Below are 72089 nucleotides of genomic sequence, written 5' to 3' on the forward strand. Positions count from 1 at the left end.
GTCGCCGTATTAAGCGAGGTGCCGGGGAGGAGAAGAGTTTGTACCTCTTCAATTCTGACGAATTTGACATGAGAACGAGACATGCCCTCGACCCCCTCCTTACCTACCACCTAATTAATTATGCGTACAACGGTAACGAAGGGAAATGATGGTGGACCCTGCTAGTTGGTAAAATAAGGAGTGTACACTCACGATAATTTATTAAAAATCGTAATCTACTCATAATAAAAGAGAAATTTATCACAATAAACATCAGGAAATGGAATTCTGCATATATCTGCAATGTGATATGTAGCTTAAATATTGCAATGAGATTTATTATAAATCAGAACATAAAGGCACATGATTATCGACACAGACAGTAGGTTAAATGATAGGGTATTCTGTACTACTATGCAAATAAGAGTTGGCTCGAGAACAAGGGCTCCTACTCTCTGCGATGTAATAGCTTGACGATATTGACTGGAGGTCCTAATCAAACAAATATTACTCTCTCGACTATATTGCAGTATCGCGATTAGTAGTGAGAGCTCACGTCAAACAAGCAAAGCGAGCCCGTGCTACTGAGGACTTCAGTATAAAATTAATAGGATCTACAATGCCGGAGCCGCAAAATACTTTATCAATCCTGAAATTTGTAGCAGGTCATCGGTAGGCAGCTTTCTGATGATGTAGGCCCCGACTTCAAGTGTGCAGCAACTCTGTTTCAACCCCTAGCGTCGAAGGTTGTCCGATAATTTTAAGTTCTGCATAAAATGGGTGAAACTCGATTACGTCAGTCGTTCCGTCAGGCGCTTAAGCCCATTGTACGACCCTCTCAGTATTCAGAGAAATGCAGCCCCCAACCAGAAACGCAGTGTGCTGCGTCCTCCGATGCTCTCCTCGCACTGACCACCCGGGGAAGTAACCCATCATGCATAGGAATCAAGTGAAAAGTATTTTGAGCTCTCGGTACTAATACTCTCATTACAATAACCTTATTCGGTCTGATACCACCGTCCAATGACGTAGAACATCAATAAAATTGTTGAAATTGAGAGGTGACATGCAAAAGAGGGCATGGAACCTCTCACATTGTTCTAACCCACACTTAGATACCCAGTTTGACCCAACAGTGACTTGTTGACTTGAAAATGGTATCTGTAGGTTATGTATTGCTGTAGGAGTATGAAAAGAACGTCGAAATATGCAGTTACATATACTTAATGAAGATATACACTTACCTCTATCTTTAGACAATGTTATACTGCTTCAGACTCATTAAACAAACAGAACAAGATTGAAAAATTTACAGCTTAATACTTTAAAAATTCATAGAAATAAGAAAACGTGCTTCTCTGCTGCTGTTGTTCCCTGCAACTGCATGAATTGGCTGCCGCTATTAGTACCAGTGTTCAACCGCTAGACAGAAGCACCCGTCACAAAATTTGCGAGGTACCCGGTTTGACCCTCCTACCCAGTTTTGTTCGATTCTCCGCTACACGAGCTCATGTGATTACATCTGCAAGCACCGAGATGGACGAAGTAGCTCAGATCACGACCGCCTCTTGTGCGCGATTGCTTTATTGTGTTAGCATTTGTAGAATTTTTACCAGGTGTAAACAAATAGCTTTCTATCGCTATCTATACTTAGGTGAAAAAGATAAATATTTTGTTCCTGTGTGTGACAGACTGCATTAAACAAAATATTGCCGCTACATTCCACTTTAGAGACATTCAGTACCAAATTCAGAATTATTCTGACTGTAGAAACCTAATTTTTCTAATATTAGGCAAGGGGCATGATGAGTTGGAATAGTCGCCATCTTCTTTACTATTTTCACACCGCAGATACTAATGATACTTGGTAGGAATCCGGTCTAACATCAATTCCCGTACGCATCTTTCAAATTGCGAGTGTTTGTAGTTATTGGCACACAGAATTATTACCAATGTATAAAAACAAAAATTCATGACAATGCATTTTTCTATGGGTTATTGGAGGATTAATTATACTGGCTGCTAGCAAGAATGTGAGTTAAAATACTTGCTGCCAACTCATCCACGGAAGCGAACGCTTTAATAACATAAATTTGCCTTGTTTTGAAATTCTAAGTAGAGTTTGAATACGTAGATAATGAAAGAATAAACATGGGAATAAAACTTTTAATCTAACATAGGAGGTAACTACACCCAAATGTCAATTTAAACATTAGAGTTTTGATACAAATTATAGTGATAATGAATGCAAGTTCCACACACGTTCTCATTGGCTCCTTACAGGAATAATTAATACCAACAGAAATACAAACCATTTTTATTTTATATTTTGCGTTGTAACGTCTTCCTATTGGTGACAAAAGAAATCTGACTCGCTGTTTGTTTCCTCCATAATTTGCAGCCGGCCACAGTTGTCGAAGTTTCACCATTTCACCGCTGACGGCAGAATACGAAAGAGTGAGTCTCTAGAAGCACTAGAGACTCTGCTCGCACAGAAATCGCCTCTCCACGTTGCACCTGACGTCGCTGATGGTTCCGTCGTTGTAAATAGACCCACAGTCCTGGCCTTCTGGAGAATCGGGGTACTCTGCGTTATTAGGCTCACTTTTCATCCAGTTTACGTGGCCACTCGATATCAAAGGTTGACCTGGAGCACAGGAAATAATAATTTCATTCATGTAAAATGTATTATGTGGTTAAATGTTAAAATTGAGCAGTCAGGAAAAAACTCTTATGTCTGGTTATTACAACACAACTCTGTGGATGATCATAAAGTCTGTTTGAAAAAAAACTACCTAGTTTTAATGTGTCCTAGAATCTGTACAAAGTGACATACTAGTCTGTGGTGTTTGACTCATCGTCTCGCTAAGTTTGGCACCACTGCAGTTGGCAGGTCTGCTTGACCTTGAGACAGCACCAATGCTGTTTCTTTCTTCTGTTCCTTCAGTTCAGTCCAGGTTTTCATACAATGTGTACGTTGAGTCTACAATTCATCTCAGTGGAACAGTTAATCGTCTAACTGCAGAATTTTGGGGGGGGGGGGGGGGGGGGAGGGGCAGAGCATCCACATCAAGTTATTCAGCATCAACGTGACTCTCCCAAAGTTAATATCTGGTGCGGTTTGATGGAAGATCATGTGATTGGTCCTTTCTTTTTTGTAGAAAAAACAGTGAACGGGGACGTTTACTGCAACATGTTGACAGAGAACGTCTTTCCCTAAATGGACGATATTGAGGTGGAAAAGGGGCTTATGTTTTCCCAACAAGATGGCACCCCACCTGATTACAGTAACCATGTGTGTGCAGCTATTGACACTCGCTTTCCACGACGGAACCCAGACTTAACCCCACCGAACTTTTTCCTTTGCGACCATACCAAAAATGTTGTGCACAGTGATAAGATGAGAGACATCAATCATGTACAGGAAAGAAACGTCGCGGCGTTTGGGACAGTTACACATGAAATTGGGTAAATACGTGGCGAGAAATGGAATATCTTCTCAACGTGTGCAGGGCAACTAATGGATCGCCCGTTGAAGTCTACTAACATTAAGAAAAAAACTTGAAGGAACTCTCTTTCATGATACGTACTCTCTGACGTCATTTTTCATTAACTTCCCCGTTAAATTTATGCTTAAAACATGAGAGTTCGTTTTCAAACATCCTGTAATGTTCTACGTGTTTTACGAAGTTTGTTCATTAGTTCTGCTGAATATTATCCTTGTAAATATGTTGTCAAGCTAAAAACTCCATTTGTTAGTTAAGAAAGAGAATACGCAGGGAATGCTATCATTTTGTAAGTAGACACGCTGGTCCAGTCAGAGAAAAGCTATTGTCAAAGAGTACAATAAAGTGTAAATGCATTATCGCTGGGCGTGCGAACACGCTAAGAAAGTAGCAGTTCTGAGTCACAAGGAGACCGTTGTTGTCGTTGGTTGTGTGTATTCGCCCGTGTGGCTATGCAAAAGTGCTGAGATAAAAAGTCTGTTTCCGAAGTACAGAGCAGTGAAAACTGAAATGGTTGTTTTGGCAGATGTTTAACATGAGCAAGCTGCGTGTATGGCATTTACTGGGCACAGTACAAATGGAGCAAGAGTAATTCACATAACTTCAAGAGTACAGTGGGCACTTGTTATTGGCTATAGCAGCGCAAGAAACTCAACCTGTGCACTATTTTAAAGCTAAATGAAGCCACTTGATAAACCAACACCATCATAAAGTGAAGTAAGACCTAGAAATTTTATAATTAGAAGTGTAATAGGCTGGCCAGCGTAGTTGGAAATTTATTGTTTAAATAACATTGTTTTCGTGCATATTGTCATGTAAATAATTTTCCTAAGTCGTTAGCCAAGCAGTACCCATCGCATTCTTTTGTACGAACCGAGATAATCAGAAAATGAACTGAAAATGAAGTGAACATTAATTTATTAGAGTATCGAAACAGTTTTCCACAGTTACGTAATAATGAAATCTTTGGCTGCAGTAAAGCCAGTATAAGCTGATTTGCTAAAAATAGAGTAATTTTCAAAACAGAAAATTGGTTTTAAAACTTTACGTAGCTTGGACACAGAATTTCACTGTCAAAGCTCAGTCTCTAATTTATAAGTTGTGGCATAGTTTATCGCTTTTATTACAAAGGAATATCAGAGTAACTTCTAGATAAATGACAGTCCTTACCAAAGAGTAAATTCAAACAATCTTTCTGCTTGCTACAATTGTGACAGTCAGTATTATGGTGAGTAACGTAACAAAAAGTTTCTGTCCACAACCAGTAAACACTCTTACTTTAACTGATCTTTGGAAATTAATGTAATATGTTGTATGTGTTTGCTATTTGATTATTATTTGACTACTGTGACATGTGTGGTTTGAAGTACTCGAAATATTGCAGTAGGTACTGTTCCTACGCCATGACGCCAATTACTGTTGTTATGTAACATTGCTTACTGGTAGAAAGTTCAGTTTAGGTTTAATTATTATCGTTCCGGTGAGGAACTGGCGACCATTGGTTATTTTCATTAATGACATACTTTGAAAACATTTTCCACTAACTACTGTCAATTTAAAATTAGTTTACGTAATAAAAATATATAAAGTTAACCGAACTTTGTTTCTAATCGTAATTGCCAAGGTACTGAGCAGTGGCGATTCGGTTTATAACTTCATCTACTTCAGTCGGTTTTGCATTATTCTTCGGAGTAGATGCCTTTTCCCCACAGATAAGGGACTCTAGGTACATGCTCATATAGAAAAGCCTAATTAACCGGAGAAGTAAGAGGGTTATATGGTCTAAATCCGTTTTGCAGGCTCGGGAAAATGGTACTCACGTCTTTTCCAATTTTCTCTCATCATCTCACAGGCATTTTTCAAAAGCGTAGTCGAACTTCCCAGTTTTTATTGAGATGTTACGGCTGAATATCTAATGTCAAGTGATCGAAACTGCTTCCTACTGAACCACACATTGTCGTGGTAGTGCTACCATAAAGAGACGTGTAACGCCCCAACAGAGCACATGGGAATCAGATTCCAACAGGCATGTCAAGTTATCCAGTGGACTCGCTAGTGTGGCTCAGGCTCAGGACATGACGCAAGTGTCAGAAATTTATGGGACCTGGAAGGCCAGCATATCAGAGGCTTTTACTGGAACAGTCTCCTGTTGTAGACCTACACATGGTGATCACATCCAGAATCTACACCTGCTTATGGGCAACGTGGCTACGCGCATACTTTGATGGGGCTGGAGAGTTGGGTGAGGGTGGGGGGGGGGGGGGGGGGGCGGGGGGGGGGGGGGGGGGGGGGGAGGGGGAGTGCAAAACTTATTGAACAGTAATCCACCGATTCTGTACGTAATGTACTGAAATGCCTCCTACATACTGTAAACTGATACTGTGAAGTAAGTATGATGTTAATGTAAAATACTGAAAATGTAATCCGTATGTTGAATGTTCAGAAAAGATATAATGGTAGTAGTAACTGAAATTCTAACCTACATTTTATAGATTTATTATGATACTGAGATATGATATGCAGGTTATACATTGAAAAACCAAGAAACTGGTACACCTGCCTAATATCGTGTAGGACACCCTCAAGAATGCAGAAGTGCTGCAACACGATGTGGCATGGACTCAACTAATGTCTGAAGTAGTGCTGAAGGGAAATGACACCATGAATCCTGCAGGCCGGTTCATAAATCCGTAAGAGTACTAGGGGGTGGAGATCTCTTGTGAACAGCACGTTGCAACACATCACAGATATGCTCAATAATGTTCATATTTGGTGAGTTTGGTGGTCAGCGAAAGTGTTTAAACTCAAAAGAGTGTTCCTGGAGCCACTCTGTGGTAATTCTGTACATGTAGGGCGCCGAACTGTCCTGCTGGAATTGTTCAAGTCCGTAGGAATGCACAGCGGACATGAATGGATGCAGGTTATTAGAGAGGATGCTTACATACGTGTCACATGTCAGAATCATATCCAGATGTATCAGGGATCCCATATCAGTCCAACTGCACATGCGCTACACCATTACAGAGCCTCCACCAGCTTGAACAGCCCCTGCTGACACGCAGTGTCCATGGAATCATGAGGTTGTCTCCAAACCCGAACAAATCCATCCACTCGATAAAATTTTGAACGAGACTCGTCCGAACGGGCAACATGTTCCCAGTCAACAACAGTCCAATGTCGGCTGTTGACAGGCCCAGGCGAGGCGTAAAGCTTTGTGTCATGTAGTCATCAAGGGGATATGAGTGGGCATTCGGCTCCAAAAGCCCATATCGATGTGTTTCGTTGAATGGTTCGCACGCTGACACTTGTTGACGATGCGGCATTGAAATCTGCAGAAATTTGCGGAAGGGTTGCACTTCTGTCACGTTGAAAGATTCTCTCCAGTAGTCGTTCGTCCTGTTCTTGCAGGATCCTCTTCCGGCCGCAGAGATTTCGGAGATTTTATGTTTCACCGGATTCGTGATATTCACGATACACTCGTGAAATGGTCGTATGGGAACACCCCCACTTCATCGCCACCTCGGCAATGCTGTGTCCCATCACTTGTGCGCCGACTATAACACTACGTTCGGACTCACTCAGATCTTCATAACCTTCATTGTAGCAACAGTAGCCGATCTACTACTGCGAAAGAAACTTCTTGTCTTATTTATACGTTGCTGACAGCAGCACCGTATTCTGCCTGTTTACATATAGCTGTATTTGAATACGCACGCCTATACCAGTTTCTATGGTGCTTCAGTGTAGATGTACTTCTAAAGTGTATTAGCAGTTGTGAGCCATGTGGGTGCTATTCTGTCATTCTGCGCAACGGATTAATCTGAGATGCATCTTTTACCCTGTGGCTCCTGCAAGATTCAGTTTCCACCCCCACACTACTACAGAAGTCAGACAGACCCTCCTAACGTTCTAAAGAGAAATGCCTGAAAAACTTTCAGCAATAAATACCTTCTGGAGTTGTCCACTTAAGGAAATGACACAAAAATTTGCAAAATTTCTTACGTAACTAGGGGGATACTTGGGTACTGGAGTAGTGCTAGTTAGTGTAAGAAAAACATGAAACCAACGAAAATTATTATTCTGAGAAATCAAATGGCACTTTTAGTTATGAACTTAACAAGGTATTTCATTTCCGGGTTCTTTTCGGAATGTGAAGTTACCTCTTAAGGATAGGATTCGCTAATGAAATTTCTATACAAAGTTTAAGATTATTATTGACTTGGCAGAATGGCTGAGAGCCGCCCCTACTCAACTTGAATAATTATCCATTAGAATGTGGCAAGTTATGGTCAAGGCTGTCGCGTGTGAAATGCAGTGAAGTGTACTGTTATGGAGGAAACATGGGGCTCGCAAGAGCTGTAGTGCACAATACCGTAAGCTGCGATGACTGCTGTCTGCGCCGCTCGCTGCTGGCAAATATTATAACTCTCGTTCTATCTGGATTGACCTTTGCCAATCAAACTCTCCCTACGCCTTGATGAAGTCAAGAACTCCTATTCGCCCCTTGTCTAACTATTGGCGTGGTACACTGGTCAGATAACCAGTCCACCGTGATGCCACTCAAAAATTCGCTCCCAGGCGTTTAAATATAACTCCGTCCATTCACACCGCACAATAAGTGTGGCGGCCAACACATTGAGCAATGCTTAATCGAAAGGACTCTATATAGATTCGCACTCCAATTCGCTCTTGACAGAGGTGCTCTCCCAGTGAAATACTGAGGACAGACTTGTTCCTCGCTCTTTGAGTGCAAGAACGAGCGCGCACGCTCTCGTTACGTGTTCTCGCTCCAAGAGCAACAACAGAACGAACCCTCTCCACACCAGACGTGAAGGGATATATCTTTCGGTCTCTTCCATTACTCCTTCAGCTCAAGGCGTCAGGAATATCGTCTGCCAATCAGCATTGCTCTTCTAAAACGGGAGAATGACGTTTCGTTTAAGGCGACCAATCCGGAAATCTGTAGCATGAGCGTTTGGCGTTTGCTGTCTCCCTGTGAAAATCTCTGAAATTGCGTGCTATATTTGTACAGAATGCATAGGTTGGGCTCTCCCACACAATGTAGCGGAATTTGTTTTTAAGCCGAACACGGGGTCGTCCTTTCACTCGGACAAACGCTGTCTGCTCTACGGGCGGTCACCGGCCGACATAGATAGGTTGGGACCGGCCTCCTGGTGTGCGGTTGCTCTCCCGAACTAAAACCTCCTGTGACTGTCGTGTCTAGAGTGTGTGTGTATGCGCCAGCCCCGAGTATTTCAATCTCGGTGCGCTTGCTTGTTATTTGCATATCGTTTACATGAATTCATACAACATTGACTTTATCTTATCGACTTTGGGTTCGAATGAAGCTTCTTGATGTGTGGAATATGATCGTGAGGGCGGAATATGTAAGCAATGAAGGTCAGGAGACCACGATATCTTACACACTAGCACACTTGTTGTAGACATATTACGAAAAATGTAACGAAATAGTGTCTTAATATACACTGATGGTAAAAATCGCAACACGAAAAATAAACAAATAAATAAATGTAAAGTAATGAAATTTCGGTAATGTATTTGTGTAGCTAACATATCTATACGATTAACGTTTCAAGATCACAGGTTTATGTAAGCGCGAGATAGCTATTGCATATGTGAAATGCTAGTACATTAATAACTGGTATAAGGACCAGAATGTATAATTCAAGGACACGAACGTGCTTGCATCGTGTTGTGGAGGTGGCAGATGTGTGTTTGTGGGATGGAGTTCCATGCCTGTTGCACTTGGTCAGCCAGTGCTGTTTGTGGATGACACTGGAGTTGTCGTCCGGTGACGTGCCATGTGTGCTCGATTGGAGACAGATCTTAAGATCGAGCAGGCCAAGGAAAGATGTCAACACTGTGTAGAGCCTGTTGGGTTACAACAGCTGTATGTGGGCGAACGTTATCCTGTTACAGATCTCCACCTGAGATGCTGTTCATGAATAGCAGCACAACAGGTATCACCAGATTACTGTGCAGTAAGGGTGCGTGGGATAACTATGAGAGTACTCCCATGTCACACAACATTTAATTTTTGCAACATCGCACCGTACACCATAACTCCAGGTGAAGGTCCAGTATGTCTAGCACACAGATGGCCTCAGTGACTTCCTCCTAATCAACACACGGCCATCACTGGCACCAAGGCAGAATCAACATCCACCAGAAAAAGCAACAGATGTCCACCATGACCTCCAATGAACGCTCGCTTGACACCACTGTAGTCAAAAATGGCGGTGGTTTGGCGTCAGTGGAATGTACGCTACAGGGCGTCTGGTTCGTAGACGTCCTTGAAATAACCGATTTGTAAGAGTTCGTTGTGTCACCACGGTGCCAACTGCTGGTCAAGTTGATGCTGCAGATGTAGTACGGTGCCCAAGAACCACGATGGTCTTCCCTCTGGTGGTGCGACGTGGATATCCTGATGCCTGTCTTCTTGCGACCGTACATCCTCGTGACCAACACCGCCGGCAATCATTTACAATGGCAACGCTACTGATAAGTCTTTCTGCAATATCGTGGAAGAAACATCCAGCTCCTCGTAGCCTGTTGTGCGACCTCCTCCAAACTCAGTGAGTTGTTTATTATGGCGTCCCTCAGTGCACTTTTGCATAAAATCACAAATATTGAGAATATAATCCATAGCAAGCTCAAATCATTTGACTGTGGAAGTTAATCCTACACAAAATACATTTTAAAAGCACTCACGTTCAAAATATAAAAATGAGTAAAATTACTCCGTAATGTCACGTTCATCTGCCCAAGTCAACAAGTCAAAGTCAGCGTGCAGAAGCATTTAGACTGGCCAACTACGGCAAACGGTAGTTGCCATGCAGTGACTCTAGCTACCTCCAGAAAGGCATAGACTCAGCAGTGACACATACTGATAAGAAAGGAGAGAAACGCCACCTGCTTCAGGAACTTAAAATACCTGTCCACTGGCTGTTGTTGTTGTGGTCTTCAGTCCAGAGACTGGTTTGATGCAGCTCTCCATGCTACTCTATCCTGTGCAAGCTTCTTCATCTCCAAGTACCTACAGCAACCTACATCCTTCTGAATCTGTTTAGTGTATTCAGCTCTTGGTCTCCCTCTACGATTTTTTACCCTCCGTGCTGGCCTCCAATACTAAATTGGTGATCCCTTGATGCTTCAGAACATGTCCTACCAACCGATCCCTTCTTCTAGTCAAGTTTGCCACAAATTTCTCTTCTCCCCTATTCTATTCAATACCTTCTCATTAGTTATGTGATCTACCCATCTAATCTTCAGCATTCTTCTGTAGCACCACATTTCGAAAGCTTCTGTTCTCTTTTTGTCTAAACTATTTATCGTCCACGTTTCACTTTCATACATGGCTACACTCCATACAAATAAAAATAAATGACTTCCTGATACTTATACTGTTGTCCAATGATATTTTAGATCTTCTTTCTTTTTAACATTGGCATCAGTATGATAAATGTGAACGATATGGCACAGATAAAAATTAATATCGTTTCTCTCTACACCTTTGGAATATTTTGGAAATGCTGATGGATAAGTGCAGTCTGTCAGACCGCTACATTTATTTAATTACTACTGGTGCAAGGTGCGGCAGCTGAAGTGACTGGAGATATCGACTTATGGAAGGACCATCTTGGATGATGTATGGTAACATTGACTTTTTGTTTTTTGAGCACATTTTATTTAGGATTAATTTAGACAGCTAGGTGATGCAAGCTTGGCTGACGAAAAGCATTACTATTGATTATGTTCTTGATAGCGGTTGTAAGCTGAAATATTTAGAACGATTTATTACGAGAATCTTCTTCGTGTATACATACACTTGCCTGCTGAGGAGACAAAAGTCGTAAAATACCTCCTGATGTCGTGTCGGACCTTCTTTTGCCCTGTGTATTACCGCATCTCGACGCTGCACTGACTCAACAAGTCGTTGGAAGTCCTCTGCAGAAATACTGAGTCATGCTGCTTACGCAACCATCCATTGCGAAAGTGTTGCCTGATCAGGAATTTGTGCACGAACTGATCTCTCGATTACAACCCATAAATGTCCGATGGGAATCACATCGGTCGATCTGGGTAGCTGATACTGTAGCTTGAACTATCCAGAATGTTCTTCAAACCAATCGCTAATAATTATGGGCCTGTGATACGACGCATTGTCATCTGTAAAAAATCTATCAGTGTTCGGAAACATGAAGTCAGTGAAGCTTTAGGACGTGATTATGGCCGCACGACGGGCATTAACAGTCTTTGGACGCGGAATTTTAGTTGGAACCAGACGCATGGGACATTCCATTTCGGAAAACGTTAGGAAATTCAGTATTCCAAGACCCACAGTGTCGAGGGTGAGTTAGGAACAAAGAATTTCAGCCATTAGTCCTCACGAAGGACATACAGTGGTCTTCACTTAACGACCGAGAGCAGTGGCTTTGGTATTAAGTTGTCATTGCTACAAGACAATCAACACGGTGTTAAATAACCACAGAAAACAATGTGGGATGTACGGAAATAGTATAATAGAATCCGTTGGGACAGTGAGGCGAAATTTGGCACTAATGGGCTTTGACAGCAGACAATCGACGCGAGAGCCTTTTCTAACAGCACAACACTGCGTACAGCATCTCTGCTGGGCTCATGAAAATATCGCCCGTATCCTAGATGATCAGAAAATCGTAAGAGCTGTTGGTAGGGTTCGAGTGTGGCACAGACCCCACGAAGCCATGGGCCCAAGCTGTCAACAAGGCACTGTGCAAACTGGTGGTGGCTCCATATTGATGTGGGTTGGGTTTACATGAAGTGCGCTGAGTCCTCTGGTCCAACTGAACCGATAATTGACTGGAAATGATTATGTTCAGCTAGTTGGAGACCAGTTGCAACCACTCACGGGTTTCATGTTTTTTGCATAGCAATGCGCCATGTCATTTAATGACAAGTGTTTGAAATTCGACTGAAGAGCGTTCTGGACAAATCGAACTAATCATGTGGCTACTGATATCACTCAAAATGAATCTCATCGAATATTTATTGTACATAATCAAGAAGTCAGTTCGTGCACCAAATACTAGAACGGCAACACTTATGAATTTATGGAGGTCTATAGAGGCAGCATGGCTCAATATTTCTACAGGGGACTTCCAACGAGATGTTAAGTCCATGCCACGTCGAGTTGCGGCACTACGCCAGGCAAAAAGAGATCCAACACGATATTTACTGGTATCGTATGTTTTTGTCATTCAGTGTATTTGATACTGGCAAGCAATGGTAATTCTCGCAGCTAGATGACAGTGTGGTGAAATGAAATGAAATGACATGTAGACGATAACAGTACACCCAGTCCCTGAGTGGAGAAAATCTGCGACCCAGCCGGGAATTGAACCCGGGCCTCCCTGCTTATCATCCCGTCGCACTGACCACTCAGCTACCGGGGCGGACACAGTGTGGCAATGTGCAGCCGCATAGGGAAATCCTCTGGATTCACTATGTTGTCACATGATAGCACAGCGTAGGTGTGAGAATTCTTATTGTACCAAAACTACTGTCAAGTGCTTTTCATGGTGTACCAAGTGGAGTTTGACATTTTGATTCTGAACCTAAAAATACAGCCAGGTGTCCTCGAAATAAGTTATTGGGTCTTATGCTTGTCTGCGTTTTCATAGCCATTCTCCAACACCAACCTCATACAAAATCTCTGTCGGTCCATTGTGGCCGGGGGACATCGGCTGGTATGTATTTCTCGATTCAAAAAACTTCACCAACAACCGTATATTTCGGTTTATTTTATTTTGTACCTCGAATGCTACCAGTTTCGGCAGCTCAATTTGCCATCTTCTGGCCCCTGCATAACAAGGGCATACATGCAGTGATATAAAGGTGTACAGTTCAAGTTTACAAGTAACAGGTATTCATAATAGCTCTCAAACTTCAAAATAATGGAAATATTAACTTCAAGTCCAATCTATGTGTACATCCAGCACAAATATGCTAGAACATATGTATGTATTGTTAATAGCATTAAACCTAACCTCTTTGTATATATAGGACAATAGATTAAAACATGTGTACACATTTGTTATTCATAAAACTATTTTACATGACAGATTTACTAAGGAGCATGTAAAATCATTAAAAAGATCAGCACTAGACAGCGTACATTCTAGAGCTCCATCCAAATGAAGCACGTCATTTATTTTTAAATAATGAAATCCTATAAAATTCTTTTAGATGAAGGACCTCCTAGTGTATATGAGTCCCAATAATTCATTTAAAGCAAAATGTGACATAATATGGTATGAATTATAACAGTTCGCGTATTTACAGCCTAGGCAATATCACGGATGGTAACACAAGTAGTTGTTACACTATCAAAAATAGCTTGACACAAAACCCAATGGCAATCAATATATTAAGGGAAAATAGCACGCTTAGTGAACACTACGAATAGTGACAACTATTTATTCTTTTATTTTATTTACCTTCTGATCTTTTCCATATACACCGACCTTATTGCTGCACATCTTGTTAGTCTTAGTATTTAGATAGTTTGGCATCTATAGATAGGTTGTGTTAGGAATGCTTTGTCCTCCCAATGACATCTTTACGGACTCGCCCTCCTTAAACAGGATTTGACTTTTTTAGTTATTAAGTTCACTGTGATAATTCCAACCTGTTTAGGGATACAAATGAAACTAATGATATCTTTTATTGCGAGTTACTGTAAAACTTAGGCCACTAGTTAGTTGTCAACATTCGTAGTGTTCGCTATGCATGCTATTTTCGCATTTAGTAATCAGATTTCTTCTGAATCACCTGAATTAAGTCGACTACACTCAGTTTCTATTGTTTGTTAATATTCACCTTATACTCTCTTTTCAAAAATCTATCAATTTCACCCAACTGCTCCTTCACGTCCTTTGCTGTGTCTGAGATAATGACAATATCATTGGCAAAGGTCAGAACTGTAATTCCCTCTCCAAATATTTCCTTAGTTACCCTTATTACTTGCTCAAAGTGCATGTTGTATATCATTAGGGAAAGACTATAACCCAGACTCACTCCTTTTCCACCGTGGATGAGTTGATGACCTTCGACTCTTATAACTGCAGTCTGATTTGTGTGCAAGTTGCAAAAAACCTTTTATCATTGTTGCCTTCAGAATTTCAAAGAATGTATTTCTATCAACATTGTCAAAAGCTGACTCTAAATCTACAAACGCTGTAGTGGTGATCTCCCCGACGTGGGTTAAATCCAGTATTTTTTTCATTTTTCTGTAAATAATTCGTGTCAATATGTTGCAAGTGTTAAACAGCAGAAATGTATTACGGACAAATGTAGCGTTTTCTCAAAGCCCTCTCCAGCCAGTCATAAACCAAGGCAAGACAGGCCAGCATCCCCTGTCGCAATCAAAACGATAAAGAGGCAGAAAGCCGACATTGTGGAAAGCAGAACAATTCGATAAAATATTGCTTCACTTTGCGCGAGTGAGACGCCGAAGTTGTAAGCTCAGCAGTATGTCCTCAGCAAGAAGACGTCATTCATTCTAACAGCACAACTTGATTTAGCAAGAAAAAGTATTGTCACAAGAACGCTGATTCTTGTGAAATAGAGCGATGGTCAAGACTAGTGGTGAACCCAGAAAAGTAGTCCACATTCGCTGATCGCCAGATAGGCATATTACCATTTTGTGAAATAGAGGAATGGTCAAGACTAGTGGTGAACCCAGAAAAGTAGTCCACATTCGCTCATCGCGAGATAGGCATATTGCCATTGACTCAGACCAGCAGTAACACATAGTCAGGCTTCCGAGCTTTCTGTACTGTTTGTGACCATCCTGTCTGATGAAAGAGAAAATTAGAAGTCCTGATGTTTGGATGTTTCCTCATGCTATAAGAACCACACCTGAAGCCATCAACAGGACGTCAACTCCTAATATTCACTCCTGCTGTGTTCGCCATACGCTTAGCTACTCCAAGTATTATTAGCAGAAGAAATAATGCCGTGGAAAGAGAGAGTAGAAATTTGCTCAAATATTGGCCCTACTTTGGAAATTACGTACGAAAAACTTTCATGTACGTACGAATCTTTCGAACCAGCCTCAATTTATCACTTACATAGGAGTGGTACTCACCCAAGACCGTGAGGTACTCTCCTTCCTTGAACATGTCGTGGAAACCGATGAAAGCAATGAATTTTTCTGTCGAGTGAGCTCTCATCACTTCCCGTATAGCATTTTCTTCCGCTTCAGAGTTCACGATGGCGAGGTGCGCTCCTTCCTTTGCGCACGTTCTCCGAGCATTTTCCCAGTTCCTTTTGTCAGTGTGCAGCTTGTAGTATCCAACATTTGGAAAGTATTTGTAGTCGGCACCAACACGGGCAGGTGGTTCTGTCCGTGATATACCAAATGATACATCAGGTTCATGAAACAACAACAAAAATAAGGCTAAACATACAAATATATGTCAACAACAGGCTAGAACAATAATAGTGTGCACTCTTTCAGGTAGACCAGAGAATGTTGCTATCGAATAACTCTGGGATGTGGCTAATTAAATTAATATACAGTGTGGTCAGAAGCTGTCTGAAAAGCTTGTAATGATGTTTGAGGGTAGGTTTCACTAAGAAATAAATGTTAATAAAAAATTTCTATACGTTTTGCTGATAATGAGTCAGCACTGAATTTGTTGAATCAGGCCATTGTGCGCACAAATTCATGCAACCCTCCAGATTACAGTTGTAAAACTGTGGTAGGCCTACCGTATATTATCATAAGTAAGCGTAGACCTCTACGGTTTTCATATTACCTTTGGTCAGTTAATGTGGCACGTTAGAGGTGTTGCATACCTATTGGGCATTACCTCTTAAGGATCGTTTTCCGTATGCATGCGATCAGTGCCTTAGCAGAGTCCCCAAGAAAGCGGAAGCGGTGAACCGTCTAAAAATTGAATGAGGATATATAAATAGCCGCTTAACCTATGGGAAATCTGTGCTACATAGTTATCCTGTTTGTTACTTAAAAAAAAACAGTATTTACAGTAAAACTGAATCTGGCAATGTTTAATTCAGATATATTTCTAAATTTATTGACCTCTACCGTCAAGCAGAGAGAAATTGTGGCAAAAATTTAAAAAAATGCAGATATATCATATCGCACTAGGATACGCACTTTCCTAAAAAAAGGTAGTACAATGAAAAAAGCGCAAAAGAAAACTGTATCAAACATCGCTCCAGTACTTCGTCGATCTTACATAAACCATGTTACTGTTATTGATAAAAAATTTCACTTTTATCAGTAACAACAGCAAAGTCTAGCCTTCGATAATGATGGAGAACATTCTATTTAGTACAAAATAACAATAATTATTTATATATAGTTCATATTTCTGCATGTAAACTGTACTTGTATAAAAAGTAATATGTTTAGTTACGTAAAAACACATAAGTTACACGATCAACCAATTTATATTGCTTATAAAATAATTTTTTTGTTCTGTAAGTATTTGAAATACAAAATGTCCTAACACTAAACAATCTGCGGTTCTAATTACGTGCAAAACTAACAACCAAACGAACAAGGAAAACAAAGAGAAGTTGTCGCTCCTGGTTTCTCTCTTACACACTTATTTTTCTTTTCCTACCTTTGCTGCCAATACTATCGCCACTCCTACCATTTACTACTCCATTTTTGCACTTCACCAAAAGCATCATACCTTAGATTTCCTATAGCGCAACTCTATGCCAGGTACAATTAGGAACAATTGCTCCCGTTGCGTACATGATAGCGCACGAGAGTCCTCAGCTTTTAGCTCGGGTTCGTTCCATACTACCGTCCTATGACCAGTTTCTGCGTCCCTCACTTGTTCGGTTTTAGGAACCTGAATGAAGAACGTTTGGCGACACTGTCTCTGGTGGACCGTTTGAATCTGCTCATCTAACGGCCTAACTGACTGACTACAATGGAATTAAGTACGGAACGGCGCAACATATCGATAATCTTTTCTTAATAATTATTTGTCAGTAGAGAATACACTGCAGCGCTGTCACAAGCTCTTCAGATTGCTTCAGACTAGCTTGTAAAAGATGGTATGGTTGGAAAAATCATAAAACTGAATACTGAGCGGAAGATATAAATTCTCATCAAATATAACAAAAAAAGAGTTAATAAGTTCGTGTAAAAGTTTATAGTATTCGATATATCTTCATTAATATAACACTAGGCATGTAAGTGATTTCTAAACGTGAGAATATTACCTGCGAGGCACACTCATTCCATAAGGCTCCAGCCAGGTGTAGAGGCATACAAACAGTACAAACATCATGTCTCAGCGAGACGGTGTGTGTAGATTTTATTGGTTTTTCCGGACTCAAAGAGAACCAAGAGCTTGTTTAAATACATGGAGATCGGCATGGAGATCGGCATGGAGATGGTCATAGAAGAAGCCTTCAGTCCTTCTTCCTGTTGTTTTGAATTTGACTACAATGCTATATTTTCAGACAGAACACTGTGATATTTGTTAAAACACTGAATGTGTTAATTAAACTTTCCCAAAACAACATATAATTGCTTCATTATTACAACCCAAAACGTAAGGTAAAAAGGATTATAGTCGTTCCTGAAGTTAATCATCAGTAGACAGAGAAGCGGAAGAGAATTGAATACCTGATGTTGCAGGCGAAGTACCTATGTATCATTTCTATCTCTAAGTCTCTTCTCACTGATCTCATAGAAGAAGACCGAAACACAACTAAAGTATAATCACCGTCTCCACACTATATAGTAATTCTCTGACACATACTGCAGAAAGTACTATCATGTATGATGTGTCCCATTTGGTGCAGCACTGCTGTTCCCATGAAGACTTTTCTGTTCATTTGGTGCAGAAAATTCATTCTACCCTAGTTACGTTTTTATAATCGGAGAGATAATCAATAACTATAAACACCACTGGGAAATGCAGTTGGATTCACTTTGTTTTTTGCAATTTTGTTCACCTGTTTTGTCTGCTGTTTCGCCTCTGGATTAAAATAATGGAAATAGTAATAACCATCTGAAAGTTTCTTGATACTGTGAAACTATTCTGAGAAACTCGTCTAGAATTTTCGTTTTGTCAACATGGAGGATGTCACCTATCCTATGTAAATCTTTCTCACTCGAGTATTTCCTCGTCCTCTTACAGGTACTGCCCTTTCCTTATTCCTATAGTGTCAGATACGTCATACACCTTTACACTTCAGTGGTCCAATGTGTAAGGCATCAGGCAAATCCAACACCTTCCATGAAAACCCTGACATGATAAGCAAATCCAGTAGTATGTCACATAGCTCCGAATAAATCGTGACATTAAATTAACCAAAGTAATACGAGTAACGAGTGAGCAAATGGAATACCACAGACTAACACAAGAATGCCTAAATGCATGTCATACCTCCCCACCGTGAGAGAAGCAGTTCCGAGAGGAGAAACGAGAACAGAGGCCGAGAGCAGAACCGTGTTAAGTTAGAAGGCCCTACGATAAGGGACAGACACCCACGTCGTCAGCTAACCGTTAGGACCACCTCCCAGCCCATGTTAAAAGCTAGAGACTTAGTGTGAGACTTTTCCGCGTCTCTGTTACGCTAGGACCACCCCCAGCCCATGTTAAAAGCTAGAGCCCTCCAGAAGAACAGTATAGATCTTAAGATAGCCGGCCGCGGTGGTCGTGCGGTTCTAGGCGCTCCAGTCCGGAGCCACGCTGCTGCTACGGTCGCAGGTTCTAATCCTGCCTCGGGCATGGATGTGTGTGATGTCCTTAGGTTAGTTAGGTTTAATTAGTTCTAAGTTCCAGGGGACTGATGACCACAGCAGTTGAGTCCCATAGTGCTCAGAGCCATTTTAACCATTTTTTTATCTTACGATAACACAAAAAGGGCCACACCACCCGCAAGTTTTAGCGTGAGACTTTTTCGCGTCTCTGTTACATTGCAAACTTTAAAAACTTTGCCCCACCACGAAAAGTATAACGTTTCTCATTGGATAGACATAATTTTTGAAGGCGGAGCTTAAGGTTAACATTGACACCCTGATTGGTCAGATTAAAACACAGCCAGATAGTTTTTTTAACCAGCTTCGGTAAATTGTAGTAAGGAGAAGTTAGGATGGAGTTGCTTCTGAGACGGCGAGGTGAGTGGAGCTGTGCTGTCCGCCGCCCCCTGGCGAACACTGACAAGGTAATGAACGCACGCGATGCTGCATAAGAGCGCATAAAGCTTCACTCAGAACTGCAGAAGTCTCATCTGTTACACCCACTTTTTTTTGCGTAATACTAGTGTCGATCGTCAATTAAAGCTCATGGTGTTCACATTTGCCACTTGAAGTAAAAATCTGAAACACGATGATTTTTCTGTTATATAGTTATTGAGAAGCCACATCAGCCACTGTAATTTACGACAAGTTAGATAAGTAATTAAAGATAATTGAGGGTCTCTGTAGACCATTTTGATAGTTTTCTCTCTTGTGAAACTTAATTTAAACCTAGATTATAGATGTGATATGGCATAGGTCATCCTTCGATCCATTGTAGAACTTGGAAACCCACTCAGGGAATATTCGTTCACATTTTTGTTGAACGCAGTTGGTTTTTACCATCCTGTATTAAAACATTTCCTTTCATCAATAGTGCAATTTATAAACAATGTTTCGTGAGTAGAATAAAATTTCCAATGGTACACTTAACTGCTTCTTCGACGTTATTTTACCAGCTAACTAAAAATAGGAAAGCCTTGAACCCCTTCCACTAAATTTAGTTAGTATTAAGATTCTTTTCCAGGGAGTGCAATGGAGCTGACGCTGAAATCATTAAGTATTTGGTTATATCATCGCTAGTCTCACTGAACTCTTCTGAATTTTACATGTCATGTGTGGTCTAGCGTCTCCTTACCAGCAACGGGTCCCAGGTTCAAACTAGTCAGTTCCCTAAAAAAACACGCTCAGAGCGTCGTTGCGCGAAAGTGGTAGGGAGACACGATATAGAACAAACAGACACCGCCCAAAATGTTAGAAATGTTAATTTGTGCACCCACCAGCTCGACGTAATCAGCCGTCATGTAAGCTTTGAGATCCCATTCATCTTGTCCCTCTTACGCAAAACTGTAGCACGTTGGCATTCTGAAGTAGAAGATAACTCACAAATCTTCACCAACTAGAGATAAATATTATTTGCCGATAAATTATAAATAACAGAAGTATACCACGACGCGGTTTTACAGTTTATTCATCAAACAAAACTACTAGAACACTACCACTTAAGTAAAAGCCAATTCGTCTTAGAAAAGTTGACACTTGCGTCACGTACTTTCTCTATATGTACAACATAACATACCTCTTAATAATTCATAATGTGAATATCATTTTTGTGTCAACTAGAGAAATGTTCACTCTGTTCTTTCATGAGAGCTATTTTGGAAGTATATTTACCTTTTTTATGAGCTACACTACTTCACTATTGGCTAAAAAGAAACCGGCAACCCAAACAATAGTTGCTCAGCTACTTGTACCAGCCTAAAACAAGGTTTTTTTTAAAAAAAAAGAAAAAATGGCATAAGAATATGTAGATGTTGTTGGACCGCTGACTTTCGACATTGATATCCTTTAAAAAATCCTCAGTACTGAGAAACATTTAAGACATCAATTTGCATCTTTGCATTTGTTTATTTGTTTATTTAATGGATTACATTTCACTCTGCGTGAAGTACTATTATGGTTAGTCAATGAGAGGCACCGCACAGATTTAAGTGCAGCCGTGGAAGAAAAGTGTGAAATAACAACGGCGTGTAAAAGTTACGGACGAAAGTAACCTGCGCTATGTATCACTGCCAAGCAACATAGCTCGGTGAAAGTTGGAGTATAGATAGAATGAACTGCGCAACATAGAACAAAGGCACTGAAAGAAATTCAAAATGAGACGAACAAAAATGACACTTCCATTCCAATACAATAATTACAATGAAGCCACTACGATCTCTGATGGGTCCCTGTACATTACAAAAAGCGGGACATGGTTCTGTAAAGCGTTTGTAATCACCACGCACGACAATACAAGCTCTGCATCGTGTCTCCATTCTGGGAACAAGGTTGGTAAGGAGTTCTTACGGTATGACGTTGCATTCCACCACCAGTGCGGTTGACAACTGCGGTTTGACAACTGCGGGGTGCTCGTTGGTGCAAGTTTACGTGCTTCAGCAGTACATCACTCATCGCATTTGCTCCATCAGATTAGAGTCGGGGGAATGGGCAGATCTGTCTACCCGCCAAATATCATTTCTATATCTACATCTACGTAAATATTCTTCAATCCACCATACGGTGCGTGGCGGAGGGCACCTCGTACCACAACTAGCATCTTCTCTCCCTGTTCCACTCCCAAACAGAACGTGGGAAAAATGATTGCCTATATGACTTGGTACGAGCCCGAATCTCTCTTATTGTATCTTTGTGGTGTTTCCGCGAACTATAAGTTGGCGGCAGTAAAATTGTACTGTAGTCAGCCTCAAATGCTGGTTCTCTAAATTTCCTCAGTAGTGATTCACGAAAAGAACGCCCCCTTTCCTTTAGAGACTCCCACCAGAGTTCCTGAAGCATTTCCATAACACTCGCGTGATGATCCAACCCACCAGTAACAAATCTAGCAGCCCGCCTCTGAATTGCTTCTATGTCCTCCCTCAATCCGACCTGATAGGGATCCCAAAAGCTCGAGCAGTACTCAAGAATAGGTCGAATTAGTGTTTTATAAACGGTCTCCTTTACAGATGAACCACATATTCCCAAAATTCTACCAATGAACCGAAGACGACTATCCGCCTTCCCCACAACTGCCATTACAAGCTTGTCCCACTTCATATCGCTCTGCAGTCTTACGCCCAAATATTTAATCGACATGATTGTGTCAAGCGCTACACTACTAATGGAGTATCCAAACATTACAGGATTCTTTTTCCTATTCATCTGCATTAATTTACATTTATCTATATTTAGAGCTAGCTGCCATTATTTAACCCAATCACAAATCCTGTCCAAGTCATCTTGTATCCTCCTACAGTCACTCAACGACGACACTTTCCCGCACACCACAGCATCATCAGCAATCAGCCGCACATTGCTATCCACCCTATCCAAAAGATCATTTATGTAGATAGTAAACAACAGCGGACATACCACACTTCCCTGGGGCACTCCAGATGATACCCTCATCTCCGATGAACACTCGCCATCGAGGACAACTTACTGGTTTCTGTTACTTAAGAAGTCTTCGAGCCACTCACATATTTGGGAACCAATCCCATATGCTCGTACCTTAGTTAGGAGTCTGCAGTGGGGCACCGAGTCAAACGCTTTCCGGAAGTCAAGGAATATGGCATCCGTCTGATATCCTTCATCCATGGTTTGCAAGATATCATGTGAATAAAGGGCGAGTTGCTTTTCGCAGGAGCGATTCTCTCTAAAGCTGTGCTGATACATGGACAGCAACTTCTCCGTCACAAGGAAATTCATTATATTCGAACTGAGAATATGTTCGAGAATCCTGCAACAAACTGATGTTAAGGATATTGGTCTGTAATTTTGAGGATCTGTCCTTCTACCCTTCTTATATACAGGCGTCACCTGTGCTTTTTCCAGTCGCTCGGGACTTTACGTTGGGCAAGAGATTCGCGGTAAAGTAAGTAAGGAGCCAATGCAGTAGAGTACTCTCTGTAAAACCTAATTGGAATCTCATCAGGACCTGGAGATTTATTTATTTTCAACCCATTCAGCTGATTCACAACTCCAGGGATGTCTATCACTATGTCCTCCGTACGGGAATCTGTACGAGACTCAAACGGCGGTATGTCTGCACGATCCTCCTGCGTGAAAGATTTCTCAAATGCTAAATTTAAAATTTCAGCTTTCGTTTTGCTGTCTTCCGTTGCCAGGCCAGACTGATCAGTGAGTGACTGGATGGAAGCCTTCGACCCGCTTACCGATTTTACCTAAGACCAGAATTTCCTTGGGTTTTCAGCAAGATCTGTTGCTAAGGTATGGCGGTGGTAGTGGTTGAATGCTTCGCGCATCGCTCTTTTTACAATAGCACAAATCTCCACTAACTTTTGCCTGTCCTCATTCTCCCGATCTTTCTTGTACCGCGAGTGCAACTGTCTTTGCTTCCTGAGCATTCTCCGAATTGCGCTGTTAAACCACGGTGGGTCTTTTCCGTCCGTAACCCACTTTTTCGGCACATACTTGTACAATGTGTGATTTACAGTGTGTTTAAAATTTGCCCCTAATTCTTCCACGTCCATCGTACCGGAAGTAAATGAAGTCGATTCATTTACTAAGTGGGATGCTAACAACTGCTTATCTGCCCTTTCTAATAAGAATACTCTCCCAGCCTTCTTGACCGACTTTTTAACTTTCGTAACCATAGTCGTAATGAAAACGTCATGATCACTAATCCCTGTCTCAACACTGACACCGTCGATGAGGTCTGGTCTGTTCGTAGCTACCAGATCTAAAATATTTCCATTACGCGTTGGCTGACGATTTAACTGCTCAAGACAGTTTTCGGATAATGCGTTCAAAAGTAATTCACACGACGGCTTGTCTGCACCACCTGGAATGAATCCATAGACATTCCAGTCTGTACTAGGTAGGTTGAAGTCGCCTCCAACTAATATAGCGTGATCCGGGTACTTCTGCCATACAAAATGTAGAATCCCTTTGAATGATTCTAGAACTGTCACGGTAGAACCTGGTGGCCGGTAATAGCACCCAACAATTAACTTCATTTCTCCTAGCCCTGTAAAACGTGTCCAGATAACTTCACAATCACACTCTACTTCGACCCCAGTAGACACAATATTTTTGCCAACTGCAATTAAGACACCACCTCCTACGGTGTCTAATCTGTCTTCCCGATATACGTTCCAACCCTCACTAAATATTTCAGAACTTCCTATCTCAGGGTTCAGTCAGGTCTCAGTCCCGAGAATAATTTGCGCGCCACACACTTCCTGAAGGGCAGTAAATTCAGGAAATTTACTCCGAACACTCTGAAAATTTGCTGCTAATATCTTGATAGAGCTCCTTCACCTGCGCTGTCTCTGCCGTCGCGCATTGTCATCCGCAAACATGAAGTCAGGACCGAAGGCATCGGTGGAAAATTGCACACTGGGTAGGAATTCATGGTCACAATAACGTTTACCGGTGAATGTCCCGTGTTCAAAGATGTGGAGGTCAGCGCTCCCGTGAGATACTATGCCTCCCCGCACAATAACACTCGAACCATCAACAATATCGTGTTCGACAGCGCTCCTGGGTGCATTACATAGATTCATATGGCAAGAAGTGGGAACACGTAATGCAATCAGGAACTGTTTCACATGTATAACGATACCTGTTGATGGTAAGAGAACTGAGACTTGGCAGTGAACTGCAGACACGGAGAAAAAAGCAACACCAAGAAGGAGCTGTGCGACATAAACGAAGGTTGGTGGATATCTTCCTACATATCAGAGATGATGTCCATTCCAGTTTCGTGCCAGTCATGCTAGTAGCGCCACTACGACGGTGAAAATATGTCTCTTTTGAACACGCACGGTAACCGTTGTGAGCGTCTATTATCTTTGACACTGGACGTGATGAGTTGTTAGTCAAGAACGCCTTGAAGAAGACGAAGAAGTCGTTATTGATTTGAAAGAGGCTGCGTAATAGGGCTACGAGAAGACGGGTGTTTCTTCTACGATACCGCAGAAAGACTTGGCAATTATGTAGCCACTGTACGCGACTGCCGGCACCGATTGTCACGAGAATGTACGGTCGCAAGAGACTGTGCTCCGGATGGCTACGTGGCACTACTTACAGGGAAGATCGTCGTGTTCGGTGTATGCCACTGGCGCATCGTGCTACAATTGCAGCAGCAACTGGAGCAGCAAGTGGCACCACAGTGACACAACGAACTGTTACAAACCGGTTACTTAAAGGACAGCTCAGAGCCAGGCACCCAGTAGTATGTATTCCACTGAACCCATTAACATCAATGGCTTAAGCCAGAGCTCATTGGCATGGTAAGATCTGCAGTGTTTTCCGATGAAAGCTGGTTCTGACTCGATGACAGACACGGCTGTGTGTTGGTTAGAAGGAGGCTAGTTGATGGCCTGCAACCATGCTGTCTGCATCCTAGGCATATTGGACCTACATCTGGTAGTCTGGGATGCGATTTAGTACGGCATCAGGAACAGTCCCGTAGTTATCCCACACATCCTAACTGCAAATTTATACGTCAATCTATCTATTCGACGTGTTGTGCTGCCATTCATGAACGACATTCCTGGGACTATTTTCCAACAGGATAACGCTCGCCCACATACTGGCGCTGTAGCGCAACAAGCTCTACAGAGTGCCAACATCTTGGCTTGATCTGCTCGATCACGTAATGTGTCTGCAATCAAGCGCATATGGGACATAATCGGACGACGACTCCAGCTGTCACTCACAAACAGCTTTAACCGTCCCTGTATTGGCCTAGCGACTTCAACAGACGTGGAACTCCATCCCATAAACTGACATCCAGCACCTGCTTGCATGCTAGAATTCAACATTCGACGCTTACACCGGTTATTAATGTTCCAGCATTTGACATTTGCAATGGCTCATCTCAAGTTTACGTTACTCAGTGATCTTCCAATGTTAATCACTTAAATATGTTTCCTAGACAATTTCCAAAATTTCATTTTTCTGGTTGAAATACCTTTTGGTCTTACAATTATTTGCGTCAATGTATGAAGTTTTTAAAAGAAAGAAAGTTTCGTTTTTACCCGCATTCGAGGAAGAGATCGTCAGAGATGTTGCAGAAATTGTGATTCTGCAGTACAATGAAGGAAAGCGGCCGTGCCTTTTGGACGGAGTTTTGAATCGCCGTCTCCACGAATACGTTTATCAAGAAGTGCGAATAACACTGTGATGAGCATGGAAGGGAATGAAAACCAACAACGTCAATGAGGAGCACAAGCATTATTCGCTACAGAGCCTAATTCGCAAGGAAAGAAGCAGAAATAGGAAACAGATACGTATGCATGAAAGGATTTAAGGATTCTCTGGATAAGTCATTCTGATCGAAACAAAGTTTTCCTCCATTTATTGGTCTTCGTAGGCCCTCGGAGGTGAAGCTACACTTCACTAAAACAAAAATTTGCGGGAACTCGGAAGCCCCTTTGGTGATATTTAGTACTGACCTACAACAGTGAAAACTGTCGTCAGCTTTTCGACGTCACCACAGTTTTGACTGGAAATGTCGATGTCGTAATGCGGCGGCTTTTGCACAAACCGCAGCTCGCTGATATCTCGTCTACTTTTGCGGATGAGAGCCGCCTGTAACAGACCACACAACTGATGAGTTTGTCTAGTGTGAAAGGTAGTGTTAGCGACAGAGGAGTCTACACCCACCTTGGTAATCCAGTGGCCCGTAAGGTTGCGGAAGCTGCTCGCCCAGAGGCTAACACCGCTTGCAGAGGAACACACACTGTCGTCTGCGAGAAGCACTCGAGGCGATGCCATAATGAGAAGTGCCACCGGAAGCTGCCAAATGCATTCCCAGACCATAGTGCCCTCTACAAAACCAGACAGAACACACTTCGAAGTACCTTGGCACGATACAGAGGTCGATTCGAAAGTACAATGCCTGACAAAATACTTGAAACATGGTCGAATGTCAGTGTAACTGTATATTACGCTCCATCGTTGGATGTGTAAAATGTTGTACTTCAATGCAACACATTGAATGGTCACAAGAATGCATAAATGTTGTTCGTGTTGAGTGTTGTCACCAGCCTTAGTAGGGTACACACTGAGCAGACAAAATTCATGGAATACATCATTTTTCCCGACATAGTGCAGCAACTTGACGTGGCATGGAGTCAACAAATCTCAGGAAGCCATTCTGCCCCTATAGCCGTCCATAATTGCCGGTGCAGGATTCTGTGCACGAACTGCGAACTGACGTTCCGATTGTGTTCCATAAATGATATATGGGATTCATGCTGGGCAATCGGTGACATGACGCATTGCCACCAGGAGAACTTCTATCACTGTTCGGGAACATCACTTCGATGAAAAGCTGAAAATGGTCCCCAAGTATCCAGAGGACCCAGACCATTCCGTACAAACACAGCCCTCACCATTATCGAGCCACCACCAAGCTTCACATTGCCTTGTTGACAATTGGGGTCCATGGCTTCATTGAGCTGCGCGAGTTTCGAAACTTGAAACCAGCTCTCACCAACTGAAATCGGGACTCATTTGACCAAGTCACGTCTTTCCAGTCGTCTAGGGTCAAATGAAACGGCCACGAGCCCTGGACAGATGCTGCAGGTGATGCCGTGCTGTTAGAAAAGGCAGTCACTTCGGTCGTTTGTTGCCATATCCCGTTAACGACAAATTTCACCGCATTGTCCACACGGATATGTTTTTGGTACGTCCCACAATGAACTGTGCGGTTATTTCACGCAGTTTTGCTTGTCAAAAATGTTCAAATGTATGTGAAATATTATGGGACTTAACTGCTAAGGCCATCAGTCCCTAAGCTTATACACTAGTTAACCTAAATCATCCTAAGGAGAAACACACACACCCATGCTCGAGGGAGGACTCAAACCGCCGCCGGGACCAGCCGCCCCCGACCGCTCGGCTAATCCCCATCGGCTTTTGCTTGTTATTTAGCACTGACAACTGTACGCAAACACCGCTGTTCTCGGTCATTAAGTGAAGGCCGTCGGCCACTGTGTCGTCTGTGGTGAGAGGTGACGCCTGAAATTTGGTATTCTCGGCACACTCTTGAGTCCGTGGATCTCGGAATACTGAGTTCCTTAACGATTTCCGAAATTGGATGTACAATGTGTCTAGCTCCAAATGCCATTATGGATTCAGAGTCTGTTAACTCCCGTCGGGTGACCAATATCATAACTTTTTCACATGAATCATGTGGGTACAAATGACAGCTCCGCTAATGCACTGCCCTATTACACCTCGTGTACGCGGTAACACCACCATCTCTACGTGTGATATCGCTGTCCTACGTCATTTGTAACCTTGGACCATAAAGAGCGTGAGCAACGTCCGATGCTGCGTGAGCAGTTTGAAGGACACGGATATACTGCGTGCTCCTGTGAGAAAGCGTTGTCGGCACCTGACTGAGTTTGAAAGCCGTGTCATTGTGGGTCTCAACTATATCGGCTGCTCGAATCGTGTGATATCCTGATTGCAGTGACACTCGCATATGACAGTTTCCCGATACTGGACTGCATGACAATTTGAGGTCAAGTATAATAGTCGTCATAGTTCTTATCGAACACGTCTGACAACCCGAAGGGAGAATCACCGTATTCTGTACCAAGCACATCCGCACGTGCCTTCCGAGAACGAGTAATGGTCTCCCTGCAGTAAACTGTATCCTTCCCAAACGTTGGCTGGATACTGGCAACAGCCGAAACAGGGATTTATCGTACCATGCGTAGACTGCCATTAACATCACAACACATGTGGCTGCGTCTGGAGTGATGCCCTGCCAGAGAAGCTGCTGATGGATGGCGTTGTAGGGTGTTTCCACTGAATCGAGCTTCTGCACGACCATCGCTGGCGAGTACTGCGGCGAGTTTAGGAGAAATTCCGTTCTTGTAGCGTTTTAGAGAGACATCATGGTGTGGAAACCATCGAGTTTGGCTGCAGGATACGGCTTGACTTCATGTTACGGTTGGCTATAGCTGTGGGAACTCTGATGGCACAACTGTAAGCCATGGACATCTTGAGTCCTCATGTATTACCTCTCATGCGCCATTTATCAACAGGGCAATATTGCGTGATCTTGTACTTCCATGTCTCCAATAGACCATGTCTGGGACCAGCTCAGACGTCCATTCCCCTCAGCTGAGACGTCCATTCCGTCCCATGACCAGTATGCATGTTTCATCACTTGTAGGACAGCCAACCTTAGGAGACGATACAATGGCTTTACGAGACCCTTTCTAGACGAATAATAGAACGCATCTAGGTCAGAGAGGGCGTGACATCATACTGGTAACAAAGCTCGTAATGCCAAAGTTTTTTGCTCGACCTTGTATTGACTGAAATAATCGCACAAGCCCTTTCACGCCGTAAAATTTCATTTTGTTCTGTCTCCCCCTTCGGGATGCTTCCCTTTTTCCGCTAGACAGTGTAGCAGCCAAGAAGTTCCTAAAGCAGGAAATGTCACATACACGAGTAAGCCGTATGTTTGTCAAAGTACGTTTCTTCATGAATCATTAACTTAATTTACAGTCAAAATGGCATATCTGAAAATATTTTGTAAGTAGAATCACTTTAGAACAGGACGGAGTATCGTCCCGTGATTGCCCCTACGTTGACAAGCAGGAGTTAAAGAGCCAAGCAAATGGCAAATCCGTGTTGTGGTCTAGACACATATTGAATTCCTGACAATACTTTCCCGCTTCTTTTCTGGAATGTACCTATTACGTCCATGTTGGGGACTGTCTGAGCATGCAGGAATTTATCCAAGAAGGGGGTGGAGGTGACGAAGACCTTAAAATTACCATTCTCTTAAAAATGAGTTGGCTAGATACAAGGTGTAATATATCAAAATCATTAAAGTGTACAGTTGACTCAAAAAACTTTTCACATCCCAGACAAATTATCGCCAAGAATGGTGCAAGGACTTCTACAATGAATAAATCACTAATTGTCACACTAATGAACAGAGATTTAAGTAATATTATTATGTGTCTGATGTACTATAAACTGATGAAGTACTACGAAAACGAAATACAATATACGGCGAATTCATGCAAAAAAGGACAATCTAAAAAGTAAAAGTTAATGAAGCGATGTAAATTTTTAAATCTTCTTACAAAGACTTGACAAACTTTTAAAAATTTATTTATTTATTTATTTATGCATTTGTTTTACCTGGCAAGATTAGGGCCTTCAGGCCCTCTCTTACATCTAACCAGGCATACTCAGATTCAACAAATTTCAGTGTCTACAGAAAATTAGGACATATAACATGTTATACAGTGTTAATGTTAAAGAAAAAAAAATAGAGATTATAAAAGTAGTACAATGATAATTATAACAATCAAAAAATAATTATAACAATCAAGAATAATAAAAATAATAATAATAATGATAATAATAAAAATAATAATGACTATGTATATGAAAGTAAACATATTTTTCTTTTATGAGTTTCAGTCCTATTGCTAGTTGGGAATTTTCGAGTTATATTCTTGTAGCTTGTGAGTTATTCTCATCAAGCAGAGACATAAGACGATGGAATGGGGTGAAAGAGATATAGAAGAGGTAGATAGGTTAGAGGAAGAGAAATAGAATGGTAAAATTCGAAGCTATGATGGAGAGGAGAAAGAAAAAGATGAGGGGGGGCACAACAATGGTGGCTATACCGTCCCTAATATGTAAGTCTTAAGTTCCCTCTTGAATGTTGAGTGGTTTTGGATAAGATGCAGATCACAGGGGAGCGCGTTCCATAGTCGTATGGCTGAGATGGAGAATGACATGGAGAAAGATTTTGTGTTATGTAAAGGTACAGCCAAGATGCTAGACGTATCCGATCTGGTATTGCGGTTGTGGAATGATGATAGGTGTTTAATGTGAGAAGATAAGTATTGGGGGCACCAGTGGCTAAGAAATCGATGAAGTAAGCACATCGTGTGGAGATCGCGTGCCTTATGTGGGCGTATCCAACCTAGCTGGGAGTATGAAGGACTGATACGATCATACAACCGTATGTTGCATACGTATCTAACACAAGCATTCATCACTAGCTCGAGGCATCTCGAATTTTCATTATTTGTGCCATGTTGAACTACATCACAGTAGTAAAGATTAGGCAAGACTAGTGTTTGGACTAATTTTTGTTTAACATGGGTTGGAAATATTTTTCTAAATTTTTGAATTGCATGTAGGGAGGAGAGCGATTTCCGGCAAGCTGTGACTGTTTGTTCTTCCCAGTTTAGGTGTTCACCCAAGATTATTCCAAGGTCTTTTACTGTTTTTTGGTATGGTAGTTGGGTACCATTGAGGAGTATTTGAGGGACTGTTTCGCGAAAGTACCGACTGGTTAACTGTGGATGAGATATAAGTATGACCTGGGATTTCTTGGGGTCTAGTTTCAGACCTAGGTTCTGTGCCCATCGAGAAACAGAGCAAAGATCTGCGTTCATACTCGCTACTGCGTCAGCGATGTTCTTGGGGCTTGCACTTACGTACAGTTGGATGTCGTCGGCATATAGATGGTAGTTGCAGGAGTGAATCACTGAAGAAATATCATTAATGTACAGTGAGAAGAGTAATGGACCAAGGACGGAGCCTTGGGGAACTCCAGAGCGCACGTTTTTCCATGATGACTTTTCCGACCCACAAATGACTTGTTGACTTCTGTTTTTGAGGTAGCTGTCGAACCAGTGTATTGCGCTGTTTGAGAAATTCATCTGCTTCATTTTAATTAGTAATATATCAAAGTCAACTGTATCAAAAGCCTTGCTAAAGTCAAGCAGTGTTAGGATGGTAGCTTCACGTCTGTCCATAGCATGTTTAATGTCATCAGTTACTTTGATTAATGCAGTTGCTGTACTATGGTACTTTCGAAAGCCTGACTGATATTTGTCGTGGATGTTATGAGTTTTGAGGTAATCTGTCAGCTGTTCATGGACGATGTATTCTAGGGCTTTAGATATTGCAGGAAGTATGCTGATCGGCCTGTAGTCACCTGGTATAGGTTGAATTAAGCTTTGCTTCCACTCAGTAGGATATGTACTACTGACAAGAGACAGGTTGAAGATGTCTGTGATAACTGGAGTAATAGTGTTTACGACGTTCTTAATCATGCCAATGCTCATTCCATCATTTCCTACTGCCTCGGAAGAGATTCTCATAATTGCCTTGTGTACTGTGCCGGTAGTGACATGTTTTAGGAAAAACTTGTCTCTCGAGAGATTGATATCTTGGGGCTGGTAATTTGTCGCTGCGTGGCAGTTTACGGCTGTTGAGAAGAAATCGTTTAATTCTTCTGCAGACGCTTGATAAACAGCGTCAGATCTTCGCTTCCCTATACCGAAACTGCGCAGCTTTTTCCACAGTGCAGCAGGTTTTGATATGCCGCATACGACAGAGCGGGCATGTCTGATTTTGGCATTCCTCACGCTTTGCTTGGTTCTATTTCGGAGTTTCCTATAAGCTTCGTACGCCTCGGGAGTTGGGTTACGCTTGAAGGCCCTATGTGCAGCATCACGTTCATTCATTAACTGGCGTAATGCAGTGGTGAGCCACGGAGCGGGAGCTCTCTTTACCTTGACAGTGCGTCGAGGAGCATGTTTATCATACAGTGCAATAATTTTGCGACATAATTCCCGAATTTTTCCGTCTAAAGTCGGTTCATTGCTTATATCATGCCAAGGGATGTCTGAGCAATCCTTTTGAAGAGCGTCATGGTTAACATTTTTTAGGTTTCTGTAGGTTACCAGGTGAGATTTTTCTTTGGTAGTATGTACTGAGTAATTTAAGAAAATCACGTCATGAGCAGAGAGTCCTGGAGCGGATGTCTGATTGGCGCGAATTATTTTATCTGGTCGCTTTGTTGCTATTATATCTATGAGCATATGGCTGTGTGGCGTGTGGTGATTTGGGTCCAGCGGTGTTAAATTCATATCATTGGAGTGGAACAGTCTCCTAAGTTTTTCTGCAGAGTGAGATTTTAACTGTAAGTCGATGTTTGTGTCGCCCATAATGATTATGTGTTCATACAGTGTCACGAGCGAGGACAGGGCAGACTGAAAGGAGGACATAGCACCGACGTTTGGAGGTTTATAGATTACTCCAATTAGCAGTTTCTGATTTGATGTATTTATTTCGAAAAACAAGAACTCTGCTTCTCCTTCGCCCTTTGCATCCGATGTGCATAGTATAGTAGGTCTCAGATCAGAGCGAATATAGGCACCCACACCACCCCCGCGTCATGTTTCACGGTCTGCCCTTAGGGGAGAGTAACCAGTGATTCGGATAGTGTCGGAAGAAATGTTTGGTTTCAACCAAGCTTCAGAGACGAGGATAATATGGAACAGCGATTGGCAGAACAGGTCACAGAACTCGTCGAAGTGAGCCGTTAGCGACTGAGCGTTCGCGTGGGCCGCAAAGAGCTCGCCGCCGGAACCGGTCCGTCCCATTGTGGCCGCCTGTAGGACCGAGCGCGCTCCGTCTACCTAAGGCCGGAAGAGGGACAAAAGCTGGATTTCGCGGGGGAAGACATATTTACAGGTGTGTCCAAGGTCGTGACTGACTCAAGCGTCTGTGGGCTAAAGGTGAAAGACAAGCTGGAGGTATCGGAGAAGGGAGCGAAAAGAAAGATGGAAAGTGGCAGTAGTGGTTACGAAAAAGATAGTAGTAGTGGTAGTGACGAGGATGAAAATAACAGATATAGAAAGGCGGTTTTAAGGAGATTCCTGTTAAGGGAGAATGTTAATTCCCGTTTGACTGACAATATGAATATAAATGAGCACTTATGATAGGCAACTAAAGAAGCAATATTTATGTGAAACAATTGACTGATTTTAAATAGAGTACTTATGGTACATATAGAAATAACGAAGCAATATTTACGTAAAAAAATGAAAAGAAAGAAATTTAGGTGGATGTGTAATGTTTCTCCAAGTGTTAGCGGATTTCGTGACTGTGTGTTTTCGCGCAGTAGCGCTGAGACGATTTTATCTTTGACAATACACACTGCGATTACAATGAAATTAATATCTCTGTAATTGGATTATCTATGTAATTCAAGCGAATAAGGGCTCGCAACTTTTTTGTTCGCTCTCTTCCTTTTCAGCCATTATCTGGTACGGTCATAAAATATTTCGCTTGGTCTATGTCACGTAGAGATTTTGCTATTCGTGCTCATTTTGCATAATAATAACTATTGAATTTCATTGTGTTTATTATTACGACTAATAATACCTTTTTTCCTCTGCTTTTTTCATTAATTTGATAATTAAATGTGGCTTACTTTGTGTGGGGATGTCTGTAAGTGAATGGTCGCATATTAACGGCACCAATCAGTGTAACACGTTTGGCTTGCTTTCAGAATGGAACCTGTATCTAAAAATTAACTTTTCACAAAACGAAGTCCGCTAACTTTTAGGCGTAAATCACGTCCCAAAATTATACTCGCCAACAGACAATCCCGGCAGAGGAGCCTAGCTAAAAAATATGACGGTAATGTCTGGCGAATTGCATTCAAATTTCAATATTAAAAATATTTATTACATAATTTTTCAAGTACGTAATTTTGTTGCTTTAATTGACGACTCATTTCGCCAAAGATAATTTTAACCTGGTTTACTTTTGTATTTGAGTTCAAACATTTTAAAAGCTAGGATAATGAATACACCCAATAACAATAAATTATAATAAAAAAGCCATCATTAAAGAATGTGGATTCGGTATGAGGAATGAGAGAGGAGAAGGGTGATTGAGTTTTGCTATAAATGTCAGCTAGTAATAGCCAATACTCCGCTCAGGAATCACAGGAGCATGAGGTGTACTTGGAAAATAGCGGGAGACACGGAAAGACTTCAGGTAGAGCTTCCGAAATCAGATACTGGATTGTAAGGAGTCCCCAGGAGCAGATATAAACTCAGCAACTGAGTAATGATGAAGAGGAGGCTGGAGCTTAATAGACTAGTCAGGAAAGAATCAACGCGCAAGGAAATGGAGTACGAAAGTACTAAGGAATAAGGAGGTATGCTTGAAGTTCTCTGCGGCTGTAGATACTGAGATAAGGAAATGTTCAGTAGGAAGTTCAGTTAAAAGGGACGGGAGTCTCTTAAAAATTACAGTCACGGAAGTTGAAAAGAAAAACATAGGTACATAGGAGGTAACCATGGGTAACACGAGAAATACTTCAGTTGGTTGATGAAAGAAGAACAAAGATGTTAAGGGAAATTCAGGAGTGCGCAAATACATGTTACTTAGGAATGAAATAAATGGGCAGTTCAAGTAAGCTAATGCAAAATGGCTGCCAGACAAATGTGAAGAAATGGAAAAGGAAACGATTGTGAGGACAGCCTCAGTATATAGAAAAGTCAAAGCAACCCTCTGTGAAGTAAAAGCAATGATCGTAACACTGAATCCAATAGCGGATTCTGCTCCTGAATATTTTTAGGACCTGTATGCACTTTATTGTTGACACTCGGAAGTAATGCGATTAGTATAACCTGCTGTAGAAGGGAACCAAGTGCCCGAAACCGGTAACAAAATTAAACTCCTTTTATGCATCTAGTTGGTTATTATTTCGTTATGGACACACAATCCTCGGTAGTAATGTGCCTTCCGAAGTAACCATAGGGCCCGTGGAGTTCCACGATGTTGCTGATCAGATAATTACCGAATCCCCGCCATGTTTCACTCTTGGGACGCTGGATGGGAAGCTGAGAGAGTTATAAAAGACTGATCCGTCCAAATGTCATTTTTGGTTTTAATGGTTTCAGCACTACGTTTTCCAGTTACGGGAATTTGGATCGGTGATACGTGGTTTAGAAATTCCAGATCACTTTGCAATTCCCTCTGGTGGAGCCCTGTTCGTTTCGTTTTAGTGCTGGCAAGGATCACGAGGCCGACATTCAGTTCTGTAACGACTTTTACTGCTGTCGTCCTCTTATTTTTCAACACTATTGGCTGCGATGACCGTCTGTCACGATACTTATCACAAATTATCACCACCATTTAGACTTAACGGATGATGTTTTTCCGCTTTCTCCGTGTGCTGTATAAATCTTCATTGTGGTGCGCCTTGAAACACCAAACGCTTCGGCTCCCTTGGTTACGGAACCACCTGCCATACGAGAACCAACGCTTTGCTCGCGTTCGAATTCTTTAAATTGTGACATAGCTCTACACAGATCGCTGTTCTGATCACAACTGACGCTTGCATCATATCGTGCCGTTCGTGCTTAAATACAACAGCGCAACATCCAGCCTTTATTTATATATATATCTCATTTTGTTCGTTTTCATTCGTTGTATCTGCTCGGGGCGGACGTCAAAAGACACCCGTTTCCGTTCGTCGCTGATCCATTAACTCAGTTTTTTTTTATTACAGGGGGCAGCAAACCCCCTGACTGAACACGCTGAGTTACCGTGCCGGCAATCTGCGGCCTGCAATCAAACCAAAGCGACGTGGATTGCTGTCAGCAGGTGTCCTTTTACAACATGACAATGCAAGGCCCCACACTGCCCGTACAACATTTGTAACAATCACATACCTTCAGTTTGAGTGTCTTCCTTATCCACCATACTCATCAGACTTTGCCCCAAGTGATTTCCATATGTTTGGACCACTCAAAGACACAAGGGGAGGAAAGAAGTCCCGTTGTGATGAAGAGGTACGCCCCGCGGTGCATGAGTGGTTCCGCGGACTACCAAAATAATTTTTTATAAAGGAGTTAATGCACTTTGTAAGCGCTGGAGGACTTGCATTGAGCGTGAAAAGCAATACGGCTTTGTACCACTTCTGCACAACAAAAAAATTTTAAAAAAATATTTAAGGTTTTCATTTGACTCACCCTCATACATAATATTTTGAATGAGAACCTGGTGTCTTCAGTTTCTAGCAGAGCGGCCAGAACTAGTGCCAGCAGACCTACTTCTGCCTCTACAGATGTATCGTAAATCAATCTTTGCACACGACATTAAATGAAATCAGGTCATCTTCTGACGTAGTACACGTGAACCTGTCTACCCTGTTGCATGCCAGGACAAGCAATTCAGAGAGTTTTCTCTTTATCTCAGCAGTCGTGGACGCGTTGCACATCTGAACCGAAACCATCGTATAACGAAAACGGTACATTTCCGAGCATGGATTCAGATTCAAAATATTATGTACTCATTCTCCTCTACAAGCCCTAGAAGTTTGCAAAGGGGCGAACACGCCGTATATCATTTTGAAAATTATGCTGCGAATGAATGTCAATGACAATCAGCGAAATTTGTATTTTTATAAATTTTTGTATGGTGTTCACAAAGTGCCCCACAATACGGTGAAAACATTGCGCAAAACGCGGTAGTGTTGCTATCACTGTACTAAAAGATATTTTCGTGTTCTGCATCCTACTTATAGAAATACATTTAATGACACTTTGTCTTTTTAGGTTTATTTGGTACTGAGTACATAGTAGCCCATACCCCTCCGTTGGTATTAAGCGTTATGGAAAATGGGTTGTAACTGCCACGGTTAAGGTGCGTAGGAAGACTGAGGTGTCAGAATCGCGTGACGCTAAGTTCATTTAAGAGGAACTCAAGTATACAATGCATGTAAAGGAGCAAACATTTGTTCCTACCTTTCCAAAGAAACCATACGGGTGTTTATATTCGTTTGTACAAGGTAATGACAAAAAACAACAGTTCTGAATTGCTGGATGAGAGTCTGAACCTTCTTTTTTCGGACGAGTGTCTGTCGCTTATACCCTCTCAGCATTTTAAGCGCAGTTCTGTCCCGTAAATATCTAAGCATCCTCATTAAACAGCCTCTGCTCATGAATGATTTTGCAGTTTGCTGACTTTTATTCATTCTTACGTCACAAAGCATTAGGATCTTGACTATAAGAAAGGGCGGAAGAACGAGCAAGAAAAGCGGACTCCAAGTTAAGCTCGTAAACACGAGTAATGTCAACGTTAATCATTCATTTGCGTTTTTAGGCACTAGAGCTAGACAAGACGACAGAATCTGCATGATTTTTGTATCAAATCTTTATCAGAAAATTTATATTTTCACCACAAACGAAGGCAAAAGGCTTTGTGTATATAATTCTTCAAATGGTGGATGTCTCCCGTAATTTAGACTGCAATCGCTAAGATAGATTTGTTTGTGGATATATATCGCCCTTCCAACACAGGGTACTAGGCTACGGTTACCTTGTGGAAGTTACAATACAAGTAAGTGTTTTCCTGATCGGTAGAACCTCTCCTCGTTTACACTAATATAGATGACTCGAAAGGCATGTGTCCTGCGGGCACACATTACACTGAGGTGAGAGATCTCTTGGGATACCTCCTAATATCGCGTCTGACGTCTTCTTACCCGGCGTAGTGTAGGAACACGACGTAGTATTGACTCAAAAAAATGGCTCTGAGCACTATGGGACTTAACATCTTAGGTCATCAGTCCCCTAGAACTTAGAACTACTTAAACCTAACTAACCTAAGGACACCACACACATCCATGCCCAAGGCAGGATTCGAACCTGCGACCGTAGCAGTCCCGCGGTTCCGGACTATAGCGCCTAGAACCGCACGGCCACCGCGGCCAGCAGTATTGACTCAACAAATGTTTGGAAGTCCCCTCCAGAAATATGGAGCCATGTGGACTTCACAGTCGTCCATAACTGAAGAAGTGTTGCCAGTGTAGGATTTTGTGCACGAACTGACCTCTCGATTATGTGCCATGTCGGGCGAGCTAGGTGACAAAATCATGGGCTCCGATTATCCAGAATGTTCTTCAAACCAATAGCGAAAAACTGTGGCCTGGTGATGTAGCTCGATATCATCCATGAAAATGTCATCGTTCTTTGGGAACATTAAGTTCATGAATAGCTGCAAAGAGTCTCCAAGTAGCCGAACTCTACCAATTCCAGTCAATGATCTGTTCAGTTTGATCACAGGACTCAGTCCATTCCATGTGAAAATTGCCCTCAGCATTATGTAACCACTTACGCAGTGCCTTCCTGAAAACTTTGGTCCATGGCCTCGTGGGGTCTGTGCCACACTAAAGCCCTGCCATAGGCTCTTACCAACCAAACAGGGACTCATCTGACCAGACCACGGATTTCCATTTGTCTAGGATCCAGAGACACTAGAGCGGCAATTCTGAGGTTGCAGTTGATAATGGAAGCAAGGCTGAAGAAAATTCAAGACACTTTCATAGGATTTGTCGATTTGGTAAAAGCGTTCGACAGTGTAAAATGATGTAATGTGTTGGAAATTCTGGGGGAAATATGGGTAACCTATAGGGAGAGACGGGTAATATACAATATGTACAAGAGCCAAAAGGCAATGAGAAGAGTGGACGACTAGGAACGAAGAGCTCGAATTAAAAAGGGTGTAAGACAGGTATGCAATCTTTCCCCCCTACTGTTCAATCTGTACATCGAAGAAACAATGATGGAAATAGAAAAAAGGTTCAGGAGTTTAAGAGAATTTTAGGTGAAAAGATATATTTTGCTGATTACATTGCTATTCTGAGTGAAAGTAAAGAAAAATTGCAGGATCTGCTGAATGGAATGGACCATCTAATGAGTACAGAATATGAACCGAGAATAAGAAAGTCGAAGAACGACGGACGTAATGAGAAGTAATATAAATGACAACAACGAGAAACTTAACTGTAGGATCTATAGTCACGAATTAGGTGGACGTTAGGAATTCTGCTACCTAGGCGGCAAATTAACCAATGATGGACGGAGCAAGGAGGACGTCAAAAGCAGAGTAGCACTGCCAAACAGAGCATTCCTAGCCAAGCAAAGTCTCCTGGTATCAAACATAGACCTTAATTTGAGGAAGAAATTTCTGAGAATGTACGTTTGGAACATAGCATTGTATGATAGTGAACATGGACTGTGGGAAAATCAGAACAGAAGGGAATCGAAGAATCTGAGATGTGGTGTTACAGACGTATGTTGAGAATAAGTTGTAGTGGGAAGGTAAGGGATGAGAATGTTCTGCGCTAAATTGGAGAGGAGAGGAATATGTGTAAAATACTGACAAGTAGATGGGACAGGATGATAGGACATATGTTAAGCCATCAGGGAAAACGTCCATTGTACTAGAGGGACCGTAGAGGGCAAAAACTCTAGAGAAAGACAGAGATTGGAACACGTCTAGCAAGTAATTGAGGACGAAGTTTGCAGATGCTACTCTGAGATAAAAAGGATGGCACAAAAGAGGAATTCGTGGCGATCAGAAGACTCATGACTCCAAAGAAAAAAGTCCAACCGATAAAGTCACGAGCCAGGGAGAAGCGCTGAAGGGGTTATCGTGTTGTAAACAAAGGCACTCTCGTCTATCGGCTGCTGGCACAGCCCATTATCCCGAAATTTCGCCGCGCCGTCCTAACGGATACATTCGTCATACGTGCCGCACTGATTTCTACGGTTATTTTAAGGAGTGCTACTTTTCTGGTAGCACTGAAAACTCTACGCAAACGGACGTTAAGTAAAGGTGGTGCGTTATCGGTGACGAGGGGTAATGCCTGAAATTTTTTACTCTTGGCACACTCTTCACACTGCAGATCTTGGAATACTGAATTCCCTAACGACTTCCGAAGTGGAGTGTCCCATTCAGCTAGCTCCAACTACCACTGCGCGTTCAAAGTCTTAATTCCCGTCGTGTGGCCACAACCACGTCGGAAACCTTTTCACATGGATCACCTGCGTACAAATGACAGCTCTGCATACCACTGCCCTTTTATACCTTGTGTACGCGACACTACCGGCCTCTGAATATGTGCACATCGCTATCCTAAGTATTTTGTCAAATCACCGAATGTGTCTTTAACGCAATGGTTTACATTGCCTTCTGCATTCTCGTGCCGTTGATCATAGCTAGCTCTTCCGCATTTTAGAGGCATTTTGCCAATCCAAGGGCAAGCCAGTGGCCTTAAATTCTGACTACTCCTCCGCCCACTTTGACAAGGTTCCCATTGCTCACGATTTTTATACAGAATGTAAGCAGTGAGGATGTTCGATTCTGGGAAGTAGAACGTTTAATTGCTAGCCAAACGCTCTACCCCTTGACAACACCTGTCAGACCCTGCAAAATATTTACGTCATTCATTCTTTCTTGTACATATTTGCTATTCTGAGACAAAAAGTACAATACGAGTAGATTCTAAAAATATTTTGAATTGGTGATGCAGAGTGGACAGGCGTAATGGTAAGATCCGAGACTCGTTTTGTCGAGGAAGCAGTTCAGTGCCGCATCCACACATCCAGATTTATCTTAAACCAAAGATTCATTCGTAGAGAACAGGCTGACATTGCTGCACATCGTTTCCTTATGTGAAATAAGCCCGTCGTCGTCGATACGTTAAACCTCAGTTTTCCTTGTTTTCCATTGCTACTTGTATTATTTTAGGATAGGTTGTTCGTATGATTTTCGGTTGCCTAAGCAGATGGGTCTTTTGGAACAAGACAGCCTCTACGTGTATTACTTCCATCTCGCATCAAAGTTATCATCGTTCTTTAGGATGCCAAGCCAAAGTGATGTGGAACAGTCTTATGTGGTCATATGACTGTTAGTGATACGAAAAGTACGGTAGTAAAGCGAAAGCTAAAAATTTATAATATGTAATGGAATATTTTTCACCAAGAAAAAGGTAAAAATGTTACTACAATTTAATTTCAAATACGAGGGATGTAAATGTATATACTAGGGATATAGAAATTGAACTCAAATCGCTCTAGTTCTAGAAGGCTCCAGTGACCAATGGGGCCCGTATAATAAGCCGTAGCGAGTTTGCAGCACAATTAACTTGGCTGTGACCATGATTTACAAAAGATCCCTTTAGCAAAGAGCCATTCCTACTGGTAGTGGCATCACATGTCTCATCTATGTGAAACATTACGTACCCAAAGTTACTTGCACGATGTAAATGTACACAGACTCGGGAAAATAGTGATCATGTGAAGCAGAACTAACGACGAAAACACAGCAAATGCCACCAGCCGATTTCACAGAAACGCCACTCAGTGCAAGAGGGGTCAAGATAAGCGTGTCTCGGCTTATCCGTAGGTACTCAAGCGTTTCTGAAAAACAGCGGTCAAAGTTGGCGACGTAATTTTTGTTTTTCATTTATCTAACCAAGTCAGTATATGTTTACTGCATGAATGTTTTCAAATGTGCAGTGAAATAACGTTGCCCTTATGCATCTACTAATTGTAATTAAACAATGATTAATGAATGAATGAGAATATTATTTTAAATTAGTTTCAGTGAGATTCCTGTAGTGTATCTTGGTTCACAGCTAACTGCAAGCGCCTGTTCTCGTTAAATTGATCCGCTATGTACGGTTTGTCACCAGATTATTGCTAATGTGTGAAATCTTCAGCAATATTAACGACGTTTCCTCCCCGACTGAGATTCATATGAAGGAATTTTGCTATGGCAAAACTGCCGACGTGCGATGGTCGACGTGTTCGGAATTTCTGTCTCGAATGTTTCTGCAAGTGGCATCATCCACGGGAATGGACCAATTATTCCTCAGGAATAAAGATAAGAACAGAGTAGAACTACTAGAATTAATATAATAATTCACATAAGAATGAAATATAAGAATTCACATAAGAATGAAATATATGAATATGAAAATTTAAAAAGACTGTGGAGTTGAAAATAACATACACTCAAATAAGATGTAATAGATGTATGAATGACACTTATCGTAAAACGCTGTTGAAATTTTACAATTAATGTAACGCCCGTGTATCGCCCAGCTCGATAAGAGACTTTCGTCTAGTAAATTCTACACGCATACGTAGATAAATGAGAAAATAAATAAATAAAGGAAATAAAATAAAACAAAAAAGTAATTGGTTTGCGAACAAAGGGCGCTATCCAGTGCACCAACATTCCAGCTGAAAATTTCCTGTCATAGAAGTCGTCTGTAGCACGTCGAAAACTTTGACAGTCGTTTCCTCAGAAACGTCGAGCATCAACGGGTAAGCCGATACACGTGTTCGTTTATTCCACAGAGTGAAATTTCTGGGAAGCAGGGTTACGGCACTCGTGGTGTTCTGATAAGTCTCTCTTCTCTACATGTAGTATCACACCCGTATAAGGGTCATGGTTACGTTTAGTCGATTTGTATACACATTGATACAACTGGGAATTTAGAACCGCATGGAAGTTTATTAGAGAAAATCTGTCTCACTGGACAAAAAGCAAAATTTACGTTTAGGATTCCCGATAGATCCCATTATGCCGTTTCCCTGGATCAAGAGTCATCCCAAAAAATGATGCGTGTATCGCATCACCATGTGGCAGGCGTATTGTCGTTAATGTAGTATACTTTTAATGTGCTAGATGTTATTATCTGGAAAGCCCTACATGTAGCGATATACATGATAATACTGACGTCTAATCCTCATTCTGAGATAAGTAGCTTATTCGTTATGGAGGGATGCAGATTCAATTTTTCAGGCAAACAAGTGGGTAGCTACGGTTTACAAAGCAGAAAACATCATCATCATGGTCCTTCTGCCATCCGATAGTGTGTGTGTGTGTTTGTGTGTGTGTGTGTGTGTGTGTGTGTGTTGGGTGCAGTGCTTGGAGCTAAGAAATGATGTCTGTATGTCGTGTGCAGAGACTAGTGTTGAGAAATGAATGAACCGTGTAACATTAGCTTCTTATGTTACGAAAAGACTTCTTTGCAGTAATGTATATACGAAACACTGTTGTTCACCAGGGACAAACCGAAGACTGTTCCTATGTCTTAATTGCTTTGGTCTGTCCTCGAGAGTATGGAGGCTCTAATCATTGCTAGAGCTTTCTGATTCAGATTTTCAGCCATTTCCCAAATTACTTCAGGCAAATATCGGGATAGTTCCAACTATAAGGTCACGGACAGCTACGTGTGTCGATATTGTCAGAGTAGACCGTTAGGTACTTGAATACCTGCTCATGAGAATCTTTGTGTCGTTCTGAAGCTTTAATACCACGTCATGTCCAATATCGTTATGAAAAGGGTCCCAAGATCAATAAAACTACTACAATTACACTTTAATCTCCCAGCGTATTATGTTACTGCAAATCTCGTAGATTTCCGATTTACGTTCTTGTATGTCGTATTCTAAACATAAAGAAATGTGTAATCACGCCTGAGGTCTTTCATTGAGACTTAAGTGAAATTTCACAAATGCAGCTATCAAAATAAAATATATCCGCAAAATAACTGTTACGAGAACATCGACAGACGGATAAATTTACAAAAATCGTTTAAGGTGTATGTCGTATCTGCGCTCGATTTTGTTGGATAAATATCACACTGGATTAGTAAAGGTCAGCGCATATGCTCATAGGCTTGTTTGCCTTACAGGAGAACTAGTGCACAATTGCACACATTCCCAAAGACGTCGGCAAAAATCAGGGAAGCGAAGTTCTTAATCTCATATATAATAATTCGTAATTTTATAAAGGTGGAACCTATGCGTAACACTGTGCTATAGTGCAACAGTAATTTGGTTTTGCCGGGATAAGCGAGAGAACGGGTAAAAGTAACTCAGTTGTGCCAGGCTCTCGCTATGAACCTGCAGCATAAATTAGAGCGGCGTTGAACATGTTTCTCTTTTTTCTTTCTTTTTGTGACAGGAGAATTAATTTTCTGTACTTCGTAGTGGAAAGTGTTAGTGAAATACATAATATATTCCGAATGTTATACAGTATAAATTAATTTTTATAGGTATAAACATTCACATCAAAACTATCTTTTAATTATTCTCAAGCAATAATATTGAGTTGGTGCGTAAGTTGAAAGCCAACTGTTTTATTTGCCATTATGGATTTCATGAGTTTTTGACTATAAACGTAAAACAATTTGTGGATTTGATAAATGTACTCAACCTCCGTAGTATCGATATAACCATTTCTTCGTAAGTCTTTTCCTGAGACCACATATCTTGGCAGAGAGGTTAGTTTTACTTTGTCAGAGTAACAGTCAGCGTGCGTTAGACGGTCTGGCTATGTACTATATTGAGAAGGCTGGAGGCTGGCCTGCCTTGTAGTGGAGGCAGCGTTGTTTGAAAAGCATTTTGAATTAATTTACTCTGAGGAATAATTTTGGAACTGAGTTGATGTCAGTGCAACAGTAACAGAAGGGAAGTTTTCTAAGGCAATCTAGTTTTTTTTATATATTCGTAATTGTGTAGTTTCTTATCGTTAGAACATTGTGAATGGTTAAAATTTACTGTAAGAAGTCTTACAGTGAAACACTTGGATTTGTCTTATAATTATTCGTGTCAAGGAACACAGGAAAATTATTGAGAAAGACTTTTTATAACTTGTCTAACTGTGAGAAATTTACGGAACAGTGTATTGTTGTTAATGAAGCATAGTTATACTTGAAATCTTTGGTTTCGTTTGAGAGTCGTCAAATTCACTTTCTCTTTTTCATCTTTAGTTCATGAATGTGTCTTGTATACTCACATTGCACATCGCGAGTTGTGAGATGAAGAAGCCTTTTTTATGAAAAGTGACAAGATATCATCTTGCACTGCACTTCGCAAGTATGGTAAATGAAACTTGATTCTTGACAGTTTATAATAATAGTGACAAGTTGCAGAACAGATGAACGTATTGTGCGCACAGGTACTCCAACACATTTAATTATCAAAATTGATGTCGAATGAAAAGTGCAATGAATGTCGGAAATTATTTGTGAAAATACCAGTTCAGAGATTTCACACAAATAAAAGATATCAGAAAAGTCCAGTCTTGTAAGTTATCAGGCAGTTTATCAGATGCTTTAATTTGTACATTCATTTTCTCTGTAATTACAGTAACAATTCTGGTATTGTGATTGTTTACAAGAGATTACCTATATTCAGCTCTGACTTTTTTGTAGTCAGACAGCACATGCAAATTTCTTTGGAAACAGATTTCTCTCTCGCAGGCAAATTGTTTGTTGTACTGGGTAGCCTGGATTTTGCATTGTGTAGCGTGAGCTCCATACACTTCCGTTCAAAATCTAATTTTCACAAAGTTCTATAGTCCTGCACTGAGATTTACGTATTTAAATATCAAAATAAGTTTTACTAGTTTTTCAGATATCAACCTGACCTGAACACGAGTTTAGAAGCAAAAGTTTTTACTCTGTCTTTTCACCTGGCGACCCTACTAGGATGTGTAGTTATACGGTAGTCTGCTGATTTTAGCAGTTACATGATGTTTTGTGTTGCAACTGCAAATTAAAATTCCAATAAGAGACTTTAACTAGGCAACTGCTTTCAAGATTTGTGAAGCAACAATTAAAAGTGATTATATGCAGCACACCATTGCAGCAACATGGCTGTTTTGCATAATTAATACCAGTGAATAATTTAGACAGATTTTCTGGAGAAAAGTCAAAGTTTGTTTGAGCACAATTAGAGTTTTGTGTAATTTCTGCGATTCTGAATACCGATTTGTGACATTCTTATGTGCTGAATCTTGAAGTGTTATATGGCTCAACAGACAGTGATTTTTATGGTAAATGTAACATTGTGTCCCTTACTGAGGGGAAGGTGTTTCAAAGGGTAGTGACATTGTGAGAAGCTTAGTTTTGCATTTGTTCAGTGAAACCTGTCAGTGATAATTTAAATATTTTTCTGTTTTGATTAACATTTATAGGAAGTTATTTTTAGTAGTTATCTGTGTAGTATTAGTCTTCTGTGTGTGACAGTTTTCCCTTTTGTTTGCTATGTTACTGTAATTACTTTAAACTGTCAAAGTCTACCAGAGCTAGGACAAATGCTAAGCTGCAGATGATGTAACTTTTGGTGATCCTGCAGCAAGAGAAGGGACAACTGAACAGGAATCCTCTCACAACACTAATTTAACTGAAACACAGAGGACAATGTCTGACAGTATTGATCAAAGTAATTTTTTGGTATCAGACAAAGAACAAGAGAGTGCAATTGGGGATTCTGCTTTGAAAGCAGAGGTTGTAGCTTGTACCTTGTCACAACAGTGAGGTTCCGTAGATAAAGACTCAGGTTTTGCATCCACAACTGTTTACCAAGCTGACACAGTCCCTACCTCTTCCTGTAGTAGTGCCAAAGATCGGAACAATTTTGTTCCAAAATATCCTGAAGCTATTATCAGAGGTCTTGGAAGAACAGGACAAAATGTTAGAGGACTTTGCCAGAAATCTAGAAGACATTAATAAAAAATTTAGACACGCTCTTTTGGCTGATTTAAATGAGAAAACTGGTCAGATCTAGCAAGGTGTATTAGAGGAGTCCAATCCTATGTTCGTAGCTGGTGATAAATGTAATTAGCTATGAACTTTTTGTAGTTTGTGAATAATCTTTCAGAAGCCTATTGTACTGATGCCATCTTGAAATGTCTGAAAATAGTTTCATGACACTAACAATCGTCAGCTATTGACTACTAGTAATATGGAGATATGAATTGCAAATTCCATCTGAATATGCATATTGTGAGAAACTGGAGACAATGTAAAGAATGATAGACGAAGGGTAAAGTATGGCATTAAGGTAAAAAAAAAATATTGAAATCAATAGATAAGAAACATGTGCCAGTCTTCTAGCCATAATTATGTGATGATTGGCTATTGTTTTATGCTATAAAGTAACTGATAGGTATGCTGAGCAGTAATGGAGGAATAACATGTACTAAATTATGATGGATATGTAAGTGGAAAGATGTTTTCAAGAATAGGTATTTTAGGGAGGCAATGAGGAGTATCAGGTGAGGTTATTTTGGGAGTGATGATGTCTATGGATTTTGTATGGGTTGTTGTTTGAGGTAGCCAGTGAAAGGCATAGGAAGATTTTATCTCAGTACTGATGTATGTGGTTTAATATTAAATTCACAGGTACGCTGTGTAGCAGTGGAAACGAGAACCAAGATATACTTAACATGAACATTTTCTTCCAGAACTGTGCTCTGTATGTATGTCTTTATGAAGACTTCACTCAACAGAGGATAGAGCAACTTTGTAATTGACAACTGAACTTCTAATTTTCAGGGACTTGCTACAAACTAATATGTTAAACTCTCTTATCACCAGAAATGACAATGGTTTTGTAGTTGTTATGATACCAGCGAATTTTGCAAATTCTGAAATTCTATTACACCCAAGATTTTTGCTCCATTAGCATAGCATGTTGACTGATGCATGACTGACATTAATAGTGCACTATTTAAGAGGATGTACATGATAACTGTCCGTTTTTGGTGATCGCCATAGTTATTCCTAATGTTGTAATATATAATACATATGACAGTTAGCATTCTTGCCAGGCAGATGCTTGGATGTAACTACAAAACTGGATACAAATCTATTCTTTTATGTAGTGTACTTTAACAACACAGATGAACACTTAATGTACCAAAATGATGATCAACTGTACACTTGTTTAACCAATGTGTTTAAAAATATCATCAGGACTTTACTGACAGGACTTATATATACGATTCATATGATACCCAGGTTATAATATAACCAATTCTGTGATATACTTAGATAAGGATTTTGAATGAGACACTAGTGTATAGAGTTACACGGTTTTCAGGACAATTCATTATGGCATTAAGATCTAGTTATCTAATTCCTTTGTAAATGTGTGTCATGTATTCCAGATATGCATGGAAGATGATCTTGGTTAGTACACACACACAACACTTAATGGATAGAGTGCACTGGATGGTTTTATGCAATTTACTGTGGCACTAAGTCGAGTACCACAAGATCTCACAGCTTATGAAAGATTAACCAATAGAAACACTTCCCAATATGGCAGTTACGCAGCACTGATTGTAGCTTATGAAATTCTGGGTTGTCTGTGGAGGTTGTTGCGGCAGGTGTGGCAGGACACTTCATTCTCCCTGAGTCTGCCTGGATAACATACTTATTTTGAGCCCCCTGGACTGTCAGTGGACTGACTGAAGGAAGAGTACTGTGCTCCCTGAGTCTGTCCCAGGAATGTGCTCATGCTACCATTCTGGTACAATTGCAATAAGCGTGTGTGCAACAAGACTGTGATGCCTGAGGCATTTTCATGTTATATTTTCCTCCCATTGCATGTTGTTTTGCTCATAGGTTTTCCACATAATTTTGAACAGACAATTCTACACATTTTTGTATCATACTGTAAATGTGTGTATCTTTCTTGCTCTATTGCAGTTGATAACAATATTCACTTGTTTTCATAACACTACGTTACACATTTGAACAGATAATTATAACTACTTTGTAAACCTTTGTATCATTTTAAGGGGGGCGTTGATGAAATTGTCATTGAATGTCAATTTTCGATTTATTTTTTATTTGTTTGTACAACTCATGGCCAATAAGTTCCCAAAGTTTAAATGTTGAAATCGCATCTGAAGTGCCTGAAAATTAGTTAAAAGTGTGATGTGGCCTCCCTGCCACTCCCATATTTTGAAGCAGCACTTCAATACCAGCTCAGTGAACAACGATTATGTGTATTACTTTCAACCAAACGCGTGCGGGATACACCTAGAAGGCCGTGGCACATACTATTTGGTTTTACAGATCGTCTTTGATTCTGTTCCGCATCTTATAAACAATAAAAAACTATCTACTTCCTTTATGACGAAGCAATTCTTTTTTTTTTTTTTTTTTTTTGCCTTGTGATACTGACGGGGGTTGATACAGGTGTTCGATTCTTTCTTCATTCAGTTATGCCAGGATCACAACGAATGTATAAAAAACTGGATAAACTACGTTTGAATAAGTTAGTGAATGGAATATTTGAGAAAGAATGGCAAACCAGCAATGAGGCTATGTCCGAAGTAAGAACATCTGCTGAAAATGTGAACTCGTCTTCTATCAGCTCCAAGCGAAAAATTGGTGAGGTGAATGGTGCATACTACAGAGGTGGATCTCGGTACATTGGATTTAGATTAATTGACCTTGAATTACTGATTGTAGCAGTGAAATTTTCTTGTGTTTGTAAGGCGTGTGTTAGTGAGAACATTCAGATTATAGGTGATGGTAATGGAGTAGGCTTGGCAGCCAATCTACATATTGTGGGCGAAAAATTCGATGCTGATAGCTCATTCAAAACTTCTAAATGTAAATGAAGCTAATATGATGTTTATCTGTAGACTGAGGTGCATTGGAGTTGGGAGAGAAGGGGAAATGTATTGTGTGGAATAATGAATACGCAAGCGCCATGTCTGAGATTTACACAAAGAAACTGTGTACTGGAAAACATTATTTCTGATGTGTGTGGGGACAGTATGATAGCAGCCACAGTAGAAGCTATAGCAGGCAACGACCCATTAGATGAGAACGATTCTAGTCATGTTAGAACAGATCTTGTTGTGTCATGTGATGGTACATTCATGAAAAGGGGGCATACGTCTTTATATGGTGTGTCAAGTGTCATGAGTATTGACACAGGGAAAGAACTGGATGTCAGAGTTATAAGTAAATTCTGCCATAACTGTGAACTTGGTGGAGAATGTGAATAAGATGTAAAAGGACATAACTGCACCAAACATTTTCTGGTTCTAGTGGTGGAATGGAAATAGCTGGTATGCAAATTATTATTAAGAGATCTGTCAATGAATGTGGTGTCAGATATGTGAAATATCTTGAGGATGGTGACTCCAGTGCATTCAAGTCTGTGAATGAGAGCAAACCTTATGGAGAACTTTCAATTGAGAAACTTGAATGCATAGGTCACATCTAGAAGAGAATGGGCTCAAGATTGAGGAAACTTGTCAGTGACATGAAGGGCAGAAAGTTGGAAGATGGAAGGGGCACTGGTGGACACAGCAGACTCACAAAGAAGATGATAGACTCTCTTCAAGTGTATTATGGCAAGGCTATCAGACAGAACCTATCCAGTGTAAATGACATGAAACGTGCAGTATGGGCTACATATTGCGAAATGTTGTCAACAGATGAACACACTATTCATAATCTGTGCCACATTAGCTGGTGTAAGCATCTACGAGCTCAGAGGGATAACAACACCTACATTCACAAGGAGAGGCTTCCAAATTGTATCCTGGATCTAGTCAAGCACACTTACAGGTTCCTGGCCAATCCTGCACGTCTCAAAAAGAGTGTTCATGGCAAAACCCAAAATCCAGATGAGCCTCAAATCCACTCATATTAATACGATACCTTAAAAACACATTTGCATCTGCTGCAGTTGTCAGAATTGCAACGTATGATGCAGTTATTGTATTTAATGATGGGAACGTCGGAAGGATGAAGGTATTAGAAAGAATGGGCTTCAAGATAGGAAATTTTACTCAAGACATCCTGAGAAAAATAGATTTACAGCGCGTCCCTGCAGCTGAAAAGTCAGCTGAAGACCTGGTAAAGGAAAGAAGACACAACAAGAAATCAGAAGAGAAGCCTTGAAGGGAAAGACGACACAGAGTACAAATATGGTGCCTTCTGAAGAAGTGACATAAAAAAAGTTGGGTTGAGCTTTAAATTGCATTTCTTGAAAAGTTTGTTTTTTAATGTTTATGTACCTTTTCTCTAGATTCTATGAATGTTAGAAATATGAAATTTTGTACACATATTTATGTAAACCGAATAAACGTTGTCTCAAGAGCAAAATTTGAAATTCTGATTGCAAGCTGAGATACGGGACAAAGTGCTTGGAATTTTTCATGACTTTAAAATTGTACTTGTGGAATTATAATTAAAAAATTATTAAAATTGTCCTATTTGACCTATTCCAAAAACCTCATGAGAGAAGCTTACAACATTCTGAGAAAAAGGAACATAGATTATTTTTAAAAAATAAAACTTCATATTTCATTAAAGAAAAGTAGACTGTATATAATCAAACGATTTTATACCTAAAGTAATTTGTCTTGTAGTGAGAAAACTATTAAGGAGTGTATTGTTGTTAATGATGCGTAGTTATACTTGAAATCATTTTTTTCATTTAAGAATCGTTAAGTTTAGTTTCTCATTTTTGATCTTTAGCTTTATGAATGTGCTTTGGATACTCACATTGCACATCGCGAGTTTTGTGCTGAAGAAGCATTTTCATGAAAAGTGATAAGATACTGTCTTGCACTGCACTTCGAAAGCACTGCAATTGAAATTTGACTGTTGACAGTTTCTTCATTGTCCTAAAAGTGAGAGGTAGCAGAACAGAGAACTTACTGTGCGCACAGGTAGGCCAATATATTTAATTCCAGAATTCATGTCGACTGTATGGTATAGTGCTTCTGGGAAAGTATTTGTGAAAACAATAGTTCAGACATTTCATACGGGTAAAAGATATCAGAAATGTGTTGCCGTGTAAGTTATCAAGAAGTTTATCACAAAATCAGATGTGTTAATTTATATGTTCATTTTCTCTGTAATTACAATAACAGTTCTTGTATAGTGGTTGTTTACAAGAGATTACCTATATTCAGGTCCAAAATTTTAATATGAATCATTTTGGTTTGCAGACAGACAGGAAACGTATTTTTTTTTTTTTTTTTTTTTTTTTTTTTTAATGGACTGCTCTCTCACAGGCGAATTGTGTGACGCATTGGGTAGCCTGGATTTCACATTGCATAACGTGAGCTCCATACACTTCCGTTCAAAATGTAATTCTCACGTAGTTCTTTTGCCCTACAATGAGATTTACATATTTTAGAATCAGAATAAATTTTACCAATTTCTCAGACATCAACCAGACTCAAACACGAGTTTAGAAGTAGGAAGTCTTACACTATTATTTCGAAGTTCGTCGCGTTCATCTGAACAACTCATCGAGCCATGTTCGGAGCTCATTTTCATCCTAAAAGGAAGTTTGTCTTACGTATTAATTACATATTTATTTGTTATATATACTACGTCTATATATTTGTTAGAGTATCGCGCGAAAATCTGTAGTAAAGCTGCCAAGAACCTTTCGAAATTTTTGGTGAGAATGTTTACCCTGTACACGTTACATATTTACATTAAAAATAGGAGTATAAAACACTCTCGTATCCCAGTGCAATATTGTGTCAAATTCAAGCCAATCGAGTGACTACTTTTTCAGTTTTGTGAGCGCAAACATACGCGAGCTGAATTTTTTTTTATATGAAGATAATCGAATTTCGGGTTAAGTGTAAATTACAGTAGGATAAAAATTGTACATAGTCGTAGATGACACTGTAATTAGAATGTACTCAGAAAATTAGCCTCATATTCTATTGAAACAAACACTTTAGTTGCTTCTGTTTCATTGCTGGATAAAGGTTTGGTGTGTAAAAGTACTGCCATCTCACAAAGCTGACGTTTACTTACAATGACGAAGATCGGCGACGCTGTCTCCTACAGAACAGAATAGACTGGCCATCTCCGTATTCAAGTGTTGAACTAATCGTTGTGACCTCACCATGGGTCAGTTCCACTTCGTTTCGAGGAAAAGCTGCGTACACTGAAAAATACAAATAAACACAGATAAGGATAAGGACGATAAACGAGATTCCTGGTGGTTCAGAATTACTTTTATTTTTTTAGCGACCGAAAGAGTAATCCTACTACCAATAGTTAGTCCGGAAAGCTGTCTGCTTGGTACAAGCCTGGTGAACATAGTACTGTTGCATCGGACATGAGAACAGAGTCGAACTCCATCTGCGGATTCATTCATCTACGTTCCTGTCACATAAGCGTTGCTACCTGACGGTGTACATATTTATACTTAGGCGTCCATGCCTTGGAGTCTATTCTTTGACTTTTACTGGGATATTACTTAGACGCAAAGTAGTTTACATGAAGTTACGTTGTTCTCAAAGCGAAAAAGTGTTTCACGTTTTCCTATAAATGCTTTAGTACTTTCTTCCTTTCATGGACTCAAAGTGTTTCACTCGCAATTCTGAGACGTAATTATTTGATCAGTCTGTCACTTTCGGATGCTGAAGTAGACAATAGAAAACAAAGAATTATGAACAATTTGCCAGAAAAGAGATCGCTGCGTCAGTTATCGCATATTATCAAACAGTATATTTGAACGTGAAACGTAGCAATGTAACTTGACCTCGCAATCCGCTCAAAATGATGAGAATATGTTAATGCGGCGTTGGTCAATATTCATATTCTGTAAGCCGGGGTGGCCGGGGTGGCCGAGCGGTTCTAGGCGCTTCAGTCTGGATCCGCGCGACCACTACTGTCGCAGGTTCGAATCCTGCCTCGGGCATGGATGTGTGTGATGTCCTTACGTTAGTTAGGTTTTAGTAGTTCTAAGTTCTAGGGGACTGATGACCTCAGCTGTTAAGTCCCATAGTGTTCAGAGCCATTTGAACTTTTTTTTTCGTTAGTTTCTAATTCTCGTCATGTTTTAAGGTATTACGAGGCCAAGATCACGGAATAATAGTAATACATTTCACAGTGTTGGATTCGGAAGTACTACATTTTTTCAACCAGTTTTGGTCACGTTGTAATCTCCATAAAGTAATATTTTGAGTATATGAATTGATTTCGAGTTCTCTGTATTTCATCAGCGACTGTTATTGTACAGAGGATGTACTGGTCAGCCTGCACTGTTTCCTCACACTGTCGTTGGCACTCTGCATCTCCAGACAAGAGTCGTTTTCATACCACAAGTGTCCCTTTTGACGTGTTTGCGGCTGTGGCGCGGAAGTAACCTCACGAGGGAACGTCGTATTTACAACCAACACTCTCTGTTTGTAGCTCACACTACCGAAGAAACAGTTTGGTTGCTGTAGGTGCGCTTGTGTTTGATACAAATTTTTGATTTCACTTAGGAGAACACGGCCAGTATCGTGCTGTTGCACTTTACAAAGGATCTCAATGATACACAGGGTGCTCCAGAGAAGCGACAAAATCTGTGTGAGGAGTGGGATTCGAACCCACGCCCTCATTCGAGGACCAGAAGGCTGTAGCTGCTACTGCAGCCAAGGTTTTTCCTTGAGTCTGGCGCCTTGGACCGCTTTTTTTTTTTTTTTAATAATAGCACAAGTAAGCAGGTCTGCACCCCGCCAACTACTGTGATCTTGCCGCACTTGCTAGTTGCAGCATCCGATCTGGACCATATTCTCAAAAAGGTTTCTTAATCTGACACCTACAACATGCGCTGTGCTGAACACCAGTGTATGTGAATGCTGAAAGAGCTGCTTGAGTTGTGTGACAGTGTTTCGACCGTGTGAAGTGCAAATGTTATCGGGTCACGCACAATCCGCCCACTACGCAGCGTTCTGTGTCAGCACGCAGTTTTCGACAGTACTCTGTGTCCATAGCTGTTTTCATAGCTAGGCTGCTTCCAGCACAAAGCGTCCACCATACTAAAGTGGCTGTTTAGCGATTTTGATTACCTAATCCTTCGACATCACTTCATGTAGGAATACTGGCAAGAATTCTCGCTACATTCGAAGGTGCTCCTTCCACTTCCAGCATACTTGGTTGCTTCATTTGCCACGCAAAAACTTCCTGAGGACCCTACATGTAATAACATCGCATCTTATCGGCTTAATTACGTGATACTACTGAATTTAAGAGCGCTACAAGCATCCGGTTCCATGGTGTAATGGTTAGCACTCTGGACTTTGAATCCAGCGATCCGAGTTCGAGTTTCGGTGGAACCTGACGCTGTGTTTTGCGATCGTTTCTAGAAATGTGTGCGAGCCGGTGGTTGGAATTGTATATGCGGAAATTTAGCTGGGATCATGAAATGCAAAATGTTAATAGCAGTCCACACGTGAATGGGGAACGCTCCAAATGCTTATGCTTTTGCTACTAGGATTGATAACGGGACGTACGGGGTTCAACTGCGAGAGGACGACCTCAGCTGTTCCTCCCCGCAGGAAGGACATCTCACCGTTTTGGGTGCTGCATGCGCATGCATTTAACAAACTTGCATGCGATGTACTAGTTCCTGGGAAACGAATAGAATCGTTGTACGTGCCAGTCTTTACGTATAGATATAAGGAAGCGAAGACGGCTTAATCCTGCCACGTAGATTGCTTTCCATAAGACGCACCTGAGAGTCTCATGGGCCGGTGGCCCGACATGCAGTTTGTCCTGCTGCATGGCTTACTTTCAGAGACTCGCAAGTTTATCGTAGTGCTCCGTTGTCGCGAAAGTGAAAACTAGGGCCAGTCCGGGATTTGAACCCGGGACCTCCTGCACCCAAGGCAGGAATCATACCCCTAGACCAACTTTTTTTTTCTTGATTAAGAGCCTCCCTTCTCCCCTTACAGCCCTCCTTGCGCTCTCCATGAATGCCTTCCTTGGCGAGCTTCTTCAGCTATAGTCAAAAGAAATCAAAGTCTCCAGATTCACTGGCGTCGTACAACAGTACACAAAAAGAAATCTATTTCTTCCGGATTACAAGTAGTTCATTGCTTCGTCTTCTTTGTAATATAAGTGCAACGAAAAATAGAAATCTTTCTCAAAACCAAGAAAAAAAATATCTCTTCCCTCAAAAAACAAATAATGAGGAATAAGAAAGAAAAGAAAACTTCAGGTTCTTCAAGCGCCATAGGCGAAATGATAACGAAAATAGTGTTCAGTGTTGACTTGTACTTGGGAACTTCACCGTGGAAATGTTGACAGTAATCGCGGATTTACTTTAGAATCACCCAATTCCCTGTTTCTCAAACAGTATTGTTAACATATTCCCAAAATCACTCTTAATGTGCGGGAACTGGTTTCTTCGCCAATATGCCGTTTCCATATAAGCAGTAAAGGCAGTAATATTGTCTTCTCCGTGTTTAGTTATGACGTAAGTGACAAAATGTCCCAGCATCCACATAACAGTATTGTTTTTCGTTTTGGGGTAATACCGTGTATCAGGCCACAGGAGGACATCAGTTGTATAAAGACGTTCAGTGCTACGAGTGAGCAGCGCCAATCGTTTCCGCACCCAATGCCACTTGAACTGATGCCCGCAGCAAGTAAACCTGTGCCTCAGAGTGTCAACTAATCCACATTTGAGGCAGTTGTCAGTAGCACTTAAGCCAATGCGGTTGAGTTTTTCGTTGGTTGGAATAAGATTGTGGACAACTTTATAGCAGGCGGAAAGCACATCGGAGGAATGAATTTTTAGAGTAATATTGGTCCACACTGCCGTCCAGACGATTCTTGGGTAGTGCATTTCAATTGCATTTGGAGCTTCGTACTTCTGCCACTGAGCAATTAAGAACACTGTCGTGAGACAAGGACTTGTGAAAACACTGTCACCTAAGTAACTCATTTCGAGGTAATAAACACCGACATGTTGCAATTGAAAGTTGAGTTTCCCGGTGTCAATTGGCGGTTTCATACATTTAGGGCGAAAAATGCGAAACAGCTTCGATGTGATAGTATGGGGCATCGTGGTAATTATCACAGTTGTACGTTTTATATAGAGTGCTGTCGCCTTTCGACGGATATCATTGAGTTGCAGGCCCCCAGCTTGCACTGACTTAGACAGTGTGGTATAGGTTAACTTAAAAATATGACCGAGCCACACAAACCTGCTGGACAAACGCATGATCTTATGGGCTTGCATTTTGGGAAGAGGGAACACCTGAGCGAGATAATAAGCTTTACAGAGTATGTATGTATTCAAAATCCTGATCTTCTGGAGGATATTTGTCGATCGCCAGGTGTTTTCCACTATGGCTCCCTGTATTCGATTGGCAGTAAGTTTCCAGTTTTTAGCTGCCATACGTAAGGGACACCTATCGATGATGATTCCCAGAGCAACATGTTGTTCGACGATCTGTGCCCACGGTATAGCAAGAGATTCGAAGCCCCGTAAGCTTAGAACCTTACATTTACCCTCACTGAGTTTCGCTCCAGAAGCAGTGCTGTAAGTATCCATCTCAGCCCGCAATTGGGCCACTTCAGACTCATGACGTAGGATAACAGCAACATCATCGGCGTAAGCCCTCACAGTAAGATTGCTCCCTAAGGCAGAAAGGCCAGTTAATGTGATACACAATCTCTTCAGAAATGGCTCGAGCGACAAAACAAAGAGCGACATCGACAACGGACTGCCTTGCGGTACACCCCGTCGTATACTGACAGCTTGTGTCAGCTGACCGTTAACGGTCATCCTAGCAGTAATGCCTGTTATCATATTCCGAATGACTGCCACAGCTCGTTCTTCGAGTCCAATTCGTTGCAGGATGCGTTCTAAATAGTGATGACTAACGCGGTCAAAGGCTTTTCAAAAGTCAAGAAAAAGGAAAGCACATTTGATGTTGGTTACGGCCGCTACTGAAATAACGTCTCTGTACCCTGCAACCGGAGTCATAATGGATCTCCCTGGAAGGCAAGACTGATGTGAATGAATAACTTTCCCAAGGATGGGGGTCATTCTGCTATTAATCGCTCGGGCAATCGTTTTATAATCAAAGTTCAATAATGTGATTGGACGGAGATTATCAACTCGCTTGTGACCAGTTCTCTTCGGGACTAAAACAATTCTACCCACCTTGAACTCGGCAGGAAGAGGACCACCACTCATGACTTCATTAACAATTTCAGTAAAAGTACCACCAAGGACATTCCAGAATTTGATATAAAATTCCTTGGGCAAACCATCAGGACCAGGCGATTTAAAGGAAGGCGACTTGGAGATCAAGGCTAAAACTTCCTCGGGAGTGAAATCCGATAAAAAGTCGACATTGTCAGCAGGAGTAATCGCCCTATCAAAAACATTGACCACTGCACTGAAAGCAGGTTCATTGACAATCTCACTGGAATACAGTCGTTGGAAATGTTGGTGAATTTCACTAATAATGGCCGCTTGAGTAGAGAGTAATTCCCCACTATCTCTTTCCAAAACATCAATGAAAGCCCGGCGGCGGCGTGATAAATGCTTGAATAAATGGTACATAGATGCCATTTCGTCGGCTAAAACAGATTTAGGTTTGGATTTAACTTTCAGACCTTCCAATTGTTGACGCTTCAAGCTGACAAGTTTAGCCTTGACACGTTGAATTGATGGAAAGTTAGTGTTGGTCGCAGTGGATGAATCATACAGTTGTCGCAGCACAGTGTAGTAAAACTCAAAGGTCCTCTTGAAGGCGCGTGCTTTCTGAGCACTATAATAAATGAGACTTTTTCGAAGCTTTGGTTTCGCAACAGTGGTCCACCACATCGCTTTAGTCGGATAAAAAGTGATGGAACGCAAACAAGTTTCCCACGCATGCCTGACAACGTCAAATAATTCAGCGTCCGCCAGATGCGATATGTTTAACATCCACGGGGAACGAAATAATTTGGTAGGCTGTCGATTTAAGTGAACCGTTGCCGTAAAAGCGCAATGGTCGGTAAAACTAGCCGGGATTACGTCAACCGCTAGGAGTCTGTCACTGATACAGTCCGATAGATAAATTCTATCCAGACGGCTGCATGAAGTAACGGTGAAAAAAGTGAATTTAACTAAAGTAGGATACTTCAGTTCCCAAGCATCTTTCAGCTTAATATTCTTAACGATCTCGTGCAGTTCTTTACAGTAGTTAAAATTAGGGGACTGATCGTTTTTACGTAGAACATAGTTGAAGTCACCTCCTATTATCAGGTTTTGAGGACTTCTCCTCAACAGATACGTAACATCCTCCTTATAAAAACGTGACCGTTCGAATTTGTTGCTGTTGCCTGACGGGGCATATAAGTTAACAAGGGTTACATCAAAAATTTTACAGCTCACTCCTCGACCGGAATCTAAAAACTCGATCTCCCCAACTGGAATACCTTCCCGTATTAAAAGTGCGGTACCTGTACTTTCCTCAGGAGCAACGTTTGATATGGTTTTAAAACCAGAGATGAAGAGATTCAAAACAGTAACTTCCTGCAACAACACAATATCAGCGTCAGATTCGTATAGAAACTGCTGTAGGGCCGCAATTTTGAGATCGGATCGAATCTTATTTATGTTCAGGGAGACGAATTTGTACGCTTGTGCCATTAGTACAGTGAGGTACGTAAAGGGTCACTAAACAACACTGGTCGCATTACAATGTCATAGAAACTTCGGAATGGGCTGCATTGTCGGGAGGATCACGAACAGTCACTTGTGTGTCGTTGGGTTTGTTTTTCTTCCGTACTGCGTTAACGTTCGGTTGAACTTTGGTCCTACTACGCGCTCTGCTAGGGAACACATCGGCAGACGGAGGTGTGGGAGGGTCCTGAGTGACTTCGCAATCCATAACGGGATGTGACGCCTCAGCCATCTGATCCGCAGAAAGAACTGACTCAGAAGGTGGACAAGTTTGTTTGGTGTCACTAGCACGAACTTCGTGTTTGTTTGCAGACGGACGTTGACTTCCTTCAGTTTGTACACAAGTACTGCCTTCCTCGTTATGCTTATCGGAAGCACGCGCTTGTTGTGATTCGGTCTGTGGTGACGTCGCGACTTCAGGCGGCGTGCTCGGCTGTTGTGGTGCCAAAGCTGCCTGTACGTCACTCGGAATGACGTCAATAGCCGCAGCGTCGACAGCTGCGTGCGACGGTTCAGAAAAACTTGAGTCAGTAACCGTAACCGGCATCTCTTTGGGACGTCGTGTTCTAATTCCTGGAGATCCTCGTCCGGGCTATCATCATCACACGTTCTTCGCCGTTTGTGGCTCAGCAGCTGCACGTCAGATTTGGAAGCAGGCGTATCTGTAACCGGTTTTGAAGGAAAGGGTGGAAAGTCGGCAACAGCCAAACCAGTCTCCGGGGGCAATATTTCACTATCACTAGGGCGTTCGATGTCCGTGATTGGTGCCTCCCTAACAAGATCGGCAATGTAAATTTTTTACGCTGTTCCAAAGTACTTTTGAGAACAAATACACGTTTAGGGCAGTTCGTACGCAAGTGGCCAGTTTCATTACAAATAAAGCATGTGCCTGGTTGCCCACTGTACGTGACATGCACTTTATACCCACAAACAATAAGATGGGAGGGGATATCTTGCTTGACGTGCATTTCGACTGACCGGACGCCACTAAAACACTGTAACCGATGTTGACTAGACCAACGTTCGTTACGGATTTGCTTGACCTCCCCATACTTCGTCAAAATCTCACGTAAATAACAGTTTTCAACTTCCGGCGGCAGGTTGTACACAAGGACATTTTTGTATTCTACATCAGCATTGGATATGAGAACAGTACTCACCGAGGCGTCACGATGACGGAACTCGGCTCTGCTACCATGTTTTAACAGATCCTCTCCAGTAACACAGGGTTTAACAACTTGACGAAGAAACAGTAGAGATCGGTGTCGTAATAGGCAGTATGAACCTGGTCAGACGTAGTACCAATGACATACACTATGAAATCGTGAACTTCCATGGAACTCGGTGGAACATGACGTGTAGACTTGTCAAATTCGAAACACAGAGTACATTTCCTTGGGAACAACCTAGACAACATATCCACTTATCAAACGGTCGAGACCGCTAACACAAAACGACACAAAACACTAAAAGCGAAGTGAAGTGACGGAAGCACAAGACAGCAAATCTAGCAAACAACGTAAACAAAGAAAGTAGTCACGGCTTGCACACGCTATTGCGGAGCGAAGGCACAACACGTGCCACCTGCACGGCGTCGCAAGCGGAACTACACCGCTCGGCCATCCTGACACTTGATTTGATGCTCCTCGTTTGTTCTATTAGAGAACTTACAGTTGATGTAATTGTCGCATCCACGTTACCACAGTACACCGGCATGAGTTCTGCACCCGTTACACGTTCGCCAGGTGCAGCCGCACAAATATAGCGCAGAATGTACCACCAAAAGAGTTTCTCAAATCCTTATAATCACGGCACTCAATACATTTTGTTCGAAACTAAAACGTCTGTTACAGACATCAGAGATTAGACAGAATGCAGAGGTCTATCTGTCGAGTAATATCTTTAAGTTTTGGTCACGTTGTAATCTCCATAAAGTAATATTTTGAGTATATGAATTTATTTCGTGTTCTCTGTATTTCATCAGCGACTGTTATTGTACAGAGGATGTACTGGTCAGCCTGCACTGTTTCCTCACACTGTCGTTAGCACTCTGCATCTCCAGACAAGAGTCGTTTTCATACCACAAGTGTCCCTTTTGACGTGTTTGCGGCTGTGGCGCGGAAGTAATCTCACGAGGGAACGTCGTATTTACAACCAACACTCTCTGTTTGTAGCTCACACTACCGAAGAAACAGTTTGGTTGCCGTAGGTGCGCTTGTGTTTGATACAAATTTTTGATTTCACTTAGGAGAACACGGCCAGAATCGTGCTGTTGCACTTTACAAAGGATCTCAATGATACACAGGCTGCTCCCGAGAAGCGACAAAATCTGTGTCAGGAGTGTGATTCGAACCCACGCCCTCATTAGAGGACCAGAAGGCTGTAGCTGCTACTGCAGCCAAGGTTTTTCCTTGAGTCTGGCGCCTTAGACCGCTTTTTTTTATTTTTTTTTTTATTGAGAATCTGATTTCTAGTCAGACGCCTTAACCACTTTTTTTTTCTTTTTTTTTTTCACCTACGTACTTTACTGGTGCCGCATTCTTGTTATATCCACGTGCTATAACAGGCGTCAACTGTTCATTGAGGAGCTGCAACCGGGGCTGAGTTCCACCTCCTCTTCAGCACGGTCAAAATAGCAGGGCTCGCCCGGGATTTGAACCCGGGACCTCCTGCACCCAAAGCAGGAATCATACCCCCTTTTTTTTTTTTAATTTTACCCGGGCCTCCTGGGTGAAAGCCAGGTATCCTAGCCACTTTTTTTTCCTTTATTTTTTCCATTATTGTTTTTTTTAAACCAGTTTTTTTGTATACCATTGTAATGACCCAGTGCAGCTCGGGGGAGGCGCGTTGGGCAGGGGTCGAATCCCGAGGCCTGGCCATGACGTCTCCTCCTCCCTGCACTGAAGCACAGTGGCACCAATACGTAGTAATTTTCCTTGGTTCAGAGTCTTATGATACTTATATGTGGACACGGGGCTTATGATGCGTTGTCTATCCAAACAGGTAAAAGCTTGGCAGGAAGGCAAAATAAGTAAGAGCTAGCGAGAATGTCTTCCCTATCATGAAGTGAGATCAGCATGCCCCTATACCGGTGCCAGTAATGTATTCTGGCGCAGGAGCGATCAATAGAAGTGGAAACTTAACCAATTCCCTGCTTTTCGAAGACAATACTAAGCATATTCGCAAAGTCCCTCTTAAGATGTGCTAAAGATTTCTGCGTCCAGTACTCATGAAGCATGTAACCAATAAACGAAATAAAATCGGAAATACCATCACCATCAACCACTGCAAAAATGTAACGGCCAAGAAGCCACATAATGGTATTGTTCTTTGTCCCGGGATAAAAAACCGTGTCCGGCCAGCAGAGAATATCAGTTGTAAATGCCGATTCCGAGCTCCTGGTGAGTAACGCCAATTGTCGGCGCAGCCAGTACCACATGCGAAGACGGTCAGCGCAGGTAAATCGGTGTTGGAGTGTATCAACACAACCACACGTTTGACAAAGCGGAGAGACACTTAAACCTATGCGATGAAGTCGTTCGTTCGTAGGAATCAGCTGGTGAACTACCTTATACCATAGGGAGGCAACAGGTGCTGAATGAACGGGTAAGCTAATATTCGTCCATATGTGACGCCAATTAAAACGGGGATATTGCAAAACAATCGGGATGGAAGAAGAAGACCTGTGCCATTTGTCAAGCAGTGTTCGCATAGTAAAAACAGGACGACGTTGGAAGTGGAGATCCAGATAACTAATCTCAATGTAGAAGTCCCGAACATGCCGTAGCTTCGCATTTAGAGGCCCTACGTTAATAGGCGGTGACAAGCTCGCAGGACGAACGACATGGAATAATCGCGAAGTAACAGTCGGGGACTCAGAAAATAAAAGATGGAGGGTGCGCTTAACATAAAGGGCCGCAGCCTTGACACGGACATCGGTGAACGACAAGCCGCCCGCAAGACGCGGCTTCGTAAGAACATCACAACGTAATTTAAAAATGTGCCCCCGCCAAATATATCTGTTAATAAGCTGGACCATTTTTGCACCCTGCATTCGGGGAAGCGGAAACAACTGAGCAACGTAATATACTTTACATAAAACATAAGTGTCTAATACACGCTTTTTTTGCAGTAGCGCTATCGAACGCCATGAGTGTTCGAATAAAACACCTTGAAGCTTGGAAATGGCCACTTGCCAATTTTTCGCAGCCATACGAAGAGGACACCGTTCAAGATAGATGCCTAAATGTGTATGGTGTTCAACAGCCGTAATCCACGGAACAACCACATTTTCAAAGCCCCGCAAATTCAAGAGTTTGCTTTTACGGGGGTTGAGACGAGAACCTGAGGCCGCAGCAAATTTATCTAGTTCCATTTTCAACGGCGGCACTTCTGCGGTGGAACGAAGCAAAACAACCAAATCGTCAGCATAAGCCGTTGCTGTCTGGGTAACCCCAGAGATCGTAAGACCACGAAGTGTCGAGTTGAGACGTGTGAGGAGTGATTGAAGGGAGAGAGCATAAAGGGTCATGGATAAAGGGCTACCTTGCGGGACGCCACGTTTAATATCAATGACTTTCGTCAGCTGGCCATTAATGTCAATCTTAGCAGAAATGCCAGTCGTCATATTCTTAAGTACCAGCAGCGCCTTTTCATTAAAACCGAGTCGGCGCAACAGAAGCTCTAAAAACGAATGGGACACACGATCAAAAGCCTTACTAAAATCAACAAATAAAAGCGCACAGGAAATATTGGTGACAGCGACAATCGACACGACATCACGATACCCCGCCAGAGGAGTCAGTATGGAGCGCCCTGGAAAGCAGCTTTGACAAGGAGTTATCACAGGTGTAAGCAAGAGGGATAGACGTGCATTAACAGCCCTAGCAGCCGTCTTATAATCAAAATTTAAAAGGGTTAGAGGACGAAAGTCACTAGCTGTCTTCAAACCAGCAGATTTTGGTATCAGGACAACCGTACCTCTCTTGAAATCGGCTGGAATTGGGCCACCATTCAAGATTTTATTTACAATATCCGTAAAAACAGGCCCTATTATAGTCCAAAAGCGAACAAAAAACTCCTTAGGAAGGCCATCCGGATCAGGAGATTTGTGAGATGGTGAACAAGCAATGAAAGCTGAAATTTCGTCTGCAGTAAAAGGAGCTAAAAATTCCATATTATGGTCCTCTGTTAAAACTGATGGGATAGCAGTTAAAATCTCGTCAACATCAAGCGGATCAGAATCAGCCACAGCATATAAGGTCTCATAGTAGCAGGTAAGTTCATGGGTTATTTGATTCTGTAAGGTAAGCCGGCAACCATCAGCTGCCATAAGGCCGTCAATCAATACACGTCGACGGTTCTTGTGGTGACGAAACAGGTGGTACATGGAAGTCATTTCATGTGCTAAGGTGGACGGCGGTTTAGATTTAATCTTCAATCCTTCCATCTGAAGCCGTTTAATACTAAGGAGCTTGGCTTTAATTTTCCGAATCTCAGAAAGGTGGGCACCTGTCATTCGAGAAGTATCATAAAGTTCGCGAAGCACCGAATAATAATACTCAAAAGTCAGTTTCAGATCTCGCGCTCTATTATAACTGTAGGACATTAAAGTGCGACGTAGTTTTGGCTTCGCACAGTGGATCCACCAGTGAAGCTTAGACGGATAGTATCGCAGAGAACGTAAACACATGTCCCACGCCGTCTGTATTAGAGGTTCGATGTCAGGGTCATCGAGCAAGGAGACATTTAATTTCCACAGCGGCCGATAAAGTTTAAGAGGCTGACGCTCCAAATTAATTATAACCGCAAGGGCACAATGATCCGTAAAACTGGCTGGAATAACATCTACATTTAAAACAGAAACACTAAGGGGATCAGAAATATACAATCGGTCCAGTCGACTATTTGACGTGGCAGTAAAAAATGTAAATTTAACTAAAGTGGGGTGTTTAACCTCCCACGCATCGCGTAGTCGTAGTTGACGTACAAGAGAATGTAGCTCGAAACAATAATTAAAATGAGGGGATTGGTCCTTAGCTTGTAATACACAATTAAAATCACCCCCCAATAGCAAAGTCACAGGATTTTTGCGTAAAAGATAAATTAGATCCTCTTTATAAAAACGAGACCTTTGCTGCCGTTTGCTGGAACCAGAGGGGGCGTAAATATTAACCAAGGTTGTGTCAAATAACCGACAACCAATACCCCTTCCCGAGTCTAAGAGCTCAATTTCGGTATCGGGTATACCGTCACGCATTAGTAAGGCAGTACCTGTGGAAAACTCAGGCGCAAAATTTATAATAGTGCGAAAGCCAGGAACAAACAGGTGTGCAACGGAGACTTCCTAAAGGAAAACAACATCAGCTGCAGAGTCATAAATGAACTGCTGCAGAGACGCTAACTTCAGAGCAGATTGAATGCTATTTATATTTAAGGTAATAAACGTGTACGCCTGCAACATCAACCAAAAAAGGGAAAATGAACCCTAATTACACCACATTAGAAGCAACTACATCCAGATCATCAACATCAGACATGGCAGAGGGTGATTGCCCGGAATCAACGGAATCAGAATCATCCTTTGCATGCTTGTGTTTTTTCCGCACCGCGTGAAGATTGGGGGTCACTTTCACCCGACGGCGTATCTGATGCATACCAGATTCAAGAGCAGGTGGAGTGGGGGGTTCGAGATCAGGCACGTCAACCAAGGCATCCGAAGGATTAGCAGGGCGAGAGGAATCAGAAGAAGGAGAAAGCAAGGGGAAAACTGCATCAGGAACATCAGCACCGGCATCAGAAGGTGTAGGTATTGGAAGTGTAGGAGGTGGAGAGATAGGTTTGGAATCCGCTGAAGCGGAGCGCGCAGTTCTAGAAGCGATTTTCCGACAAACAGCTGTCTGCACCGAAGTGTCGTCAACATGTTGTGATGCCTGTGTCGGGGAGGATGTCAACACCACCTCGACCGAATGTTGGGGCTCTTGCGCCGACGGCGTGGCAGCAAGGTTGACGTCATCAGGCAAAGCAGGAGACACAGTGGGAACAGAATCCAAAACAAGCATGGGAGATTCCGGAATTCTCTCGTCAGATTCGCAAACCGGCTGCGAAACAGCAGCTTCGTCATCAGTGCTACCGGTATCACTAGCACGACGGCGTTTGTTATTGGAAACAGACGGGATCGGTGTAGAAGCAGCCGATACATCTGGGCGAGTGGGTAACGGGAGGAAAACCTGCATCAGAGGAAGGTGTCACCCGTTGTGAAGAATCTACTGCAGGAGGCTGACAGGAGACAGTGGAGGAAGCTGCTGGCACAAGATCGGCAACCGTTAATTTGCGGCGTTGTGCTAGCCCATTTTTAAGCACAAACACCCGCTTAGGGCAATTAGCACGAACATAACCATTTTCATTACATAGAAAACACATACCAACTTGCCCCTCATAAGTAAGATGAACACGATAACCACATACAACCAGATGGGACGGTATATTCGACTTAATATGCATTTCAACCGATCTGACACCATTATAACATTGCAGCTTATGTTGTGCAGACCAACGTTCATTTCGAATTGACCGAACGGTACCATAACCAAGCAAAGCTTCCTTGAGATAACTGTTTTCAACTTCAGGGGGTAAATTATAAACCCGAACAGTGGTATACGTAATTTCAGCATTTGAAACGGTAACACTGCTAACAGAACCATCTCTATGACGGAACGACACTTGCTCACCATGTTTAAGTAAAATCTTATCTAGCAAAACCGGGTTCAGCAATTTCACAAAAAAGCAGTAAAGTTCTGTATCAAAATACGCCGTATGTACCTGGTCCGATGTAATGCCAATAGTATCCACAATCCATTCGTGAATTTCCAACGAAGTTGGTTGAACATTCCTGGTGGCCTTGTTAAACTGAAAACTGAGAGTAAACTTCCGCGGAAACAACTGGGAAGCCATAACACTTAATTAATGCGGCAAAAGCCGCTATACAACATAAAACACAACACAAACACTAAGGCGACGAAACAAAGAAGAAAAGAAGACAAAGAAACGTCACACACAGAAAGTAAATAGTCACAACCCGAGGGAAACGGCGGATCGAATACACAGCACGTCCGATCGCTGTCGCGTCTCAAGCGGAACTCTAGACATCAGAGATTAGACAGAATGCAGAGGTCTATCTGTCGAGTAATATCTTAAGTTTTGGTCACGTTGTAATCTCCATAAAGTAATATTTTGAGTATATGAATTTATTTCGAGTTCTCTGTATTTCATCAGCGACTGTTATTGTACAGAGGATGTACTGGTCAGCCTGCACTGTTTCCTCACACTGTCGTTAGCACTCTGCATCTCCAGACAAGAGTCGTTTTCATACCACAAGTGTCCCTTTTGACGTGTTTGCGGCTGTGGCGCGGAAGTAACCTCACGAGGGAACGTCGTATTTACAACCAACACTCTCTGTTTGTAGCTCACACTACCGAAGAAACAGTTTGGTTGCCGTAGGTGCGCTTGTGTTTGATACAAATTTTTGATTTCACGTAGGAGAACACGGCCAGAATCGTGCTGTTGCACTTTACACAGGATCTCAATGATACACAGGGTGCTCCAGAGAAGCGACAAAATCTGTGTGAGGAGTGGGATTCGAACCCACGCCCTCATTCGAGGACCAGAAGGCTGTAGCTGCTACTGCAGCCAATGTTTTTCCTTGAGTCTGGCGCCTTTTTTTTTTTTTTTTTTTTGACTTCCTGGCAAATTAAAACTGTGCGCCCGACCGAGACTCGAACTCGGGACCTTTGCCTTTCGCGGTCAAGTGCTCTACCATCTTTTTTTTTTTTTTTTTTTTTTAAAAAAAATCTTTATTATTGAACAAACGGAGAGTACATACACTCCTGGAAATTGAAATAAGAACACCGTGAATTCATTGTCCCAGGAAGGGGAAACTTTATTGACACATTCCTGGGGTCAGATACATCGCATGATCACACTGACAGAACCACAGGCACATAGACACAGGCAACAGAGCATGCACAATGTCGGCACTAGTACAGTGTATATCCACCTGTCGCAGCAATGCAGGCTGCTATTCTCCCATGGAGACGATCGTAGAGATGCTGGATGTAGTCCTGTGGAACGGCTTGCCATGCCATTTCCACCTGGTGCCTCAGTCGGACCAGCGTTCGTGCTGGACGTGCAGACCGCGTGAGACGACGCTTCATCCAGTCCCAAACATGCTCAATGGGGGACAGATCCGGAGATCTTGCTGGCCAGGGTAGTTGACTTACACCTTCTACAGCACGTTGGGTGGCACGGGATAAATGCGGACGTGCATTGTCCTGTTGGAACAGCAAGTTCCCTTGCCGGTCTAGGAATGGTAGAACGATGGGTTCGATGACGGTTTGGATGTACCGTGCACTATTTAGTGTCCCCTCGACGATCACCAGTGGTGTACGGGCCAGTATAGGAGATCGCTCCCCACACCATGATGCCGGTGTTGGCCCTGTGTGCCTCGGTCGTATGCAGTCCTGATTGTGGCGCTCACCTGCACGGCGCCAAACACGCATACGACCATCATTGGCACCAAGGCAGAAGCGACTCTCATCGCTGAAGACGACACGTCTCCATTCGTCCCTCCATTCACGCCTGTCGCGACACCACTGGAGGCGGGCTGCACGATGTTGGGGCGTGAGCGGAAGACGGCCTAACGGTGTGCGGGATCGTAGCCCAGCTTCATGGAGACGGTTGCGAATGGTCCTCGCCGATACCCCAGGAGCAACAGTGTCCCTAATTTGCTGGGAAGTGGCGGTGCGGTCCCCTACGGCACTGCGTAGGATCCTACGGTCTTGGCGTGCATCCGTGCGTCGCTGCGGTCCGGTCCCAGGTCGACGGGCACGTGCACCTTCCGCCGACCACTGGCGACAACATCGATGAACTGTGGAGACCTCACGCCCCACGTGTTGAGCAATTCGGCGGTACGTCCACCCGGCCTCCCGCATGCCCACTATACGCCCTCGCTCAAAGTCCGTCAACTGCACATACGGTTCACGTCCACGCTGTCGCGGCATTCTACCAGTGTTAAAGACTGACTGCTATGGAGCTCCGTATGCCACGGCAAACTGGCTGACACTGACGGCGGCGGTGCACAAATGCTGCGCAGCTAGCGCCATTCGACGGCCAACACCGCGGTTCCTGGTGTGTCCGCTGTGCCGTGCGTGTGATCATTGCTTGTACAGCCCTCTCGCAGTGTCCGGAGCAAGTATGGTGGGTCTGACACACCGGTGTCAATGTGTTCTTTTTTCCATTTCCAGGAGTGTACATATATACACAAAGCAAAAGTTCTTCAAGGTACCAGTTAAACATATACAAATGAGTGTTAGGTAAACAAATTATTAGAATAACATGAAATACAACAAATTAGAACATATCCTGTTTACCTTTTTTTTGTTTCGTTTGTTTTTGTTTTTGTTTAAAAATTTGTATTGAACAAACTAAAAGTACATATATATTCACTATGCAAGAGTTCTTCAAGGTACCATTTAAAAATATACAAATGACTGTTAGTTAAACAAAAAAATATTAAAAAAGAAAAACATTAAATACAACAAAATATAACATATTCTGTGTTCTTCCTTTTTTTTTAAAAAAAAAAAATTGCGTTTGTTTTTGGTCGATGCATGAGAACGTGGATAAGGGTGTTGCATCATGTGACAGGTAGGCATGGTACACCCCAACTTTGAGGGGGGTCAAGGAAGACGCTGCGGAGATAACCGGCAAAAGTTTGTCGGTAAGATGGTTTTCGGGTGAGGGTGCTATGCGCGGTCACAACTTTGTACCAGAAGTCAAGGACTGTATGCGGACCACTCCGAAAGAGATATTCTAAAGCCTGTCCTCGAAACCAGATTAGGGTATGGTGCTTAGCAAGAGGGTAGTGAAATGTCTGGGGCAACAACAGGAAATCCGGGGTTACCGTCGTTGGCGAGGCACGGAGGTAAAAGCCCACGATTCGTTGGATGAGGAGCCATACGTTTTGTTTCAGGGGGCACGTAAGACGGTGCTCGTCGGTGTCTTCGAGCTCACAGTCAGGGCAGAGAGGGGAGGTGGCCAGTCCTATGCGATAAAGTCGACTATTAGTCGGGAATTTTCCATAGACTAAAACATACCAGAGTGCAGACACAGACGACGGTAAAAAGGGTGCATGCACACACCCCCAAACCGTGCGCCAGTTAATGTCAGGATGCTGTAGCACCATGGGGTCGCAAGGGTTGGACAGCATAAACAAACGATAATAATCTTTAGTACGGGGAGGACGGGTGACTGGAAGATCGGCCCGAACGTAGCTGAGTTCTATGAAACAATTGGCGACGTAGTACAATAATGGAGAAATAGGTGCCACATTGATCGGTGGATCGAGAGAAGCTGGTCGGAGGATATCTAAGAGACTGCGTGTGAAAGACGGGACCGGCCCCTGCCAGTGCCGCAACAGAGCGTGGACAAAGAGTGCAGAAGAGCGTGCCCGCACGTTGATGAGTCCGAGGCCACCTTTTGCAGGAGGCAGTGTTAGAGTGTTGTAGCGGACTTTGAAAAGTGCCCCTGCTGACACGAAATATCCAAAGGCTGATTGGATGCGGCGGCCAAGGAGTAACGGCATTGGGAGGATCTGGGCGACGTGTACCAGTTTAGGGGCGACATAGATGTTGACATAGGACACACGTTGGAGTTGGTTTAAGTTACGGTGCACTTGACCGCGGACATGGTGCCGAATCGACTGCAAAAGCCGCCGGTAAGCCAGGGCCACTGTGCGGTGTGTGGAGCTCGTAAATTCGATACCCAAGTAACGAAGGGTGGCACTAACTGGGAGTGGGGTCGGCACCATAGCCGGGAGGC

General features: G+C 42.1%; 1 protein-coding gene and 1 non-coding gene across 2 annotated transcripts; one reads left to right on the plus strand and one right to left on the minus strand.

Annotated features, from left to right (window-relative positions):
* Positions 1–2131: 2131 nt before the first annotated feature.
* On the minus strand, positions 2132–53663 carry LOC124777223 (hemolymph lipopolysaccharide-binding protein-like). The gene is made up of 5 exons (XM_047252542.1): positions 53567–53663; positions 26959–27122; positions 26748–26883; positions 15637–15891; positions 2132–2626 (listed from the first exon to the last, which is right to left on the minus strand). Exons 2-5 carry the CDS (start codon positions 27112–27114, stop codon positions 2454–2456), a joined length of 720 nt encoding a protein of 239 aa, XP_047108498.1. The 5' UTR covers positions 27115–27122; positions 53567–53663; the 3' UTR covers positions 2132–2453.
* A 2128-nt stretch (positions 53664–55791) lies between these two features.
* On the plus strand, positions 55792–55863 carry Trnaq-uug. The gene has a single exon. It is a non-coding gene; the product is annotated as a tRNA-Gln (tRNA).
* Positions 55864–72089: the final 16226 nt, after the last annotated feature.

Source organism: Schistocerca piceifrons, chromosome 2 (genome assembly GCF_021461385.2).
Source record: "Schistocerca piceifrons isolate TAMUIC-IGC-003096 chromosome 2, iqSchPice1.1, whole genome shotgun sequence".
In the NCBI taxonomy this organism is placed as follows: domain Eukaryota; kingdom Metazoa; phylum Arthropoda; class Insecta; order Orthoptera; family Acrididae; genus Schistocerca; species Schistocerca piceifrons.

Bases quoted from the DNA above. Each gene is read 5' to 3' on its own strand.
- LOC124777223 (XM_047252542.1), bottom strand. From the start codon at position 27,114: ATGGTCTGGGAATGCATTTGGCAGCTTCCGGTGGCACTTCTCATTATG. The intron at 26,884-26,958 runs GTGGGTGTAGAC...GGTCTGTTACAG, and splicing joins CGGGCCACTGGATTACCAAG to GCGGCTCTCATCCGCAAAAG. The intron at 2,627-15,636 runs GTGAGTACCACT...CCTGTGCTCCAG, and splicing joins AGAGTACCTCACGGTCTTGG to GTCAACCTTTGATATCGAGT.